The sequence below is a fragment of the Plectropomus leopardus genome, chromosome 23, assembly GCF_008729295.1.
Source record: "Plectropomus leopardus isolate mb chromosome 23, YSFRI_Pleo_2.0, whole genome shotgun sequence".
NCBI classification, from domain to species: domain Eukaryota; kingdom Metazoa; phylum Chordata; class Actinopteri; order Perciformes; family Serranidae; genus Plectropomus; species Plectropomus leopardus.
In genome coordinates, this window is record NC_056485.1 from 15002336 (window position 1) to 15071628 (window position 69293).

Genomic DNA, 69293 nt, shown 5'->3' on the forward strand with positions numbered 1-69293 from the left:
AAGATGAAAGAACCGAGGCAAAACTGATCCAGATTAATAAAATGTGGGAAAATGGGGATGTGTGGCGAGTCCCAGAAATCCAAGACATGCTTCTTCCAGTCCAGGTCGAGCCATGCCACCATGGCATGAAGGGGTATGAAGAAGAAGAAGAAGTGTTTGTTCATGCTGGAGGGAAGAAAATAACGGCAAGGGTAAAAACTGATGCTACAGTGCCTGGCCCAACTCTTTTCTATCTTGGCTTCACCATTCAGGGTCCTGTTGTTTTCGCAGTCGGGTATCCTCAGATGTCTGGACAGTGATTGACAGTGGTCACTTTGGGGCTGTAGAAAAATTAGTGTTTGTACAAGATGTCACGGCAACCTATCCCCTTACTGCTGAGGTATTTCTGTCTGGACCATAGACTGTATATAAAGACAGACAACATGACACCTCCCCAAAAGTGAAGCCAAAACGTCTTGATCGCCCCCTGGTGGTTAGCTGCTGCATAGGTCATAAACCTCACCTCCTCCATATCAGCAGATTGGACATGGGCCAAACTAAAAATTCAAAGTAAATGTCAAACTTTTCCAAAAGATGTTTTTTTTCTGTCATTTAAGGTAGTTTTCTCACGCTGATGTTTGTTCAAGGGTTCATTCTTCTGATAAGTTTGGTTTTAATTAGTTATTTTATGCTTAAAAAAGGGGGGTTTTGACATCATGATTGACAGATGTGTGTGCCAATCTGTGTACTTACTTAGGCTGCTGCCATTTACCTTCCTGCTAGTGTTTCTATTTTTTATTTTATTTTTTACACTATATAATTCTGATGCAAACTAAAGTTTAACTGTTCAGAGGTCACCTTTGTCAGAAAAGTGTGACATCAATGGCATGGTACTTTTTGAGGCTGTAGTAGATGGTACTGTTTGTATTGTTGACTCAGGGTCCCATAGGTTGTGGTCATTAAACCATTTTGATTTTTCTTTTTACTGGGTGGGTGTATTAAACAGTCTCAAACTGGACTGACCTGTTTGTAATTATAAAAAAAAACAGAAAACTTTTTTGATTTTTATCACCTTGAGGGACTGCCACTGTATCATAACCAGGTGGCGTTCATTTGAATAATACAGTTGTGTGGTTAAAGGGTTAAATTTTATATAAAAAGTCAGTTTGATGTGATGAAGAAAAGAACACTATGAAAGCATTTTCCCTAAAATGTCTTTTTCCAGTACAGTCTTTTTGCATATAAACATATTTAGGAGTTAAACTTTTCATATTAGATTGCCTTTGGAGTTTTTAGTTGTTTTTGTTGTATTCTGATATAAATCAATGTCTCAAAGTCACATGATGTGAAAATGTCATTGAAAATTATGTATGCAGTTGTTTTGTCAATAAAATGAAACCTGCTATGTGATTATTTTCCTTCTATGTGAATTTTTGAAGAGGTTAACTACAGCTGAAATGCAATATTTCACAACTTTTGCATCATATCCAAAATACATTAAATGATAAAAAAAAACAGAGACATTTTTAGTAGTAGTACTAGTAGTAGTAGTAGTAGTAGTAGTAGCAATGATAATAATAATAATAATAATAATAATAATAATAATAATAATAATAATAATAATAACAATAATAATAATAATAATAATAATAATAATAAACAATAATAATAATAATAATAATAATAATAATAATAATAATAATAATAATAATATATTCTTTGTATTTTTTTAATATTTAATTTTATTTTTATTTTCAGCTTTCTATATTTATTTATTTTTTTTATTTTCTGTTTTTTCCTTCCTATTATGATGGGTAACTCAAGTATTATCATGTCATATAATTCCCTAAAATGGAAATAAAAAATAAAAATAAAAGAAAAAAGTAAGGCAACATTGGTGTAACAGCGCCCTCGTCTGTAAACCGTTTGGTGTTACGGCTGAATTTCCGAGGAGCCCTGAAGGCAGCATTTTCCCGCATCAGTCTGCCTAGTTTCAGTTAGCCGTTTGTCCGTTTGTCCGCCGCACAGGTGCGTGTCGACTCGTGCTTTTGTGTCAAATACCGAAAACTCGAGATGAGAAACTAAACGCCGGGTGACTGCAATGTGTCCTCGGAGCCCCTAAAACAACCGGGACTGTGTGTTGGGACAGAAAAAAAGCAGCTATCGGCTCTTAAAACGGTAACATGTTAGCACCAGCACGACAGGTGCAGACCGGCTTCGAGATTTGAGACGATAGCCTCGTCGTTTGTGATTGAGACACGAAGACAACCTGCGAGGACACACGTGATCGAGGTAAACAGCGATAACAGCCTGTCGTTATGTGCTTTAAGGTAGCTCATCATTATGACGCCGACGCTGAAGTTAGCTTTCGATTCGACACCTTTCGATACGGCAGTTAAGGGGAGAGTTAAGGGAAAAGTAAATTGCTTTAGCTTTGATTGGCTTTTTTGCACCTTTTAGTGTTGTGAAAACATCTTTAACATTTAAGGTAAAGCCTCTGCGGTTTCTGAATACCAGTTTGACATTTTTGAAACTTTTATTGTTTTTGTGAAAATGCAAAAAAGGGAGATTTCTCTGATTTTTTCACGTTGATCATATTAGACCCAGTCTGGATCAAAAACCTTTATGTAGACATGTCAAATCTGGACTAGATTATCCCAGAGAGGCTAAAGAGTATCTAAAACACAGTTTCAGATTTGTTAAACCCTTTTAACCTTTTATTTATAACCAGTTTATGAAAGTGCATAAAATGTAGATTTCACAGCTTTTTTCTCCTTTAGACAACTTTGGATCAGGTGTTTATTGAAAAAAGCAATATTTAGGGAGATCAAACGTGGATTACATTATTCTAGAGAGGCTAAAGATTATTTAAAACACAATTTAAAATTTGTGAAATCTTTATTGTAATTATGAAAATGTAAAAAAGGGGAAGATTTCAGTGCGTTTTTAAATGTAGACCACATTGGACCAGGCCTCTGTCAATAACCACTACACTGTGGGACGTCAAATCTGGACAATATTATCCCACAGAGGCTAAATGTTATTTAACACACAGTTTTCAGATTCGTAAAATCAATATTATTTTTGTGAAAATGCATATAAGGTAGATTTAAATGCTTTTTGTAGCAGGTCTCTCTTGAAAACCAGCATATTTAGACAGGTCAAATCTGGATTAGATAACCCGAGAGAGACTAAATATTGTTTAAAACATAGTTTCAGATTTCTTACCCCTTTTACTCTGTTTGATTTGGACCAAATCTAATGTGGTCAACATCTAAAAAAAACAGTGAAATCTCCCTATTTTTGCATTTCATAAATAGAATTACGATCTCACAAATCTGACACTGTTTTTTAAAATAATCTTTACCGTCTTTGTGATAATCTAGTCCAGGTATGACCTGTATTAGTGAAGCGGTTAGAGAACTTGTTTAATGTGATCTACATGTAAAAAACAGTGAAATCTCCTCTTTTTTTTTGCATTTTTACAAATAGAATAAAGGTTTAACAAATGTAAAAGTGGATTTCAGACAGTGTGAAGACTTAACCTTTAATGTCCAAAATGCTATCACAACACTAAAATGTCCAAAAAGTAGAGGATCAGTCGTTAAGCAATAAACGTTACTTTTCCCTTAACTGCTGAATGGGAGCGTGTCGAATCGGAAGCGAACTTCAGCGCCGTACAGCCAGGGGGAGATTAGTGAAGCTAACGGAGACTCAAGTTAGCTAATTGTATGTTGACCCCCTTAACCTGCTCTTTGTGAAGCTAGCATCACAAAAATCGTGCTAAATAAACGATCGTTTTGATCAGCCGCTCACCGTTTTCAGAGCAGCTTCATAGGCCCGTGTGTTGTGTCTGCAGGCTGACAGGTGAAGCACTGGAAACCAGTGCTGCTCACTGACTGGGACACCACTTTTTGTCTCATGTAAACAACACAGAGCAGGTTGGCAGGTGTCCACGTTATCTTGAGGTCATAGCCTGTTTTCAATAAGCTTAAGTGAGCAACAACAGACCTCGTTTTTGGATGTTGAATTCAGGCCTCCAGTTAGTTTGTTTTGGTTTCATTTTTATTATTTTATGACAGTATATTATGGAAGAAGGAAGTGGCGCTGGTGCTGGGTCGATCTGTCTAACGTTCCCACAAAATGCTTGAAATAAGGCAGATCACTTGGTTGCTGAAGGCCTTATCACATCACAGTTGCTCTCATTATCGACTAATTTGCAGATTATATTCTCTAAACCTTATTTTGTCTATAAAAACTCCTTAAATATCAGTATTAGTAATAATATAACAACAATAACAATAACAGCAATAACAATAATAATAATATTAATGATGTATAATACGATTAATTTGGTGGTATAAAAAAATACAAATGAACATAGTGATTTCAATAGGGTGCTCGGGCCTTATTAATCTTTATTTATATAGCTTTTTTCAAGCTTAAACACGCTTTTCATAGTGAATAATGTGATCAATAGCATTATACCACTCTATACCAGTTTAAAGGTATACGGCATACTATGATCTAAAAGTTTACGTATCTAGGACTTTGAAAAAAATGCAACTGGAGGGAGAATCTCACCTTTAGTTTAGTGATTTTCAAAAGGGAGAGTTTTTCTTCATGCTTCCTATAAAAATGTTAGCAAAGGGTCTCAAATGTTTTTCAGGTCAGGTACAAATAAAATGTTTGTTTTTGTTTTTCTTTTACACATAGGCCAATAAGTTGTTGCTAATTTGTTGGATTTATGTTAATGAGTAATTTTTATATATATTTATGTATATCTATATATGTCTAAACAGTTCATGAATTTATGTTTTAGCTTTAATTATAAAAAAAGAGAAGGGATTGTTGCAACAAAAGATTATTTTCATTCAGGGCTGAAACCATTAGTTGATTAATTCATCAGCAGAAAGGAAACAGCAAGCTGTTAATAATCAATCAGTAATTTTGATTATATATCAAGCAGGAGTGCCGTTTCCAGCTTTTTAAATATATGAATTTGCTGCTTTACTCTGCTTCATATCACATTAGTATCATCATGCTGTATCGTGCTGCACTGCTCGTGGGCAGTTTGTACAGGCTAATATGACATAACGTAAATAACCGATTTAGTTGCTAATGTTTGCTTGCGTCGCATCTAGTTAGGAAACAGTGTAACTAAATGAATCCACTGAATTTTTAGAATTCTTTCTTCATAAACAACTTCAAAATTAATGTTGAAAAAAATGCAGACTATTTGTGTCAGCAGAGTTTTAAATAAAATGTTAATAATTACCATTTCTTGTTCTTTCTTCTTAAACTTTAGGCAACCTGACATCCACAAAGGGTGAAGTTCTACATCAGGAAACTGCAGCCTGCTTTCCCTCTCCACCTATTCTGGTTTTCTGTCTCTTGAATTATCACTCCCCTGTCCCACTCCCTTTTCTACCCACCTTTAAACTTCTTATCTCCAATCCCCACCACTTCCTTATCCCCCTTTTCCACTTCTTTCTGTCCTCGTCTCTCTCGCCACCCTTTAATCTCCCACCACCTCCATCTGTCTCACCTCTCGGGCCTCACAGTTTAAATACTGACATGGCCTCGGCACGGTCAGAGCAGTCCAGCGTCCTGCAAGAGGAGCTCACCTGCCCAGTGTGCCTGGACTTGTACCGCGACCCCCACTTGCTTCCATGCGGCCACAACTTCTGCAAGACCTGTCTGGACCGCCTAAAGCGGCAAGCGGATCGAGGCCGCTTCCGCTGCCCGGAGTGCCGCGACAGCCACCGCTGTGGCACCAACTTTCAGAAAAACTTCAAACTCGCCAACATCGCAGACGACTACCGTCACCGGCGCAGAGCGACCACCGCAGCCGCTACGGCTTTAAAATCCAGAGAACTGCTGTCGTCCTCTCTGTCAACGCAGCACGCCAGGGGTCTGTTGGCTGTTCCATGTGACTACTGTCCTTCAGTCGCTGCCGAGGCGCCGAGCGTCAGCGCTGTCGGGGAAGGAGCGTCTCCTGTTTCTGCTTCTCAGGACGATGGTGACAAGCAGGAAGCAGCTGCTGCTTCTGCTGCTGCTGCTGCTGCTGCTGCTGCTGCTGCTGCTGCAACAACGTTTGCGGTCAAGACGTGTCTGAAATGTGAGGTGTCGATGTGCCAGGAGCATGTGAAGCCACATCTGGAACTGCCGGCGTTCCGCGAGCATCCTCTGACAGAACCGATGAACGACTTCTGGAAGAGGAAGTGCCCGGATCATGATGAGATATACAGGTAGGAGTCACGTGCACTCGTGTATTTCTGTGTTACAGGCTTTAGACAAGGTGCTTGAAGCACTTCAGTTTGTCTCTCCGAATTTAAATCCCAGAACACCTTAAAAATCTGACATTTTTTCAAAAGTACTCGATTATATATGAGAGGAGAAGTTATTTAATGAAATGTTTTCGATGAATGTTTTAAACGTTTTTGCCAGTCACATACCTGAATATTTTTAGTCCCTTACAAATTTGTAAAAGTCTTTTGCAACAAATGGTTGGCGAAAAAAAATGAATCCTTGAAAAATGAAAATGAGTGCTTGACAAAGTATTCAAAAGTCCTTGAATTTGACTTCTCCCTGTCTGTTAGAAGCCTTGTGTAGATATTCCAGGGTTCCCACATTCATGGAAAACATGGAAAAGTCATAAAATTCATCTCATTTTCATTTTCCTGGACCTGGAAAAGTCATGGGACTAGTCAAAATCATTAAAAAATCTGGAAGTCATGGAGTTTTGTTTTAAGTAATGAAATTGTTACAGTAATCTTCATGAAAAACCTTCCTTGTAATTTAACATAACGACAAATCTATTGTCTGTGGCTCCCGCCAAAACATAGCCGTAAGATGTTGAAAAATGATGATAAAGATGAGATGAAGATGAAGAAAAAAATATCACATAAGTCTGTGGTTGTAGTCGAATTGGAAAACCACTTTATCAGTGAGTGCAAAACTGTATTTAAAGAAGATTTACTGCATTTAACCTGAATCCTGTTTTTATTTGGTATGCAAATCCAGATATTACTGCATGGATGACAAGATATGTGTGTGCAACGCCTGCACCATAGAGGGAGGACACTCGGGACACACAATCAAGACCCTAAAAAACACCATGAAAGATCTCAAGGTACACCTTTTATCATCATTGTGGTTTCTGTACAGGTTGCAAAAGTCTGGAATATTATATCAGTATTTTTACATCATTGGTACTCTTCAACATTTCAATGACATTTATTCTTATTAAACATATTCCCAGTTTACCAGGTTTCCTACTACTTCACCTTCTTCTTAAACATTTGAGCCAGCATTGCAGTGTAACGTCAGCTTTTTTAGCATTGAGCTTTTACACCTGTAATTTCTCCAGAATTTGCATTCTCTAGTTATTATATTATTATTATTATGAGAGATAATTGAGGAAATTCTCACGTCTTTTAAAGTATTCAAATTCAAATTTTCAGTCCCAGTATAAGGCAAGGTTTTTGAACACAATCTCACATCCCTTTTAATCATATTTGTGGTTAAAATAAAAAACAGAAAATCCACCATCTGTTCAAATGAAGGGTGGTATTTTTGTTATTTAAGAGCATTGAATTCAGAAATAAATGTGGAGGAGCTGTAATGTGCAGCCTACTCCATTTGGTTTCACCACCTCTTGATTGTTTGGCTCACACAAAGTCTTGTGATGAGTCTGGAATCCCGATGAATGAATATTGTCATTTGTTGTTTTAGTGTGTGTGTGTGGCTGCGTGTGAATGAATGAGGGAGTCACATGACTTCGAGGTCTTTTTGTAGGGGAGTTAAATCCACTTCCTGTGCTTTCATTCCCCTGAACAGTGGAGTTGAGAGGCTTCCAGTTCAGTGCTCTGCATATTCAGTCCAGAAAGCTGTTGGATTCAACGTGTTTTCAGCCCAACTTATTATATAATATTAGATATTTCAGTTTTAGCTATAAGGCTGTGGGCGTTTAAAATGAGAAATTTTAGCACTCAGGTGGACACCAACGAAAGATCCTCCACATGATGGTTTATTGGCGGTATATATCAATACAAATATTCACAGGGTTTCCATGGTCATGGAAAACCTGGAAATGTCATGGAATAAGTAAAAACCATTGAAAGTTTTGGAAAAGCCATTGACTTTGAAACCTGAGCAAATAGGCCTGCTTTCTTTCAGAAATGGGAAGAACGCCGTGAGCAACCAAAGTAATTACCCCCAAATTAGCAAGAAATATGGAAAAAGCACAAGACAAATACCTAAAAATTAGCAAGAAAAAGTAACAACAAACAATAAAAATCAAGGAAATTACTTGAAAAAGTGCTTAAAAAAATAATTTTAGTTTTATTGTGGTGGGCTGCCACAAATTCATGAATGGTTTGGACACCTTGCATTTTATGTCTGAATTACACTTTTTTTAAACTTCTGTTAGTAGACACTATTGGAAGAAAACCATGAATGTTACAGGTGATTTTAAACTTTTGGATGGCAGTGTACGTATGTGTGTATGTAAGATATCGTTTAATTGAGCGTACATAACTATACAATGTCTATGATAAGAGGCTTTCTGAAGCCAGTGTTTGATAAGAAGCCTTGGAGATGAGGGGACTAATTAAAGCTTAAATCAAACAGCATTATCAAGAGTTATTGCAGTGTTGCAGGTGATAATACTTCCCTCTCTCTACTATTAGAAATTCAATAAAAGACATAAAATGTCCCAAAAACAAATGTAGAGAAAGGATATTTCAATAGATTCCAGTTATAACATGAGTTTTGAAAGCCATTATGAGCCAATTTAAACTTATATTTTTCATTTGCACAAAAGTGAACAATTACACTTTAAGCCCCTACGCCGATGTATGTTTTGGAATATTTAAAATCTTAAAGTATGTTGTGACATCACGATCACTGAGCACTTTCCCTCCTCATCTTCGCCAGGGCACGCTGGACAAGCAGCTGTACAGGGTTGAAAGGAAGTTCAGCATGGCGGAGAAAAAACTCCAAGAGCAGAAGGAGAAGGAGAGACAGAACAAGGTAAGATGGCACACATTTGTCAAACAGGGCTGATGAATTTAAAAGCAGTTTAATATGTGACTATTTATAATATTATCTTGAACGTCTACAACTTATTTGGGATTTCGTAATGATTGATGACTATTTTATTATCACAAGTTGAAGTAGCAGTGGTAACAGTAGAAATTTTGATTCGTGATTTCATACCAGTTTTTCTATTTATGATTATTTTATGTAAGTCCAGTTTGAGATGTAAGTCATATGCAGTATCAGAATGTGAATTTCGGCGGCATCTAACAATTATTTTCAACATCAATAAATCCACAGATTATTTTCTTGAGCAGTTTACTAAGTATTTGGTCTATAAAATATCAGATTTTTATTTTAAAGCCCATCATAATATCCCAGTGTCCAAAGTGATGTCATCAAGTGCCTTTTTTCCCTGAAATTTACAGCAGGGTAAACAGAGAAAAGCAGCTCATTTTCACAAAAATATGTTCTCAGTATGTTGATTTTAGCCTATTAAACGCTTTTATTGATTCATTTAATTCTATGTTTTATGTGTTTTTAGTGTTTTTATTTTCCTCACATACAAAAGCCTTGAAGTCAGTTCATTTTTCAGTTAAGATTTCAGCACCATGGACAGCAGCATTACAGTCGCTGTGTTTGCTCTGGGTGCTGGAATAGGAGGCATCGAAAAACTAATACATGTGTGTGAAGCTGTGCTCAGCAAATACCTGTTAAACTTTCAATTTGTCAGGGTAGAGAGGGTTAATAACAACCAACTTGGCAAGAAATGTCCCACAAATTGCAATAAATTAATGAAAAGTTACAAAGAAAATGGCCTGAAAATTATTTTTTTTAAAGTGAGAAAATTGTTTGAAAAAGATCAAAAACTAGGGAAAATTTCCAGAAAACTTTTAAAAAATTTATTTATTTATTTTCTGCACTTTATTCCGGTCATTTTGCTTGTTTGCTTTCATTGTTTACTTTTTTGTGCTTATTTTTAGGTAATTTTTTTGTAACTTTGAAAAAACAATCTAATTTCCTTCTCCTTATGTTTTTGAAAGAAATCAAACCAAATTGCTCAGGTTTCAAAAGATTAATTGAGCTTAACTTAAATCATTTTTTGAAGTTGGCCCAACAAACACTGTTATGTATAACTTAATGGTTAAATTTACCACGCTCCAGGAAATATGTTAAAATGGTACAAACTTGATGAGCAGTAAAGCACTGACTGTTTAAAGAGTCAGATCATTATTTGTTGTAAAAGCCTCACAGCTGTGGCTGCTCTTGTTGGGTGCAGTTTTGCAGCGGAGCACAGAATACAAGGTAGTTTTTAAATTCAAATTTTAAAATTAAAATTTGTTCCTAAATCGTGCTACATCTTTTGGAGTTCAAAGAGGATTTTAAGATTCTCACAGCCTGGAGAAAAGAGCTCTTCTGTAGTCTGGTGGTAATAATATAACTAAAATTAAGTAATAATTAATTAAAATTAAATTATCATTGGTGTGAATAGGTGCCACATGCACATTTAAAGAGATAATTTCCCCAAACAAAGGACACAAAGGTGAATGGAAAAGTAAACTATGCCTACGTGTGTTGACTCAGCAGAGATAACATTACATACGAAAAGTTGATCTGCAGGAGAGTAAATATTGAAAGCAATACAGAATGCCCGAGAGCCTTTCTGCATTATATTCCAATATTTTTGTATGTTTTGAATTGTCTTTTTTCCCCCTTTGCATAAATACATAATACAAACATTTCTACCATAAATCGGCACAAAAAACCCTAAAAAAAAACACCACAATGCAAAAAGTAAACAGTTTGATGCTCAAAATTTGAATCAAGTCAATAATAAAAAAATTACTTATTGCCACTAAATCCCTGTAAGATGAATCCTGGTGACATCCTACATTGTTCCTCTTCTCCTCCTCCTCCCTTCCCTCATCTAGAAGTTTATGGACGACTCTGAGCAGTGCCTGAACAGGCTGGGTGAGGAGATGAAGGCCAAAGTACTCCGCTTCGTCACCAGATTGCGAGAATGCTCGCGCACTCACTGCGACACCAACGGGCCGGCAATTCAGAAGAACATCTTCAGGATCTGTCAGGACAAGACGCGCCTGCAGGAGGTCCGCTGTGGCATCGAAAGCCTCATGCAGGAAAACGACCCTTTCCGCTTCATCGAGGTGAGACGCATGCTCAACACCTGCAAACAAATACGCTTTACATCACTGACAACCTTTTTATAACATATACGAAAAGACCGCAGCTTAGAAAATGTTGAGAAATGCAGAACTCCCACTCTCATGAAAAACCTAGAAAAGTAAACGAATTTCACAATCATGTTTTCCAGGCCTGAAAAAGTCATGGAATTAGTGAAAATAATATTTTTTTTTTAAAGAAATTGAAATGAAATCTGAACAGAGAATATTGGCTTGATTTCTTTTTAAAAAATAAGCCCCAAACTAGCAACAAAAAAAAAGAAAATGGAAGAAACTAGAAAACAAGGAAATTACAGGACAAAGTGCTTAAAAATAATCATAATACTGTAACATAATTTTTTAATATAATCTTCTGAAACTACTAAATTCTTGCAATTCGCAGGACATTTCTTATCAAAATACTCTTTGCCTTTTTCCATTTTTTTGAAAGAGATAAAACCAGTTCGCGTGGGGCAAAAGGAAAGTTATTTTGGTGTGTTGAAATGTCATGGAAAAGTTTTGATATTTTGTGTGTGAAAATATGTTGGATGCCTGGCAATATTAGAACTCACTTGTGAGTTGTAGTTAATGTAAGACCTGTGTGTCCTTTATGTGACTCATATGAGACATAACTCAGCGTTTCCCCAACTAGTAAAGAATAAAGGAGCTTTCTAAAGCATGTGGTGGAGTTCATCTTTTAAGTAGTATAGGAGGAAAGTGTTCAGCTTTAGTGGTAAAATCTTCGGTAGCTACATGTTTGTCATCATTAGTACATTGTAAAAAATGTAATTTAAGGTTTATGTGTTAAAGATTCCTAATCAATTTTGCCCCTCTTATGCAGGGCTGCACCAATAACTTACTACTTCCTGTGAAAATCTAGTTGGGTTATGATTTGTGTCTTCAAACTTCTGTTTTTTTTTTTCTTTAGGCATACAAAACAACAGGAAAACAGTAAGTACTGCCTTTATATTAATTCAGGGCAGCAACTACAATGTTAGTTATTATTGATTAATCTTGCCAATCATTTCAATCGCTTTATTTGTTTGACCCACAGCCAAAACCAAAAGATGTTCAGTTCAGTGTCATCATATTTTTTTCAATCATGTCCCCTCTTTAAATTTGGACGTTTTTGCCAGTCTGTGAATGCAGCACTTGCGGGACTTCCTTAAGTTCTTTTTTCTTTCAGCAGCAGTTTGAGGAATTTTGGTTGCATGGTGGATAATCGATCTGTCAATCCGATCAGAGCAGATCGATGGATGAGAGGGGCAGTTGCTGCAGAAAGCAAACTTTTAGACCCAGTGTATTGAATGGGCAAGTTTAACTTTCCCTTCAGCTGGTGTTCTGCTGCTCCGTCTGTGCCCAGATTACACTCTGTGCTCTGTGAAAGTGGTGCACTGAACTGTATATATATTCCAGTAGCGCTCCCAATGAACGGTCCAGCTCCAAAAATATAAAAACAATGTGTGGCAGCGGATGTTTTAATTGCGACGGGCTATTATGAATAAATGAATATCTGGGGAAACCCTGAAATCCTGATATATGAGAAGCTGTAACCAGCGTATTTTTGGCATTTGGCTTAAAAAATGACAAATCTGCCTAAATCTAAATACATTTCTGTTGACTGACTAATTGATGAATGGGCCAATTATTGCAACTCTATATTTGTTTTGAAAAAAAGAGAAGACGATTAAAAATGAAATTTTGAATCCAATAAGCCTCAACTAATAGCGTGTGTGTTTTAGGTGCCGCAGGCAGCTAAGAAAAAACATGTTCTACCCAGAATATGTGGACATGGAGACCGAAGTTCTTGGAGTGATGATGGAAGAAGAAATGAGAAAATTCCTTGATGAGGAACTGCCATGTCATATTGTTGCTGCCATTAATTCTCTGTGTAAGTAACTTTGATTCATTACGTCATCTTCTGATGTCACTTTTTCCTGAATGTTGTCAGCTAAGATGAAAAAAAAAAACAGTTGGTACGTCTACATGCACAGTTAAGTCGAGCTACAGTTATAGGTCAGTTAGGCATTTAATATGACTACTGTCCGTGTCCTAGTAGACAAGCACTGGGGGAAAATAAGTTACTAAAGGAAGTATGTCCAACACTGCCACAGAGGGTGGCAATATGCCCTCTTTCAGCTGGTTGTTATTCGACCTATTGGGTTGCATGTCAAACGGTGAAAACATGGATAACTTCTCAGCCTTGTGCATTTCATAGGTACTACGCAATTTACTTGGTACCTTTGTCTTGTTTTGTTTCCTCCCTTCTTCTCCTTCTTCTTCCGGTTGTTAGGTTAACCAGAAGGTCACATTGATTCAGCTTCATGGTCATTTTTGAAGGTTCAGTTTGTGGTGCTGTTACCATATAACTGTGTTGGACAAAATAATCAAAATACCATCGACACCTTTCTGAACCTACTGCAACTATTTCAAACAGATTTTTACGCCAAAGCCAGAGGCATTATGTTTTCGGGTTGTTGATATGTTCGTCTGTCCCATTCTTGTGAGCTTGATATCTGAGGAACGACTTTAGGGAATTTCTCCAGATTTGGCACGTTACATTTTGGTTGTCATAGGTAAAAGGACAAGGTCATTGTGACCTCCATCTCATTCTTGTGCAAGCGATATCTCGAGCGTTGTGAGGGAATTTATTGCGATTTGACGCAAACATTCACTCACACTCAATGATGAGCTGTTTTGAATGTGGTATTCAAAGGTGAAGGTCATGGTGACCTTGCATTCATCTCATTTTTGTGAACGCAATATCTGGAGAAGATCATTGAGGGAGTTTCCCCAAATTTGGCGCAAACATCCACTCAAGAATGAACTCATTAGAATCTGGTGGTGAAAGGTCATAGGTCATGGTCATGATGACATCATACAGCATGTTTTTGGCCATGACTCCTTGAAAAACCTTGAAGAAACACCTTGAAACTGTGCTGATTGTATTGATCTTCTGTGTGTGAAGCGTTCGTGTTTTCACAGACATCGATGTAACTGTAAGTGCAACTTGACTGGTGTGCAGAGTCATACAACCGCGTGGCGGTATTTCCACTTTAAAATTCTCCCCATCCGTCAGGTCATATGTCAGATCTCGAGGAGGAGGAGGACCAGGAGGAGAACGAGGAAGAGGTCGTGGAGGATGACGATGACGACGACGATGACCTCGACGACAGCAGCGTAGAGGAAATGAGGAGCGAGGGGGAGGAGGAGGAAGATGAGGAGGAGGACGACGAGGATGGACACGACCAGAGCGAGCTGGCCGATGACTTCTACAGCCCAGGGGAGGAGGAGGAGGAAGAGGGCGAGGAGGAAGAAGAAGACGAGGACGAGGACGGAGATGAAGAGGACGAGGAAGAGAGGGGAGTTTAACAGGACATACAAGACCTATTAAAGCACTTTGGATTCAATCCGTAAACTGCGGACGAGTGTAACAGATCTAACATCTGTTTTAGTGTTGCACTCATCTTCTCTTTGAATGTCCCACGTACAGTTCAGGACTCGAGCAGCTACCACATTTTGCCTCAGACCCTCATTAAATAGTCTAAGATGAAACACTGGACGAAAACGGAGCTTCGATTTAAGCTGGATTTAAAACTAGCCGTGCACTGAGAATCAGCCAATGTGAATCTCATGCTAAACCTGTGTTGCATTTTGCTAAACCTCAAGGTGCTTTATAGCAGTTTGCTGTATATGTAAATACATGAATGTATAATGACAGAATGTGGCTGGAAGGACTCAACGAGAATTTGGCAAAACTTCTGCATGTCTGCGATGCCGAATTTAATACCACTTTGCTAAAAAAATAAATAAAAATGACAGATTAGGAGGAATTTACCTAATCAAAACTGATAAACTTTGGTCTACTTTCACCTGAAATTTTGATATATTAACAGGTGCAGAGATTCTGAAATTAATATCCTTAAATTTTTCAAGTTTAATTAAAAAAAAAGGTTGAATTCCTTGAGTTTCCCAGTTTTCCATCACCACAGAAAGCCTTTCGATCTGCATCCTTGTAAAACATGAAGGAGAAAAACACGCCAGGGTAATTACTACTTGAATCCGTGTATGGATTGTTGTGATTGTTTCATTCATGCTACAGTTAAACATCGCAAGCCAAAGAGTTAGGATGTGCGTCTGTGTGTACGCATAGATGCTTTTAAAAAATTTTGTTTGCTTGGCATGACATTAAAAAAAAGAAATGCAATGTGTTAATATCAGTCTGCATAGGCCATAGGATGTCTTTGCTTTTCATAGTAGTGCTTCAAAAGCAGTTAATGCATTGTTTAAAAAAAAAACCTATGCACAGTTCATACATTAATCTCAAAATATCAGTTTCAGGTGATGAAGAATTTTGCACTTTACTACAAAAAAAGATGCTATGTTAGGCCTGGTATATTTGAATGTTAAAAGTTGATTTTTATTTTGATACGAGTGATTTTGTGAGGGGCCAAACTGAAATAATAAATATATGATATTAATAAAGCCTGTTAAAATGTGCACAGGTGTCTGCTATCCTTTTGAAAATATGAAAATCGCGAGTGTGCATGACAACTTCAGTTAGATGTGGTCTGCAGGGGGCTGGAAAGAAGGGGTTAAAATCTGAGAACTAGATTAAAATACTTAAACAATGCTCCTGCAGATCCAAATAAAGTTTTAAAGGGCGTTGATATTATTATTTATTGATATTAAAATGATTTAAACAGTCTGTCAAAAGCTTTAAATATGCTAAGACGTGGAAAATTCGATTTTATGTTTTTTTTTAATTTTTTTTATTTTGTTTAGTTTTGTACATTTCATTGCAAAATCTCAAAATAATTGGTAAAATTTCTCTCAATTTTTGTCATCGTAAAACTTATCTTGAATTTGATTTTGAGTGGCATTTTAAAAACGTCTTAAAAGTCTCAAATCCAACTTGCCTCAAGTTGTAGGAACCCTGTCAAAATTTTCAGATACACTTTAGCAAATCAACTGAATTGCCATCATCAATTCACTTCACTTTAACTGAAATCTACTGAAAATATCAATCACATCAAGAACCAGTCTAGAAAAAATACATACTACTACTACTACTACTACTACTACTACTACTAATAATAATAATAATACACATTAAGATACATAGGATTATGTTCAAAGAAAACCAGACAAGATAAAATAAAAACAAAAAACATATTATTACTTACATACATATTATGAGATAAATAAAACAAATATAGTAGAACTGAAAGAAATGTATTAATAAATGGCTTTTTTATGAATCATGGTTGTTTTTTTACTTAGAAAAATATTAGCTGTCAAATATATGTAATTACACGGTCAAAGGGTCAACAACAGCATTTACATTTTAACAGAAATATCTAACTCAAAATTAATATAAATGTGCAACTTATTTAATGAGAGCCTATATGAAGTATGACCCGCCCTACTCTGTCTTAAACGGCCTCTGATTGGTTCATTGTGACATTCTGACCAATCATACGCCTCTTACCTAACCTACCAATCCAACCACAGAAGACGACGAGTACTAGCCAATCAGAAGGAGAGTAGGGCGGGTCTTGCGTTTGAATCGAAAATTGCGCCTCGGAACGTTTGTTCTTCGTCCACTCAATACACGGACATAAAAAGAGGACGGAGTTTCTTCCTGTAAGCTCCGTGAGCACATCCGCGTTTAGCAGCAGCAGCGTGTGACCTGAAATGTTTGTAAAATTGTCCTTACATGTAAGCTAACTCACTAAATCACGCCGCAAAAAGCCAGCGTGTGTTTTCCGCTTAACGCGGAGACAGCAGAGGTCGAGCTATGAACGCTGTTCTCCGGAAGGTAACGTTGTTTTCTGTTTTCTCGCCAAATGTTTGGTTTTCTGTCAGAGGTCATAGCTGGGTATGTTTACTCCACAGTGTTTTGCATGCGAGGACACTAGTGCGACACGTTACAGGCACTTTGAGCCTTTTTGTCGGTGTGTGTTTGCGAGCATTTGCGCAGATTCAACTTAAGCTAACCCTGGTTTTTGGTTTTCGATGTAGCGCGTTTCTTCGGAGTTGTCTCAAACATGGATGTCTTGAAATCACATTTGTCCGACCAACTAGTCAAAAACTTACAAAGACACTGAATATTCAATGATACAGGGTCCCCGCGGTCATGGAAAACCCGGGGAGGTCGTGAAATTTCACAATTTTAAATTTTTCCAGGCCTAGAAAACTCATTGGGTTTGTAAAAACCAATGAAATGTAATTGAATGATTACCCTTTGAAATGAGCAAACTGGCTCGATTTCTTTCAAAAACTGTTAAAAAAAGGCGATGAGGAACTTAAGAAATTACCCCCAAATAGAAATAAATAAAGTTGCCTAAAAATTAGCAAAAAAAACAAAAACAAAAAAAAAACAACAACAAGGGAATTATCTGAAATAATAATAATTGTGTAACAATGTTCATTATAGCATTATGATAATTATATAGTACTCTGGACATTTTTCCAAAATGTTTTAAAAATACAGTTTGAATCTGACATGCTGGGCAAGTGGGGCAAGAAAAAAAAGGCTCCTTGAAAAGTCATGGAAAAGTTTTAAAATTTTGTCCATGAAAATGTGTTTGAACCCCGATGATACAAAACAAAAAAAAAACAAAAAACAAAGGGTAAACTGTCAATGGAGCAACTGTCAATAACGAAAAATGTTTTTGAGTTAAGTACTGGTGGAGAGTTTTCTTTGTTGATTTGGCTTAGGGAGGGACTTTAAATGGTTGTATTTTGTTTTTATTTAAATGCCATCAAAACCTCTAAACTAGCAAATGAATATGAAAACCTTTTTTTTTTATAAATGGATTCCTAAAAAAGAGAAAGTAAAACAGAAATTATTGTCACATTTTCACAATTCTGGCGGTCCCTAAGCTACCATCAAGACTCTGAATCAAATCTAAGCTTGAAATAGTATTTTTTAATCAAAATCGCTGTATTCTACATGTCTCATTTAAACTTTAGTTTGTACTGACCAGGTCCTGTGAAAACATTACATTTGTTGCTCCTGCGTGCATGACAAAAGCTTCATTAAACTTTGAACCTTCCATTATTGAAGGTTCGAATTTTTTAAAAAAAATCTTATAACGTCTAGTTGATCTCAGTGATAATCTGGCCCTCACTGACACTTTTCTGTTGTCATTGCTCATTTGACAGCTGTCATTATATGCACATGTTGCAAATGTCTTCTTCCACAAAGGTGTAACTTTCCATGAGTTCTTTATTTCCTCAGCGGCAGTGTGAGGAGTTTTAGTGGCAGGGTGGATAACTGGTCAATATTTAATAGTGTTGAATATTGCAATAATGACATTGCTTGCGATAGATAAACATCAAAGTATACTCAGTTTTCTGCTGCTTTCAGTATTCTACTAAAAGGCAACAAATTGCCTGGTAAATAAAGAAATAAAAGACATTTCTTCTTCCAACATTATTTAAATAAAACTTCAAAAATACAATAATGAGTGCAATATCACAGTTTTTTATCACTGCACAAGTTGACATCCCAGTGACACCAAATGACTATATATTTTGCATATTCTGCTATGAATTTGAGACATTTATGTTGTAAATATAGAAGCTGATGTTATTCTGTTTCGTCCAGGTGCAGGTGACGGCTGCACAACAGGCGTTTGTGTTGAATCAAGCACTTACATTATGCCGGTAAGTCTTTGCATTGCTGTTTTTTTCATTCTGATACTTCATTTTGGCTAAACTGAAGGCGATACTGATATTAAGGGTGTGATTGTTAGAATCATATAACCCCAAATTAAAAAGTGTACATTTTAACTTAAAACTTTAAGTATTTTAGTACAAATTTGAGGATTGTTTTTGCACGTTTAGTGTTATTTGCTGTCTGTTTTGACAAAATTTTTTGCAGCAAGTTCGACTGTGTAAAAATAGTGTGGACGGATGATCTGAGCGTTTGTAAATAAAAGGTCAGCATATTATCAGCCTGGCAGATTATTGGGGCCGATATTGGGCATTTTGCTGAATTTCTTTATCAGTGTTTTATTTTAATGATTGCTGATAAAATGAATTAATAAAAAAGTGCAAAGAAAGTGTCAGCATGGGAGCAACATTTACTTTATGAAACCTCATGGAGCTATTTTTTAAATTCATTTTTAAAAATGGGTTTTTTTTAAAAAAAAAAAAAACATTTTATTTTACTTTATAAAGAAGTTGCTGTATATGATGAAAGTTTCAGTTTTGATTTAACATTTGCTAAAGGCATTTAAACAAAATTTTGAGTTGGAGTTTGTTATATTCCAGACTCTAAATATTGACAGAAAGATTGTCATTTTTATTGTAAATGCATACTGGTTCCAAATGTCAGTTTTCGATCTCATTAAGTACTAATAATCGGTATCTGCTCTGAAACGTCATCTGATTGTCAAACATTTAGCTCGACAATCTAAATCACTTTATATGCTGTTAAATCAAAAACATGAGAGTAATCACACAAAAACTGTGCAGTACAGTTGTTTTATTTTAAAATTTACCTCGATTTTCTCTGTCAAATAGTTACAATAGTTAAACTTCTTTTAAGCAATGTTGCTGCGTTTTTCCACAGACTGCTTAGTTGGTGTAAAATCAATTTATTTACTTGCAAATGAGATTGATTTTGATCTGCATAGTTGCAAGAATGCAGATTTTTTTCCTTTTTTTTCCTTTCAAAAATGGTCATGAAAAAATATTAGTGAAATGGATTTTCTCTAATCTAATTTATCTAATCTATTTCTAATTGTGTTTCTGGATAATACTTTAAAGGGCCACGACGTCCATCCAGCATCCTGTTTGGGGTAAGTCTTTAAAAGATCTCTGTGACTGCAACACTTTAGCATGTAAAATATAATATTTGTGTTTTACTGCTACCAAAAAAACTCTCACCTGTTAGATTTGTCTTGCACATACGTAGATGAGAAGCATTTGTTTACACGACGTGTATTTAAACTGACAAGTTTTCTTTAAATCCACAGCTTCTTTACAGGAGAGACAATACAAATCCATGCCAACCCATGGGATTGGGAGGTGGAGACATCTTATAGCTAAAGAACCGGTAAGGCTCTTAAAACCACAATATTGAAAATTTTAAGAGAAATAATTTATTCAACAGAATGTCAGAATTAAATAAAAATTATTTCCCACACTTATTTTTATTTATTATTATTTTTTTTTATAATCCAAGATCAGAACTTGAACTTTTAGTTTCAAATTTTATATTTTTCAATCAAATGTGTTTATTTTTTCAAATTAACGAACCTTGTGGCGTCGATCTGGCTTCATAGAAATGTCATAATCTGTGCTCTTGTTCACTTTTCCAAAAAATGAAATGAAACGACACACTAAAGGGGTGTGTCCTATACAAACACCCACCTATAATCCACCTGTAAAAACATGGAAATTACAGTGCTCGCGTCTTAATCCGCCAATGCTGAAAAAGTTTTTACAAATAAAAGGCAAAACTAACAAAAAAAACCAACACTTTAAAACTTTTAAACTGTGAGAGGACAGAAATTCTTCTGAAAAGAGATTCATGAAATTGTCTCATTTTATTTCCGGCTCTTGACGAGTGTTTCCTCATCCCCAAAATCCCCAAAACACTCGACTCTTCACAGGCTGTGGCTCACTGAAGGGTTAAATAGTCGCTGTTCCAGAAAGTGTAAAAAATATTCGTTTTGATGCAGTTTGTTTGAATAAATCAACACTTTTAGCTCATTTATTGATTAGAAGAGTTTACATTTAGGACGTAATGATCAGGGATTTTAAGTGCGTCCTCGTCTGAACCACAAAGCAAACGACTCGATATGATCTGTTAAGTCAGACCTCAGATTTTAAATTTGATTTCTAGAGTTTGTCCAACAGGGACTAAGAAGATTCAATGACTGGTTTTAATGAGGCTGTAGATGTTAAGTGCTGTAAAATAACGTGTTTTTTTGTTGTTGTTGTTTTTAGTTAAAGAAAAAGAAAGACAAACACCAGATGAAGACGATCCTACCGCAGACAGATACGGCGTTCGGCACTCTGAACGTGACAGTTTCGGGTTATGACATGACGCTGGTGGAGCATTACGCAAAGTTCGTCCACAACCTCTGCAATCGGCTCGGCATCGAAGTGGCAGAAAGGTGAGCTCATTCAAAAAAAAACAACACAACTGTATTTCTAAGTATTATTATATTATTTGATTTATTTTTTACCGTGATGTTAGAAGGTAACACCGGAGGATATGTTTAAGGAATTGGTTATGTCTACTTTTCTCATTATTCCGGGATGATAATTTTGTTAATTCAGAAAAACAACACCTTTTTTTCATCACGTTTTCTAACAATTCTGGGATAATAATCTTGTTAATGTAGAAAAAGGGCAGAATTCCTCCCCACAAACTTTGTCTCATAATACGGGGAAATTATCTCGTTAATTCAGAAAAAAAACTGAGATAATTATCTTGTTTATTCTGAATAATAGGCCAGACTTTTTTTCCCCTTGAAAAGTTTTCTCATGATATTTTTGTTAATTCAGAAAAACAACTGTGTGATAATGTTGGTAATAAAAAGAAAAGGGCAGATTTTTCTCATAATGTTTAGAAAATGATCTCGATGATTCAGAAAAAAGCGTACGACATAAATGTCTTGTTACTTCAGAATAATAAACCATATTTTTTGAAAAGTGAGTGAACGAAGTGAATGAAAAGTTTTCTCATAATTCTGAGATAATAATCTTGTTAATTCAAAAAGAGCAGATTCCCCCTCCCAAAAAATCGTTTATTCAGAAAAATAAGATCTTTCTCACGAATGATGTCATTCATTCAAAAAAAGAGCTGAATATTTTCCCCAAAACCTTTTCTCATAACACTGAAATAATAATCTTGTGTATTTCGAAAAACAAACAGAATTTATTTTCCTCAAAGGTTTTCTCGTATATTTCAGATAACAATCTCATTATTTCAGAGCAGATTAAGCAGAATAAGTCTTGAGACGATTATCTTCACAATTCAGAGAAATTGGCCATTTTTTTCTAATTAAAAAACTTCTCATAATTCTGAGATCATAATAGTGTAAATGCATAAAAACAGCGTTTTTTTTCTTTAGTGCATACTTGATGCTTTCTGTGTGGATGTTTGTCATCCAATGAAACATTTTCACAAACAAAACTGATTTAAGCAGAAGTCACAAACCTTCAAATCCTTGATGTGTCATTTTTGCAGCACTTTTTAAAAAAAAATTGGTTTTTCACACGCAGCTACGCTTTACCAACCAAGAGCACCGAGGTCATGCTGATGCAGGAGCAGGGCACCAAGATGTACGTGGACGCCGTCCTGAAGACGCACGAGCGAGTCGTCCAGGTAAAACTGAGCCGCTCTCAGTTTCCCTTTCACTCAGTCGCTGCACGCTTTGTCTGAGGAGCCGACCGCTGACTCTTGTTATTTATCTGTTTGTCTAGTTGAGCTTTCTAGACACCACAGTGTGTCCCGTTTTCATGGACGTCGTTCTGAAGAATCAGCCGGAGGGAGTCCAGCTCTCTGTGATGGAGGTGAGTTAGCTTTGTCGCCCTAAAGCACGATCTGAGAAAAGATGTGAAAAATCAGACTTATTTAAATCCTTTTGGTAATCCATTAATTTATTTTCCCGCTTTGTTTACCTGTGTGAGAATTCAAGTTAAATTAATTCAGGGTTAATTGTCAGTTGGCTTCAGTAACGGCTGGATGTATGCGATAGAGGGAAAATGTATGGGATTATGAAAAAACAGGCAAAACTTTAAATATAATCAGAGATATTTTTCTACAATTTCCAAATTAGGATAACACTTAAAAGATTAAACCTGTACTGTAACTACTGTTCATATCTGTCTTTATTATCATTAAATATTGATTTTTGTTTTTCTGATGTACCAAAAGCAGAAACACCTTTTCGCATTTAAAGAAACGTCATCAATACATGAACGATGTAACGAGTAATGCCAGAAACATGCAGGTTTTTTTCTTCTAAATTTCAAGTGATTTTTGTTATCTGCAGAAAACCATATTTATAATTATCATAATTACATATTAAAAATCATAGCAATCATTATCAAAATTAAATATTAGAAATTATTTCACAGAATTCTAATTATTTTTAAGCACTTTCCGTGTGTGTTTTTTTCTTCTTCTAATTTTCAAATCATTTTCCCCCCGGAAAACCATTTTTATAATTTTCATCATTACATATATAAAAACATAGCAGTCACAATCATAGTTAAATATTTAAAATTATTTTGCAGAATAGTAATTATTTATAAGCACTTCACATTTGTATGTTTGATTTTTTCTCCTTATTTTCAAGTGATTTTTTTTCCTCAAGAAAACATATTTATAATTGTCATAATTACATATTTAAAATCATAGTAATCATTATCATAATTAAATATTTAAAATTATTTCGCAGAATATTAATTATTTTTCAGTCACTTTACATGCTTTTATGGGGTTTTTTACGGTCAAAATTTCAAATCATTTTTTGTAGTTTTCTCCATTTTTTTGCAAATTTTTAGCTCATGTTTTCTTAAGTTGTCCTAAGAAGCCTCTTTCCCATGTTTTTTTTTTTATAAAAGAAATCAAGTCAATTTTCTTAAGTTTAAAGGGTTAACATTTCAGTAATGATCTCCTCTCCCCTGTCCTCAGCACACCGAGGCCGATTACCTGGCTCGGTTCAAGAGTCGTCCAGAGCTGGAGGGGCTTCTCAGTAAGATGAAACAATAGGACGTTCCCAAGTTTGACCTCCCGAGCTTCAAAAACTGTATGTGGCACATTACACCTCGATTATGTGTTTGTTTTTGTATATTTATTCCCTGATACACCCTAACTGAATCATGTAAAAAGGGTCATTTGCATTCAAAAAACTGTTCACAACTCATATTTGATTTCTTTTGTTAACCTCTTAAAAAATAAAGCCGGCATATTTTTTCCAAAGTAAGACATTGTCGTCGTTAATGCTTCAGGTTTGTTTTGTTTTTAGAGTGCACAGGTATTGAATATATACTCTTAAAAGGTCAGTTCATCCCAAAATCAAAAATACATATTTTTCCTCTTAACTGTGGTACTATTTATCATTTTCGATTGTTTCGGTGTTAGTCGCAGTGTTGACGATATCAGTCGTAGAGATGTCTGTCTTCTCTGAGACACCATGGAAGTAGATGACGCTCAGCTTGTGGTGCTTAAACCGCAAAAAAAACCCAAAAACAAAAGCATCTGAGAAACTCATTAACTCATTAGTAATGTCTCTTTCCAGAAATCATGAACTGGTTACTCAAAATAATCCTCAGACCTTGTTGTGAGCAGTTTCTTGTAGTTTTTGACCAAACTATACCTGATGGCCGAATCATGGCGCAGAGGGACGCGTGCACGAGAATCTCGTGCTCATGGCGAGATTTAAATATTAATGGCTGAGCTGTGAACTAGCAGAAGATGCACGCTTCCCTCTGTGCAGTGGTTTGGTTGAATGAGACATACTGTTTATTTTATTTAACACTTTTTTTGGCGGTTTTAGCACCACAAGCCACCTAGTTTCAATATATTAGAAAGAATGAAAATATCTCCAAGACTCGGCAACTCACGCAAACAATGTAGATTGATAAACAACACTACAGATGAGAGGAAAAATGTGTATTTTTGATTTTGGTGTGACCTTCTGTTTTTTTGCTTCTTCAGCCGCCCTTTGAATAACTCGTTTTAGGTTTTTATGTGTACTTTGAGAGAGCTGAGGCCAAAAATGTGAAATACAACAGTAATCAGGTTTACCGTTTATTTAAAAGAGAAAAAACACAGGCAAAAAAAGATGGAACATTAAAATATGTTTTTTTTTTCTAATAGCAATACATGCAGGAATATTATGAAAATAAGTAAATCTTTTGGCAAAGGAACGTAGTAAAAACATTTTCTGTTCCACACACAAACATGTAAAATAAATCTGTAGAAAACAAATCTAAATATGTATATATATATATATTTGTTGTTTTTGCAGCAACAGTTCAAGATAAGGACAGAAATTGAATCAGTGATACGATCAAAAATAATTCACATATTTGCATTCAAAAGCATTATCATACAAATCTATAGTCATATTTCTGAGTGATTAAAAAAACATTATTGCGTAATTTTAATAAAATAATTTAATATCTGCTCCTACTTTCTTAAAGTCGCATCTATCAGTACATGTTTTGGCTAATAGGATGCAGCAAAAAACAAACAACAAAACTCCAAAACTTCCACATTACCTTCGTTTCATAAAATATCGTCATTGATTAATAATTATTGAGTCTAATTTGTGATTGATTTTAAATATCCAGTTTAATGTTTGGGATCAATATCCCTTTTTTAACATTTACGTTATACAAAACTTTTAATAAATAATTGTGAAAAACTTATATGCCAAAAAGGACTTTTTGCAGAAGGAAAAAAAACATAGTTCCTATAGTCAGATTTGGCTTAACTTCTATAAAAAATATTAAAGCCACTTCATTTTCCTTCTTCACTGAGATCCCTCGAGCTCCCTAACGAGAGGCCTCATACTCCTCATCCTTTTCAGGATTTCATAGAGCGCGTCTTTTCCCTGGGTGCCGGCTGCAGTCACACACCTGAGAATGTCCCTCATTTGGTCTTGTGTAGTTGTTAAAGCTCTAATGGCGTCGTACCTCTCATTTGAGATCAACTCTTTATGCAGGAGCTTGTCCAAGACGGCGTCTGTGTCGGTCACTCGGTTAATCAGAGCTGTCCGATGGCGATCCACGAAATGCTGACCTGAGGCAGCCATGGAAAATAAAAGCAGAGCAGACAATCGGTGAACACTAGAAGTTTTAATGGTCATATTTATAAAAAAAAAAAAAAAATGTTAAGAGCAAGGAGGAGTAATGGTGTCCGAGGCCGCAATATAAATCATTTATCATTCTCTGCTCTAATTTTAAGGAGTCCAGTTCTCTGCTTAAAGCGAAAACTGACCTACAAACATTCAAATTCCACTCAAAATTTCTTTTTGCAATTTTTACCTGGAGCTGAATTTTCTGCAGAGAGTGAGAGAAATCTCTTTTTTAAATCTAAGTTAACAAAAACACAACTCTTATTTTCATGTAATTTTTAATCACAGAAATCATGCTTTTTGTATTATATTAAATTCCTACCAGTTTATCCCCTTAAATCCTACACACTGGACTTTTAAGATGTTAACAAAATTTTGAATTGTTAATCTATTTTAATTACACAAGCAATTTTTTTATCGCAATAGCTAAAAATATTATAAGAAATCAAGATCACGATTAAAAATGCATTTAAAGTAGAGTTATATACCTCAGCCAAACATCAGAATATAATAATGAACATTATAAATTATTTTTGAGACATTTTTTTTGCTTCTCAATTAATTGATAAACAATCATCAAAATGCTCGCATTGCCTTCTGTGGCTCTAATCCTGTTTTTCTTAACTTACCTTGTTCATGATCAGGGCTTTGACTTTGGTAGTCCTCTAAAATAAAAAAACAGGGCACAAGGCTGGTCGGTTAATGGAAATTTAGCTGATTTCATATTTGTTCCGTTGTTCCATTGTCAACACACATGGCATTTAGGTCTGATAATTGTGCATATTTAGCTAAACAAGACAAATGTTGTGCAGATTAATTGGTTTAAAATATTTTAAAAAACACTAACCTTTGTAAATGGAACAGGTCCAGGTAGTGTTTTTCTCACTTTTGAGCTTGAGGGTAAAGTCGTCATCTGCGTTTCTAATGAACACCTCAAATTGATTTGTGCTGTCATATCTGAGCTCTCGTGTCTAAAAAACATAGTGGAACAAATGGAGTTCAAAACTTTGTTGCAGTTGATACTTTCAATTTGGAATTATCTTTTACTTGACACATTTGCAGTGATACTTGACACCAGCCTGAAAAGCTGTTAAAATGTAAACATAAACATACTCTCCTGCATTAACCGGAAATTGCTTTGAGCACACGTTCCTCGTTAATATTTTAATCTTTATTTGCTAACTTATATCATGTTTGTTACTTTATGATTTTAATTCTCCTTTTTGGTCGAAATAAATACTTAATTACCCAAGTTAGATGTAAAAACAAATGCCGTTATTCCCATCGGTCTCTCTCTGCTAATGCTGGCTGCCGGCTGTTTACAGTTCTGTAACTAATCCCTCCACCACTAGATGTTGTGGCGTTCAGCTCAGCTGTCTGTTCTACCAGCAGAGAGAGACTGAGCTGTGGTGGTGCCTGCTGTGCACTACATATCATGACTTTAGTAGAAAGAAGAGCACATATATTTATTTAATTTAAAAAAATACCATTGGGATTTCTGAATACCTGAGCCTAACCCTGAGAACCACCAAATTTGTAACTGAGTTTTAAAGGCTTTTTTTTAAAAAAAAAAAAAAACTTTATTTATATTGCCAATTTTTTTTTTAAAAAAAATTCATAGCCAGAAGAAGTAAAAACAGATTTTTTTAGATTTTCAAAATGCTGGTGGTCCTTGAACACATCATGTGCTTCCATCAAATAACCTATTAAAACACAGAGCCAATGATAGTTAAATAGTTAAAACATACGCTTGGTTGAATCTTCGCGTCCGCCTTGTCTGTTGTGAGGGAGAAATTACTTCCCAAAAGCATGGGCTTGTCTGGGCCTGGTTTTAACATTTTTAAGTATCCACGGGAGTAATGCTGTTTTTCCACTTCCTGTGAAAAACAAAAAAATGTTACTAAAACCCAAACTAGCCAACATTTGTTTTTTTAGTCTCAATGTTTCTGTTGCTTTTACCAGGTAACAGAAATATGATATTTAAACTGTGCTGTTTTTAGGTACTACAGAAGCCCTAACCATAAAAACATTTTTCCTGCTTTTTTCTCTGAGATAACAGGATACGTTTCTCAATGTACCGAAACTGCGTTTTCCCAACATAATGACAATTAATTTGAGATCTCGAGATAAGTTAAATGTGAAAGGTCTGAGATTTCCATCACGTGTGACATGTCATGCAATGCTGACTGACAGATGCTCTTGACACTTATGTAGATAAGCTGGATATATAAGATATAAGCTAAGTTTGTTTTGCGCTTTTATGCTTTCTACTCTGAAATATTTTTTAAAGAAATTAATAATTGAATGTTAACCTTACAAGAGGTGTATGTCGGGTTTTGGCTATGATTTCGATGAATACCCTACTATATTACGGCACTGTTTTTTTTTAATGTTGAGATCTCAAGTTAATTACGTCGTTACATCAGGAATGTCGAGAATATTATCCCATTATCTCAAGAAAACCGAGGGGGGAAAAAGTGAATGTATGAATGCTTAGGGCTTCCTTAAATTCCATTTTGTAATTGAAAGAAAAAAGAATTACTGTGACAAATGAAAATAGAGAAACCTTTTTCAAAGCTTTATCGGGTGGCACCAGGTAAATGTGTAATGTGAGGGCAGATTGGATTGTCATGTATATCCACACGTCGTAGAAAACTTTCACAGGCAAGCCGAGTATCTTTCGGATCATGACCAGTCGCGGGGAGAAGACTGGCTGGATTAACTTGACGTGGGACGATGTCACTTCAAACACTTCCAGAAAATCTCCACAGGTATCAATATGCAGAACCGCAAACATGTCTGACATTTTGGAGCTGTGATCTGCAAAAAAAGTGCACAATTGTGGTGATGGGAAAAAGAGATGCATATGTCTTTTGTAAAATGCTGATGACATCTCACCGACACAGATCCAGTGTGGCAGATGGACCCTCAAACTTCCCAGCTATGACCGTGATGTCCAGTAAGGGTCCTGCTGGCATGTAACCAATGCACGAAGGCCTCTCGCTGTGGTCCTCCCATGAGCAGAACTGGTATTTGAAGCTGACCTTTTCCTTACAAACCCAGCGCAGGGCAGACACGCTGCACTCAAAGCGACCTGCGTCAGACTGGAGGCTAAGAAATGAAGGTGAATACAAATGGGTTTGGACACACACTGAAATACTTAATTTTGCTGATTATTGTCACCTAAAATTAATTTGTGATTCAATTTTGTGGCATTTTGTCATAGTAAGGCAAATCAGGAAACTGTAGTTATAGATACACACAAGTAATATCTGATAGTTCATACATACAGATACTTCATTTTTCAAGGGAAAGTGCTCCTAGAAGCTGAGTTTTGTTTTAATTACACAAGAAAACTGGTTCAGAATGATTTCAAGAACATGTGATGATGACATTTGTATTTTTAACCTCATCCACTGTCTTGACGACAGGTTCAAATTCAGTCCAATCCATGATGTCCTGATTCCGAAGACAATAACGTTTTGACAATAAGTGTACTTAAGCTATTTTAACAGATTTGATTTAGATTCAGATTTAAAAATGTAAAATTTAAATTAAAGGATTAGCATGGTAGTTTATCAAATGTCAGCTACCGAGAATGAAACTGACTAATTATTAAACTGCCTAAAAATGTCAGTTTTATTCCATACTGTACAATAACATTTCAGATTGTTTGAATTTGAATTTGTTAACATATTTGACTGCATACTATACTATGACTTTGTTTCCTATCATTTTTTATGTCTTGGTGTACCGTAACATTTTTTTTAATAGCATACTCAATTTATGACTTTTAGGATGCCCTATTATACTAGAATTGTTAAAAGCAATTTTAGTGGTATACTATTCAATAATTTCTTTTAATGATATTTTCTCTGATTAGTTTTATGTCTTTTTATAGTAAAGCTGGTGAGTAACAGGAAAGTGAGAGGACAGAGGGGGAATGACCTTGAGCTGCTGCAAAGGACGACGCAGGGAGCACATTCACTCTACCAGGTGAGCTATAGGTCACCCTCATTTTAATGATATTTTAATGAATTTTGTACAGCTGTAAACAGCTTAGAATAGCCTTCCAAGACACACCACAGCAAAGAAAGTTGCAAAAAGAACCCAAAACAGCAGAATTTGGCATGTCGAAAAAAGGACCAAAAATCCATGACTATAGTAAGGCAAAAATGTCAAAATTTGACACATCGAAAAAACTGTTGAAAACACTTGGAAACAGCTTAGAATAGCCTGCTAAAACACGCCATAGCAAAGAAAGTTGCAGAAAGACCCCAAAAAAGCAGAATATGGCATGTTGAAAAAAATGACCAAAAATCCAAGACTATAGTAAGGCAAAAATGTCAAAATTTGACATGTCTCAAAAACTGGTCAAAACAACTGGAAACTGCAGGCTATTCTAACAGCTTAGAATAGCCTGCTAAAACACGCCATCGCAAAGAAAGTTGCAAAAAGAACCCAAAACAGCAGAATTCAGCATGTCAAAAAAATGACCAAAAATCCAAGACTATAGTAAGGCAAAAATGTCAAAATTTGACACATCACAAAAACAGCTGAAAACAACTGGAAACAGCTTAGAATAGCCAACCAAGAAACACCATGGCAAAGAAAGTTGCAAAAAGAGCCAAAAAAAGCAGAATTTGGCATGTCGAAAAAATGACCAAAAATCTAAGGCTATAGTAAGGCAAAAAAATCAAAATTTGACACATCGCAAAAACTGTTGAAAACACCTGGAAACAGCTTAGAATAGCCTGCTAAAACACGCCATTGCAAAGAAAGTTGCAAAAAGAGCCCAAAACAACAGAATTTGGCATATCGAAAATGTGACCAAAAATCCAAGACTATAGTAAGGCAAAAATGTGTGTCAAAATTTGACACGTCCCAAAAACTGTTGAAAACAATTGGAAACAGCTTAGAATAGCCTGCTAAAACACGCCACAGCAAAGAAAGTTGCAAAAATAGGCAACAAATGCAGAATCTGGCATGTCGAAAAAATGACCAAAAATCCAGGCTATAGTAAGGCAAAAATGTCAAAATTTGACACGTCCCAAAAACTGTTGAAAACACCTGGAAACAGCTTAGAATAGCCTGCTAAAACACCCCGCCATTGCAAAGAAAGTTGCAAAAAGAGCCCAAAACAACAGAATTTGGCATATCGAAAATGTGACCAAAAATCCAAGACTATAGTAAGGCAAAAATGTGTGTCAAAATTTGACACGTCCCAAAAACTGTTGAAAACAATTGGAAACAGCTTAGAATAGCCTGCTAAAACACGCCATAGCAAAGAAAGTTGCAAAAATAGGCAACAAATGCAGAATCTGGCATGTCGAAAAAATGACCAAAAATCCAAGGCTATAGTAAGGCAAAAATGTCAAAATTTGACACGTCCCAAAAACTGTTGAAAACAACTGGAAACAGCTTAGAATAACCTGCCAAGACACACCATAGCAAAGAAAGTTGCAAAAAAAGCCCCAAACACAAAAATTCGGCATGTCAAAAAAATGACCAAAAATCCAAGGCTATAGTAAGGCAAAAATGTCAAAATTTGACACCTCCCAAAAACTGTTGAAAACAACTGGAAACAGCTTAGAATAGCCTGCCAAAATACGCCATCGCAAAGAAAGTTGCAAAAAAAGCCCAAAACATCATAATTTGGCATGTCGAAAAAATGACCAAAAATCCAAGGCTATAGTAGTAAGGCAAAAATGTCAAAATTTGACACGTTGCAAAAACTGTTGAAAACAACTAGAAACAGCTTAGAATAGCCAACCAAGAAACACCATGGCAAAGAAAGTTGCAAAAAGAGCCCAAAACAGCAGAATTTGGCATGTCGAAAAAATGACCAAAAATCCAAGGCTATAGTAAGGCAAAAATGTGTGTCAAAATGTGACACGTCCCAAAACTGTTGAAAACAATTGGAAACAGCTTAGAATAGCCTGCCAAGATACGCCATTGCAAAGAAAGTTGCAAAAAGAGCCAAAAAAAGCAGAATTTGGCATGTCGAAAAAATGACCAAAAATCCAAGACTATAGTAAGGCAAAAATGTGTGTCAAAATTTGACACGTCCCAAAAACTGTTGAAAACAACTGGAAACAGCTTAGAATAGCCTGACAAGATACGCCATAGCAAAGAAAGTTGCAAAAAGAGCCAAAAACATCATAATTTGGCATGTCGAAAAAATGACCAAAAATCCAAGACTACAGTAAGGCAAAAATGTCAAAATTTGACACCTCCCAAAAACTGTTGAAAACAATTGGAAACAGCTTAGAATAGCCTGCTAAAACACGCCATAGCAAAGAAAGTTGCAAAAAGAGCCAAAAACATCATAATTTGGCATGTCGAAAATGTGACCAAAAATCCAAGACTATAGTAAGGCAAAAATGTGTGTCAAAATGTGACACGTCCCAAAAACTGTTGAAAACAATTGGAAACAGCTTAGAATAGCCTGCCAAGATACGCCATTGCAAAGAAAGTTGCAAAAAAAAAAAAAACATGAAAATTTGGCATGTCGAAAAAATGACCAAAAATCCAAGGCTATAGTAAGGCAAAAATGTGTGTCAAAATGTGACACGTCCCAAATACTGTTGAAAACAACTGGAAACAGCTTAGAATAGCCTGCCAAGATACACCCATCGCAAAGAACGTTGCAAAAAGAGCCAAAAAAAGCAGAATTTGGCATGTCGAAAAAATGATCAAAAATCTAAGCTATAGCAAGGCAAAAATGTCAAAATTTGACACATCGCAAAAACTGTTGAAAACACCTGGAAACAGCTTAGAATAGCCTGCTAAAACACGCCATAGCAAAGAAAGTTGCAAAAAAGGCAACAAAAGCAGAATCTGGCATGTCGAAAAAATGACCAAAAATCCAAGACTATAGTAAGGCAAAAATGTGTGTCAAAATTTGACACGTCCCAAAAACTGTTGAAAACAACTGGAAACAGCTTAGAATAGCCTGCAAGATACGCCATAGCAAAGAAAGTTGCAAAAAAGAGCCAAAAACATCATAATTTGGCATGTCGAAAAAATGACCAAAAATCCAAGACTACAGTAAGGCAAAAATGTCAAAATTTGACACCCCAAAAACTGTTGAAAACAATTGGAAACAGCTTAGAATAGCCTGCTAAAAACACGCCATAGCAAAGAAAGTTGCAAAAAGAGCCAAAAACATCATAATTTGGCATGTCGAAAAAATGACCAAAAATCCAAGGCTATAGTAAGGCAAAAATGTCAAAATTTGACACATCGCAAAAACTGTTGAAAACACCTGGAAACAGCTTAGAATAGCCTGCTAAAACACGCCATAGCAAAGAAAGTTGCAAAAATAGGCAAAAAAGCAGAATCTGGCATGTCGAAAAAATGACCAAAAATCCAAGGCTATAGTAAGGCAAAAATGTGTGTCAAAATGTGACACGTCCCAAAAACTGTTGAAAACAACTGGAAACAGCTTAGAATAGCCTGCCAAGATACGCCATAGCAAAGAAAGTTGCAAAAAGCGCCAAAAACATCATAATTTGGCATGTCGAAAATGTGACCAAAAATCCAAGACTATAGTAAGGCAAAAATGTGTGTCAAAATTTGACACGTCCCAAAAACTGTTGAAAACAATTGGAAACAGCTTAGAATAGCCTAAAAACACGCCATAGCAAAGAAAGTTGCAAAAAGAGCCAAAAACATCATAATTTGGCATGTCGAAAATGTGACCAAAAATCCAAGGCTATAGTAAGGCAAAAATGTCAAAATGTGACATCCCAAAAACTGTTGAAAACAATTGGAAACAGCTTAGAATAGACTGCCAAGACACGCCATCGCAAAGAAAGTTGCAAAAAGAGCCCAAAAACATCATAATTTGGCATGTCGAAAATGTGACCAAAAATCCAAGACTATAGTAAGGCAAAAATGTCAAAATTTGACACATCGCAAAAACTGTTGAAAACACCTGGAAACAGCTTAGAATAGCCTGCTAAAACACGCCATAGCAAAGAAAGTTGCAAAAATAGGCAAAAAAATGCAGAATCTGGCATGTCGAAAAAATGTGACCAAAAATCCAAGACTATAGTAAGGCAAAAATGTGTGTCAAAATTTGACACGTCCCAAAAACTGTTGAAAACACAATGGAAACAGCTTAGAATAGCCTGCCAAAACACGCCATAGCATAGCAAAGAAAGTTGCAAAAAGAGCCAAAAAAATCATCATAATTTGGCATGTCGAAAAAATGACCAAAAATCCAAGGCTATAGTAAGGCAAAAATGTCAAAATTTGACACGTCGCAAAAACTGTTGAAAACACCTGGAAACAGCTTAGAATAGCCTGCTAAAACACGCCATAGCAAAGAAAGTTGCAAAAATAGGCAACAAATGCAGAATCTGGCATGTCGAAAAAATGACCAAAAATCCAAGGCTATAGTAAGGCAAAAATGTGTGTCAAAATGTGACACGTCCCAAAAACTGTTGAAAACAACTGGAAACAGCTTAGAGAATAGCCTGCCAAGATACGCCATAGCAAAGAAAGTTGCAAAAAGAGCCAAAAAACATCATAATTTGGCATGTCGAAAAAATGACCAAAAATCCAAGGCTATAGTAAGGCAAAAATGTCAAAATTTGACACGTCCCAAAAACTATTGAAAACACCTGGAACAGCTTAGAATAGCCTGCTAAAACACGCCATAGCAAAGAAAGTTGCAAAAATAGGCAAAAAATGCAAATCTGGCATGTCGAAAAAATGACCAAAAATCCAAGGCTATAGTAAGGCAAAAATGTGTGTCAAAATGTGACACGTCCCAAAACTGTTGAAAACAACTGGAAACAGCTTAGAATAGCCTGCAAGATACGCCATAGCAAAGAAAGTTGCAAAAAGAGCCAAAAACATCATAATTTGGCATGTCGAAAAAATGACCAAAAATCCAAGACTATAGTAAGGCAAAAATGTCAAAATTTGACACCTCCCAAAAACTGTTGAAAACAATTGGAAACAGCTTAGAATAGCCTGCTAAAACACGCCATAGCAAAGAAAGTTGCAAAAAGAGCCAAAAACATCATAATTTGGCATGTCGAAAATGTGACCAAAAATCCAAGACTATAGTAAGGCAAAAAAATGTGTGTCAAAATGTGACACGTCCCAAAAACTGTTGAAAACAATTGGAAACAGCTTAGAATAGCCTGCCAAGATACGCCATTGCAAAGAAAGTTGCAAAAAAAGCCCCAAAACATGAAAATTTGGCATGTCGAAAAAATGACCAAAAATCCAAGGCTATAGTAAGGCAAAAATGTGTGTCAAAATGTGACACGTCCCAAAAACTGTTGAAAACAACTGGAAACAGCTTAGAATAGCCTGCCAAGATACGCCATAGCAAAGAAAGTTGCAAAAAGAGCCAAAAAAGCAGAATTTGGCATGTCGAAAAAATGACCAAAAATCCAAGGCTATAGTAAGGCAAAAATGTCAAAATTTACACATCGCAAAAACTGTTGAAAACAACCTGGAAACAGCTTAGAATAGCCTGCTAAAACACGCCATAGCAAAGAAAGTTGCAAAAATAGCAAAAAAGCAGAATTGGCATGTCGAAAAAATGTGACCAAAAATCCAAGACTATAGTAAGGCAAAAATGTGTGTCAAAATTTGACACGTCCCAAAAACTGTTGAAAACAATTGGAAACAGCTTAGAATAGCCTGCCAAAACACGCCATAGCAAAGAAAGTTGCAAAAAGAGCCAAAAACATCATAATTTGGCATGTCGAAAAAATGACCAAAAATCCAAGGCTATAGTAAGGCAAAAATGTCAAAATTTGACACGTCCAAAAACTGTTGAAAACACCTGGAAACAGCTTAGAATAGCCTGCTAAAACACGCCATAGCAAAGAAAGTTGCAAAAATAGGCAACAAAAACATCAGAATTTGGCATGTCGAAAAAATGACCAAAAATCCCAAGGCTATAGTAAGGCAAAAATGTGTGTCAAAATGTGACACGTCCCAAAAACTGTTGAAAACAACTGGAAACAGCTTAGAATAGCCTGCCAAGATACGCCATAGCAAAGAAAGTTGCAAAAAGAGCCAAAAACATCATAATTTGGCATGTCGAAAAAATGACCAAAAATCCAAGGCTATAGTAAGGCAAAAATATCAAAATTTGACACGTCGCAAAAAAAACTATTGAAAAACACCTGGAAACAGCTTAGAATAGCCTGCTAAAACACCATAGCAAAGAAAGTTGCAAAAAAGGCAAAAAATGCAGAATCTGGCATGTCGAAAAAATGACCAAAAATCCAAGGCTATAGTAAGGCAAAAATGTGTGTCAAAATGTGACACGTTCCAAAAACTGTTGAAAACAACTGGAAACAGCTTAGAATAGCCAACCAAGAAACACCATGGCAAAGAAAGTTGCAAAAAGAGCCAAAAAAAAGCAGAAATTTGGCATGTCGAAAAAATGTGACCAAAAATCCAAGACTATAGTAAGGCAAAAATGTGTGTCAAAATTTGACACGTCCCAAAAACTGTTGAAAACAATTGGAAACAGCTTAGAATAGCCTGCTAAAACACACCATAGCAAAGAAAGTTGCAAAAAGAGCCAAAAACATCATATAATTTGGCATGTCGAAAAAATGACCAAAAATCCAAGGCTATAGTAAGGCAAAAATGTCAAAATTTGACACGTCGCAAAAAAACTGTTGAAAACAACTGGAAACAGCTTAGAATAGCCTGCTAAAACACGCCATAGCAAAGAAAGTTGCAAAAAGACCCAAAAAAAGCAGAATATTTGGCATGTCAAAAAAATGACCAAAAATCCAAGACTATAGTAAGGCAAAAATGTCAAAATTTGACACATCCCAAAAACTGTTGAAAACAATTGGAAACAGCTTAGAATAGCCTGCCAAGATACGCCATCGCAAAGAAAGTTGCAAAAAAAAAGCCAAAAACATCATAATTTGGCATGTCGAAAAAATGACCAAAAATCCAAGGCTATAGTAAGGCAAAAATGTGTGTCAAAATGTGACACGTCCCAAAAACTGTTGAAAACAACTGGAAACAGCTTAGAATAGCCTGCCAAGATACGCCATCGCAAAGAAAGTTGCAAAAAAAAGCCCAAAACATCATAATTTGGCATGTCGAAAATGTGACCAAAAATCCAAGACTATAGTAAGGCAAAAATGTGTGTGTCAAAATGTGACACGTCCCAAAAACTGTTGAAAACAATTGGAAACAGCTTAGAATAGCCTGCTAAAACACGCCATAGCAAAGAAAGTTGCAAAAAGAGCCAAAAACATCATAATTTGGCATGTCGAAAATGTGACCAAAAATCCAAGACTATAGTAAGGCAAAAATGTGTGTCAAAATGTGACACATCTCCAAAACTGTGAAAACAACTGGAAACAGCTTAGAAATGCCTGCCAAACACGCCATCGCAAAGAAAGTTGCAAAAAAGAGCCCAAAACATCATAATTTGGCATGTCGAAAAAATGACCAAAAATCCAAGGCTAGTAAGGCAAAAATGTGTGTCAAAATTTGACACGTCCCAAAAACTGTTGAAAACAACTGGAAACAGCTTAGAATAGCCAACCAAGAAACACACGCCATGGCAAAGAAAGTTGCAAAAATAGCCAAAAAAATAAAAGCAGAATTTGGCATGTCGAAAAAATGACCAAAAATCCAAGGCTATAGTAAGGCAAAAATGTGTCAAAATTTGACACATCCCAAAAACTGTTGAAAACAACTGGAAACAGCTTAGAATAGCCTGCTAAAACACGCCATAGCAAAGAAAGTTGCAAAAAAAGCAAAAAAGCAGAATTTGGCATGTCGAAAAAATGACCAAAAATCCAAGGCTATAGTAAGGCAAAAAATGTCAAAATGTGACACGTCCCAAAAACTGGAAAACAATGGAAACAGCTTAGAATAGCATGCTAAAACATGCCATAGCAAAGAAAGTTGCAAAAAAAGCCCAAAAAAGCATTATATTTGGCATGTCGAAAAAATGACCAAAAATCCAAGGCTATAGTAAGGCAAAAATGTCAAAATGTGACACGTCCCAAAACTGTTGAAAACAACTGGAAACAGCTTAGAATAGCCTGCCAAGAAACACGCCATGCAAAGAAAGTTGCAAAAAGAGCCAAAAAAAGCATAATTTGGCATGTCGAAAAAATGACCAAAAATCCAAGACTATAGTAAGGCAAAAATGTGTGTCAAAATTTGACACGTCCCAAAAACTGTTGAAAACAATTGGAAACAGCTTAGAATAGCCTGCTAAAACACGCCATAGCAAAAGAAAGTTGCAAAAAGAGCCAAAAACATCATAATTTGGCATGTCGAAAAAATGACCAAAAATCCAAGGCTATAGTAAGGCAAAAATGTCAAAATTTGACACGTCGCAAAAACTGTTGAAAACAACTGGAAACAGCTTAGAATAGCCTGCTAAAACACGCCATAGCAAAGAAAGTTGCAAAAAAAGCAAAAAAATGCAGAATTTGGCATGTCGAAAAAATGACCAAAAATCCAAGGCTATAGTAAGGCAAAAATGTGTGTCAAAATGTGACACGTCCCAAAAACTGTTGAAAACAACTGGAAACAGCTTAGAATAGCCTGCCAAGATACGCCATAGCAAAGAAAGTTGCAAAAAAGAGCCAAAAACATCATAATTTGGCATGTCGAAAAAATGACCAAAAATCCAAGGCTATAGTAAGGCAAAAATGTGTGTCAAAATTTGACACATCCAAAAACTGTTGAAAACACTGGAAACAGCTTAGAATAGCCTGCTAAAACACGCCATAGCAAAGAAAGTTGCAAAAAAAGGCCAAAAACATGCATAATTGGCATGTCGAAAAAATGACCAAAAATCCAAGGCTATAGTAAGGCAAAAATGTCAAAATGTGACACCTCCCAAAAACTGTTGAAAACAACTGGAAACAGCTTAGAATAGCCTGCCAAGATACGCCATCGCAAAGAAAGTTGCAAAAAAAGCCCAAAACATCATAATTTGGCATGTCGAAAAAATGACCAAAAATCCAAGGCTATAGTAAGGCAAAAATGTGTCAAAATTTGACACATCCCAAAAACTGTTGAAAACAACTGGAAACAGCTTAGAATAGCCTGCTAAAACACGCCATAGCAAAGAAAGTTGCAAAAATAGGCAAAAATGCATCATATAATTTGGCATGTCGAAAAAATGACCAAAAATCCAAGGCTATAGTAAGGCAAAAATGTGTGTCAAAATGTGACACGTCCAAAAACTGTTGAAAACAACTGGAAACAGCTTAGAATAGCCTGCCAAGAAACACCATGGCAAAGAAAGTTGCAAAAAAAGCCCAAACATCATAATTTGGCATGTCGAAAAAATGACCAAAAATCCAAGGCTATAGTAAGGCAAAAATGTCAAAATTTGACACATCCAAAAACTGTTGAAAACAACTGGAAACAGCTTAGAATAGCCTGCTAAAACACGCCATAGCAAAGAAAGTTGCAAAAAAAGCCAAAAACAAATAAATCTGGCATGTCGAAAAAATGACCAAAAATCCAAGGCTATAGTAAGGCAAAAATGTGTGTCAAAATGTGACACGTCCAAAAACTGTTGAAAACAACTGGAAACAGCTTAGAATAGCCAACCAAGAAACACCATGCAAAGAAAGTTGCAAAAAGAGCCAAAAAATAATTTGGCATGTCGAAAATGTGACCAAAAATCCAAGACTATAGTAAGGCAAAAATGTGTGTCAAAATTTGACACGTCCCAAAAACTGTTGAAAACAATGGAAACAGCTTAGAATAGCCTGCTAAAACACACATAGCAAAGAAAGTTTGCAAAAAAAGAGCCAAAAACATCATAATTTGGCATGTCGAAAAAATGACCAAAAATCCAAGGCTATAGTAAGGCAAAAATGTCAAAATTTGACACGTCCAAAAACTATTGAAAACAACTGGAAACAGCTTAGAATAGCCTGCTAAAACACGCCATAGCAAAGAAAGTTGCAAAAAGACCAAAAAAAGCATAATATGGCATGTCGAAAAATGACCAAAAATCCAAGGCTATAGTAAGGCAAAAATGTGTGTCAAAATGTGACACGTCCCAAAAACTGTTGAAAACAAACTGGAAACAGCTTAGAATAGCCCCAACCAAGAAACACCATGGCAAAGAAAGTTGCAAAAAGAGCCAAAAAAAGCAGATAATTTGGCATGTCGAAAAAATGTGACCAAAAATCCAAGGCTATAGTAAGGCAAAAATGTGTGTCAAAATTTGACACGTCCCAAAAACTGTGTTGAAAACAATTGGAAACAGCTTAGAATAGCCTGCCAAGAAACACCATAGCAAAGAAAGTTGCAAAAAAAGCCAAAAACATCATAATTTGGCATGTCGAAAAAATGACCAAAAATCCAAGGCTATAGTAAGGCAAAAATGTCAAAATTTGACACATCCCAAAAACTGTTGAAAACAACTGGAAACAGCTTAGAATAGCCTGCTAAAACACGCCATAGCAAAGAAAGTTGCAAAAATAGGCCAACAAATGCAGAATTTGGCATGTCGAAAAAATGACCAAAAATCCAAGACTATAGTAAGGCAAAAATGTCAAAATTTGACACACCTCCCAAAAAACAGCTGAAAACAACTGGAAACAGCTTAGAATAGCCCAAAACACCCATGGCAAAGAAAGTTGCAAAAAGAGCCCAAAAAACAGCATAATTTGGCATGTCGAAAAAATGACCAAAAATCCAAGGCTATAGTAAGGCAAAAATGTGTGTCAAAATGTGACACGTCCCAAAAACTGTTGAAAACAATTGGAAACAGCTTAGAATAGCCTGCCAAGATACGCCATTGCAAAGAAAGTTGCAAAAAAAGCCCCAAAAACACATAAATTTGGCATGTCAAAAAAATGACCAAAAATCCAAGGCTATAGTAAGGCAAAAATGTCAAAATTTGACACAAATGTCGCAAAAACTGTTGAAAACACCTGGAAACAGCTTAGAATAGCCTGCTAAAACACGCCATAGCAAAGAAAGTTGCAAAAAAGGCAAAAAATGCATAATCTGGCATGTCGAAAAAATGACCAAAAATCCAAGACTATAGTAAGGCAAAAATGTCAAAATTTGACACATCCAAAAACAGCTGAAAACAACTGGAAACAGCTTAGAATAGCCTGCCAAGAAACACCATGGCAAAGAAAGTTGCAAAAAGAGCCCAAAACAGCATAATTTGGCATGTCGAAAAAATGACCAAAAATCCAAGGCTATAGTAAGGCAAAAATGTGTGTCAAAATGTGACACGTCCCAAAAACTGTTGAAAACAATTGGAAACAGCTTAGAATAGCCTGCCAAGATACGCCATTGCAAAGAAAGTTGCAAAAAAAGCCCAAAAACACAAAATTTGGCATGTCGAAAAAATGACCAAAAATCCAAGGCTATAGTAAGGCAAAAATGTCAAAAATTGACACATCCAAAAAACTGTTGAAAACACCTGGAAACAGCTTAGAATAGCCTGCTACAACACGCCATAGCAAAGAAAGTTGCAAAAAAAAGGCCAAAAAATGCAGAATTTGGCATGTCGAAAAAATGACCAAAAATCCAAGACTATAGTAAGGCAAAAATGTGTCAAAATTTGACACATCCCAAAAACAGCTGAAAACAACTGGAAACAGCTTAGAATAGCCTGCCAAGAAACACCATGCAAAGAAAGTTGCAAAAAGAGCCCAAAAAACAGCAGAATTTGGCATGTCGAAAAAATGACCAAAAATCCAAGGCTATAGTAGTAAGGCAAAAATGTGTGTCAAAATGTGACACGTCCCAAAAACTGTTGAAAACAATTGGAAACAGCTTAGAATAGCCTGCCAAGATACGCCATTGCAAAGAAAGTTGCAAAAAAAGCCCCAAAAACATCATAAATTTGGCATGTCGAAAAAATGACCAAAAATCCAAGGCTATAGTAAGGCAAAAATGTCAAAATTTGACACGTCCCAAAAACTGTTGAAAACAACTGGAAACAGCTTAGAATAGCTGCCAAGATACACGCCATAGCAAAGAAAGTTGCAAAAAGAGGCAACAAAAGCAGAATCTGGCATGTCGAAAAAATGACCAAAAATCCAAGGCTATAGTAAGGCAAAAATGTCAAAATTTGACATGTCCCAAAAACTGTTGAAAACAATTGGAAACAGCTTAGAATAGCATGCTAAAACATGCCATAGCAAAGAAAGTTGCAAAAAAGACCCCAAAAAAGCATTATATTGGCATGTCGAAAAAATGACCAAAAATCCAAGGCTATAGTAAGGCAAAAATGTGTGTCAAAATGTGACACGTCCCAAAAACTGTTGAAAACAACTGGAAACAGCTTAGAATAGCCCAAGAAACGCCATGGCAAAGAAAGTTGCAAAAAAAAGAGCCAAAAAAAGCATAATTTGGCATGTCGAAAAAATGACCAAAAATCCAAGGCTATAGTAAGGCAAAAATGTGTGTCAAAATTTGACACGTCCCAAAAACTGTTGAAAACAATTGGAAACAGCTTAGAATAGCCTGCTAAAACACGCCATAGCAAAGAAAGTTGCAAAAAGAGCCAAAAACATCATAATTTGGCATGTCGAAAAAATGACCAAAAATCCAAGACTATAGTAAGGCAAAAATGTCAAAATGTGACACGTCCCAAAAACTGTTGAAAACAACTGGAAACAGCTTAGAATAGCCTGCTAAGATACGCCATCGCAAAGAAAAAGTTGCAAAAAGAGCCAAAAACATCATAATTTGGCATGTCGAAAAAATGTGACCAAAAATCCAAGGCTATAGTAAGGCAAAAATGTGTGTCAAAATGTGACACGTCCCAAAAACTGTTGAAAACAATTGGAAACAGCTTAGAATAGCCTGCTAAAACACGCCATAGCAAAGAAAGTTGCAAAAAGAGCCAAAAACATCATAATTTGGCATGTCGAAAAAATGACCAAAAATCCAAGACTATAGTAAGGCAAAAATGTCAAAATGTGACACGTCCCAAAAACTGTTGAAAACAACTGGAAACAGCTTAGAATAGCTGCCAAGATACGCCATCGCAAAGAAAGTTGCAAAAAAGAGCCAAAAACATCATAATTTGGCATGTCGAAAATGTGACCAAAAATCCAAGGCTATAGTAAGGCAAAAATGTGTGTCAAAATTTGACATGTCCCAAAAACTGTTGAAAACAATTGGAAACAGCTTAGAATAGCCAACCAAGAAACACGCCATGGCAAAGAAAGTTGCAAAAAAAAGCCAAAAACATCATAATTTGGCATGTCGAAAAAATGACCAAAAATCCAAGGCTATAGTAAGGCAAAAATGTCAAAATTTGACACCTCCCAAAAACTGTTGAAAACAACCTGGAAACAGCTTAGAATAGCCTGCTAAAACACGCCATAGCAAAGAAAGTTGCAAAAAGGCAAAAAATGCAGAATCTGGCATGTCGAAAAAAAATGACCAAAAATCCAAGACTATAGTAAGGCAAAAATGTGTCAAAATTTGACACATCGCAAAAACTGCTGAAAACAACTGGAAACAGCTTAGAATAGCCTGCAAAAACACCCATAGCAAAGAAAGTTGCAAAAAAGGCAAAAAAATGCAGAATTTGGCATGTCGAAAAAATGACCAAAAATCCAAGGCTATAGTAAGGCAAAAATGTCAAAATTTGACACGTCGCAAAAACTGTTGAAAACAACTGGAAACAGCTTAGAATAGCCTGCTAAACAAACACCACAGCAAAGAAAGTTGCAAAAAACCGCAAAAAAAGCAGAATTTGGCATGTCGAAAAAATGACCAAAAATCCAAGGCTATAGTAAGGCAAAAATGTGTGTCAAAATGTGACACGTCCCAAAAACTGTTGAAAACAACTGGAAACAGCTTAGAATAGACTGCCAAGATACGCCATAGCAAAGAAAGTTGCAAAAAGAGCCAAAAAAAGCATAATTTGGCATGTCGAAAAAATGACCAAAAATCCAAGGCTATAGTAAGGCAAAAATGTCAAAATTTGACACATCCCAAAAACTGTTGAAAACAACCTGGAAACAGCTTAGAATAGCCTGCTAAAACACGCCATAGCAAAGAAAGTTGCAAAAAAAAGGCAAAAAAAGCAGAATTTGGCATGTCGAAAAAATGACAAAAATCCAAGGCTATAGTAAGGCAAAAATGTCAAAATTTGACACCTCCCAAAAACTGTTGAAAACAATTGGAAACAGCTTAGAATAGCATGCTAAAACATGCCATAGCAAAGAAAGTTGCAAAAAGACCCCAAAAAAGCATTAATTTGGCATGTCGAAAAAATGACCAAAAATCCAAGGCTATAGTAAGGCAAAAAAAATGTTGACACCTCCGGACGCTGGTGTTGTTTTGGTTATTTAGCCTGCTAAATACGGCAAAGAAAGTTGCAAAAAAAGGCAAAAACTCATTTTTCAAGCAGCGTGAAAAATGACGTCAAATCAAGGAGTTACCACTTCAAAAAGGGATTCCTTCCTTCCGTAAAAACTGTTGAAAACTCTGCCTGAAACAGTTTCTTCTCCTCCTGCTGCACGCCATCCTAAACCAAAGTGTTGCCAGAAGTCTCGGCTTCCTCCCTTTCGCTGAGCTCTTCCTTCAATCATGTGTTGTTTGTTGTCTGTTTAAGTCTGCCATACCATTGCCAGTGGCGGCTGTTCTTAACCATGAGCACTTTGCCTCAGTATTCTGCTGGCGTGAGTGATGTGAACTTGTAATTGTTAACCCGGTACTTTATGTTTACTTGTGTATGAGGGACCTGGGCTCTAGATTAGCTTTTCATTGTATTTAATGTATAACCACATGTTGTTGTCGCACCACATGCAGGTTACTAGGTCTATAGCTACTGGCAAAAATGTCAAAATTTGGTGTTGTGAAAACTATTTGAATTTTTGGCAAAAAAGCAAGCAAAGAAAGTTGCGGCGTGGGCCAAAAAGGTTTAATTTGGCATGTCGAAAAAAATTTTTTTGGTTATAGTAATTGATCTGCCGCCAAAATTTGACACTCCGCCCTCTGGCAAGAAAACAACTGGAAACACTTAGCCTGCCAAATACGCCATAGCAAAGAAAAGTTGCAAAAAAAGCCAAAAACAATAGCGCTATGTTGGCTTCGTCGAAAAAATGACCAAAAATCCAAGGCTATAGTAAGGCAAAAATGTCAAAAATTTGACACCTCCCAAAAACTGTTGAAAAACACTGGAAACAACTTAAATAGCCTGCCAAGACACGCCATAGCAAAGAAAGTTGCAAAAAGAGCCAAAAACATCATAATTTGGCATGTCGAAAATGTGACCAAAAATCCAAGACTATAGTAAGGCAAAAATGTGTGTCAAAATGTGACACGTCCCAAAAACTGTTGAAAACAATTGGAAAAACAGCTTAGAATAGCCTGCCAAGACACACCATTGCAAAGAAAGTTGCAAAAAAAAAAGCCCAAAAACATAATTTTGGCATGTCGAAAAAATGACCAAAAATCCAAGGCTATAGTAAGGCAAAAATGTCAAAATTTGACACGTCCCAAAAACTGTTGAAAACAACTGGAAACAGCTTAGAATAGCCTGCCAAGACACGCCATCGCAAAGAAAGTTGCAAAAAAAGCCCAAAAACATCATAATTTTGGCATGTCGAAAAAATGACCAAAAATCCAAGGCTATAGTAAGGCAAAAATGTGTGTCAAAATGTGACACCCCAAAAACTGTTGAAAACAACTGGAAACAGCTTAAATAGCCTGCCAATACACGCCATAGCAAAGAAAGTTGCAAAAAAGAGCCAAAAACATCAAATTTGGCATGTCGAAAATGTGACCAAAAATCCAAGGCTATAGTAAGGCAAAAATGTGTCAAAATTTGACACCTCCCAAAAACTGTTGAAAACAATTGGAAACAGCTTAGAATAGCCTGCTTAAACACGCCATAGCAAAGAAAGTTGCAAAAAAGCCAAAAACATCATAATTTGGCATGTCGAAAATGTGACCAAAAATCCAAGACTATAGTAAGGCAAAAATGTGTGTCAAAATTTGACACATCCCAAAAACTGTTGAAAACAATTGGAAAACAGCTTAGAATAGCCTGCCAAACACGCCATAGCAAAGAAAGTTGCAAAAAGAGCCAAAAACATTATAATTTGGCATGTCGAAAATGTGACCAAAAATCCAAGACTATAGTAAGGCAAAAAATGTGTGTCAAAATGTGACACGTCCCAAAAACTGTTGAAAACAACTGGAAACAGCTTAGAATAGCCTGCCAAGATACGCCATTGCAAAGAAAGTTGCAAAAAAAGCCCAAAAACATCATAATTTGGCATGTCGAAAAAATGACCAAAAATCCAAGACTATAGTAAGGCAAAAATGTCAAAATTTGACACCTCCCAAAAAACTGTTGAAAACAATTGGAAACAGCTTAGAATAGCCTGCCTAAACACGCCATAGCAAAGAAAGTTGCAAAAAGAGCCAAAAACATTATAATTTGGCATGTCGAAAATGTGACCAAAAATCCAAGGCTATAGTAAGGCAAAAATGTCAAAATTTGACACGTCCCAAAAACTGTGAAAACAACTGGAAACAGCTTAGAATAGCCTGCTAAAACACGCCATTGCAAAGAAAGTTGCAAAAAAGACCGCAAAAAATCAGAATTTGGCATGTCGAAAAAATGACCAAAAATCCAAGGCTATAGTAAGGCAAAAATGTCAAAATTTGACACGTCCCAAAAACTGTTGAAAACAATTGGAAACAGCTTAGAATAGCCTGCCTAAAACACGCCATAGCAAAGAAAGTTGCAAAAAAGAGCCAAAAAACATAATAATTTGGCATGTCGAAAAAATGACCAAAAATCCAAGACTATAGTAAGGCAAAAATGTGTGTCAAAATGTGACACCTCCCAAAAACTGTTGAAAACAACTGGAAACAGCTTAGAATAGCCTGCCAAGATACGCCATCGCAAAGAAAGTTGCAAAAAAAAGCCCAAAAACATCATAATTTGGCATGTCGAAAAAATGACCAAAAATCCAAGGCTATAGTAAGGCAAAAATGTCAAAATTTGACACGTCCCAAAAACTGTTGAAAACAATGGAAACAGCTTAGAATAGCCTGCTAAAACACGCCATAGCAAAGAAAGTTGCAAAAAGAGCCAAAAACATCATAATAATTTGGCATGTCGAAAAAATGTGACCAAAAATCCAAGGCTATAGTAAGGCAAAAATGTGTGTCAAAATGTGACACCTCCCAAAAACTGTTGAAAACAACTGGAAACAGCTTAGAATAGCCTGCTAAAACACGCCATAGCAAAGAAAGTTGCAAAAAAAGCCAAAAACATCATAATTTGGCATGTCGAAAAAATGACCAAAAATCCAAGGCTATAGTAAGGCAAAAATGTGTGTCAAAATGTGACACCTCCCAAAAACTGTTGAAAACAACTGGAAACAGCTTAGAATAGCCTGCCAAGATACGCCATCGCAAAGAAAGTTGCAAAAAAAGCCAAAAACATCATAATTTGGCATGTCGAAAAAAATGACCAAAAATCCAAGACTATAGTAAGGCAAAAATGTCAAAATTTGACACCTCCCAAAAACTGTTGAAAACAATTGGAAACAGCTTAGAATAGCCTGCTAAAACACGCCATAGCAAAGAAAGTTGCAAAAAGGAGCCAAAAACATCATAATTTGGCATGTCGAAAATGTGACCAAAAATCCAAGACTATAGTAAGGCAAAAATGTGTGTCAAAATGTGACACGTCCCAAAAACTGTTGAAAACAACTGGAAACAGCTTAGAATAGCCTGCCAAGATACGCCATCGCAAAGAAAGTTACAAAAAAAGCCCAAAACATCATAATTTGGCATGTCGAAAAAATGACCAAAAATCCAAGGCTATAGTAAGGCAAAAATGTCAAAATTTGACACGTCCCAAAAACTGTTGAAAACAATTGGAAACAGCTTAGAATAGCCTGCTAAAACACGCCATAGCAAAGAAAGTCAGAAAAAGAGTGCAAAATGTCCCAAAATGCTGACATCACCTGAAAACAGCAGAAAATAGCGTGCAGAGGCAAAACATTGCATAGAATGCTGCAAATGGGTAAAAACACACGCTGTGTGCTATATGTGCTATATTCTGATGTTTTTGTTTTTTTAATGCAGAAGCCATTGGAAACCTTTTTTTCAGAGCACAGTGCTACCTAAAGAGCCATAAGACTGAGTGACTTAAGTTTAATTTCAACAAAAATTCGTAAATTAATGTAAGAAAATGAAATGGAATTATTATTTTTACCTGTAGGTTTGGACCTCATCCACTGTGTCGATTACAGGGTCAAGTCTAGTCCAATCGTTGGAATCCTGTTTAAGAAGACAATACATATTGTGCTTTTTATGAAATATGTCATCAATCTGCATGGGTAAAATAGCTAAATAGTATAACACATTTTGTAGCACTGCTCCAACCAGAAAGAAAATAAATGCAGTTTTTTCTCTAATTTTTGCAAAAGTAAAAGAAAAATTAATATTTTAAAAGGTTAAATGGCATTTGAAGGTTGAAGAGTACCAAGAATGCTTTAAAGATGTGAAACATTTGAAAGTTTGAATGGAGTGTCAAGCTTAAAGTGTGAATTAGGAGATGTGAGTTCAAAAATTATGAAAAAGTTTAACAATGACTCAATCCTGAACATTCTGTCCATTTATATGAGCGAGGAAATTTTCCCATAATTGTGATGTGAAATATTTCTTAAATTTTGAAAGTAAGAATGATTAAAAATCATTTATCGTTTTTGAAATAAGGCAGATTGACCACACAATACCTTTGAACTCCTCTGGGCAGATCTGTGGAGAACACATGAGGAACAAGGTCATTTTACGCATCGTGCATACAGCAATATCTCAATATGAATGTATGAGAAATATTATATTTTCACGAGAAGTCCCGAACTTAAATGCTAGGTTGATAAACTGCTTACCTTTTAGATTTCCCGGATGTAATGGTTGTAGAGTGAGTTACTCTCTCAACGTTCGTCTTCTTCTTGGACAGACTTATGGCAGAGCATGCACCTGTACACAAACATAATCAACATTTTGTGAGTCAAGACAGTATTTTTGACAATTTTAAAAGACTGAAAGTGTTTTCATGCAGTAAAATTTCAAATGTTGAGTACAGATAAGAACTCTGACTGTGAGGAATGAAGCAGAAATACAGAAAAAACAGCAGAAACACAAACATTTAAACACATACTTGCCATTTCAGCAGCGGTGTAATATCTAAAAAAAAGAGTCAAAAAGAAATTAAATTCAGATAGCATCAACACAAAATAATGTTTGACCACTTTTCCCATTTCCCGCCTTACACTCATTCTTTGTAAATCTAGTTGGCGAAGTTGGTGAAGTATTTAGTTGGCTTTGGTAATGTCATAAAACTTGAAGACACCATTCAGCCCATACTGGATTTCGCTTTAGTAAAGTATTTTAAAATAATTTAATATGCTTCATGGACCAATACTTTTTCCATTTAGGAGCAGCACAAAGTTGCCTTTCCAAACTAATAGGAATACTTTGCCGACAAAATTACCATTTGTACACCAGTTACTCCTGCTTTGCTCCCTTAAAGTCATTAAGAAAATGAACATTGTTAATTAACTGAAGTAAACAGGAACCACATTTAGAAACAACTTATTTATATTTAAATGTCTATTAAAAAACTTCAACAGTCATTTTGGTTTAATCCAAGTGTCATTTATGCATTGAAGGTCGTTGCAAACACATTGCATAACCTTGCAGTCAGCTCTTTCTGACAGGGGAAAGAAAGTGAAAGCATAAATAAATTTCAGTTTAGATCCGGTTAGACAGAGTTAAGTTAAGACAATGCAACATGTTTGAGAAATACTGAGAATATAACTGGATAACTGAGACTAGATTACATTGCATAAGTTGTGTGAGAGTTTGTAAATGATGTTTAGATAGAATTTTGTTGTCGCTGTTATACTTGGCATCCATCAGTTAATCAATGATGGATGCCGTTTTGGGATTCTTTGTGCATCTGAGTTGTGTGAAAATTACAGTTTTCTCAACGAATTGATGATATTTAAGGCAAAACAGCATAACTAAATTAAACAAATGGTCATTTTGTGGGTAAAGTATTCCCTCAGGTTTGTCTCCCACACAGCAGATAAACCAAACAGGACTTAAGCTTTCTTCTTGAGCAACTTTACCAAACAGTGACATTTTTCAGGCTAGTAAACTTTAAATAAACCTTGGTGAGAAAACTGAAATCGACCCTACCTTCAAATGACGTCTGCTTCCTCCACACAGTTGTGTGACATACTTAAACAAACTCACACTTTTACTGTCCTGCTATCTGAGCTGGACTTTGCCCTGAACAGACCTGTTAAGGGGCACCTCCTCTAATTCACTAAACAAATGGAGTTTATTAAATTTAAATTTGCCCCAAAGGTTTTTGGGTTTTTTTTTGCAAACCTGGAGTAGAATTAAATCATAGAGTAAAGATTGAGCAAAAACAGTTTTTAATTGCAGCAGAAAAAAAGGCAAAAACAACAACATACCTTTTCTTTCTTGCTCTCTCCTAAACCTCTGACTATTTCTATTTTTTTTTTATCTCTATACATGGTTCATAATGCCATAAAATATCACCGGACTGAGCTGGGGGACACAAAATGACTATTTATAAACAATTTTAATTAGTGCTGGGTCGTTAACGGTGTTAACGTGCTGCGTTAACGCGGGATTCTTACCGCGCGATAAACTATTCACTAAGTTGGGTCTATACAGTGAGCAAGGCACCAATTTCACTTTGTTGTTTAAGAGCGGATGTATACCTGGTCGAATTACGCGGAGGGGACGTGAACAAGGCGGACGCTGGTCTGCCTGAGTGACTGGTGGAAAAAGGAGAAGCAGAGACTGGAGTGATTGGCTCAAGCCGTGTCACAAAGCTACTGACTGTTAATGGTCTTCTTCATGACCTCTAATGTAGGCCCACAGTTCAATTAGGGTCATGTTATCAGAGGCTGCGCCCTCTGCTGTTCATTCCAGTTAGCAGGAAAAAGCTTTTTCCACATGGAGACAGAACCTGTTCCTAAATGTCTGTGTTTAACAAAATAAAAAAAAGTTAAACACCAAAGTAAATCTTATGGAACATTATTTTTCTTTACCAAATATTATAGTAGAACAGCTTTCTCAAGCAGTTTGTGATGCATTTTCATCATTTAGAAAGATAGATATTATTTTGAATGTCTTTGGCAAAATTCAAATCTATAATTTTAATCTAGATTAATCTAGATTAACTACAGGATTGCAGTGAGATTAATCTAGATTAAAAAAATTAATCTATGCCCAGCACTAATTTTAATCTTCATTATGGATTTGGTTGGTGACATAATGAGGCCAAAAAAGCAACCCAATAAAATCAGTCTAAAATGGAAAAAGTATGTACTTTTTTCTTAAACTGGAGTTAATTTTTTATTGTAGAAATAAAACATTTATTGGAATACTACAAGTAAAGTCGTAAGGCGTTTAATATTTTCATATCTTTCATAATGGGGCTTAATTTCCTCAAAGGGAACCTATTATGCTGTTCTATTATCCTTATTTTCTGTCAATATATAATTTACAATGAAGAATACTGAATTTGAACAAAGTTTCAAATAATGAGATAAATTTATGTGATCGCCATGAGCAAAAACGTCAGAGTCCTCTGATTCCAATGTTTTTTTTCTACTGGGACACATAAAAAGCTTCAAAGTTCCCGAGTAGGCTATTTACTGGTGTATTTTATGTCAGAGAACAAAACCTTAAAGTCTCTTAAGCTTATGTTAACCACAGGCCTTATTTAAGGCTTCTAACCAAAAACCCATTAAAAATCCATTGACTCTGAGTTTACAGAACCAGGAGTGCTGAAATGTTAAAGCATTTCTTTAAAGGTTCAGATACATCATGACTGTACATGCAGAGGACCCAGAGAAGCTGACAAAAATCAGATCAGACTGCTCTTTTTTCAGGAGGGGGGGCTTAGGGGCTAAAACAGCATGTAAGCTTGTGCTAGTAGGGGCCCAGAATACAATTATGAACCTGAAGATGAGCATTATAGGTTCTCTTTAATGAAGTTGTCTGAGGTTATCAGCGGATAAGAATGTGCCGTAGCATCTCTTAAAAGAGTGTCCGATACTTAAAGTGCTCTACATTTTGACCAGGTAAGGGGATGCTAAATATTTGTCCATTGTGTCAAATGTCCAAAATACAGCATTTACTTTCACATTTACCTTTTGTTCCCTTTTTCAGATTCCTCGAGCTCATTGATGAGAGCCCTCATACTTCTCATCCTTTTGAGGATTTCATAGAGAGCGTCTTTGCCTCTCATGCTGGCTGAAGTCAAACACCGAAGAATCAACTCCATTTGTTCTTGTGTGGTTTTTAAAGCTCTCACAGCCTCCTGGTTCTTATTTGAGATAAACCCCCTGTCTTTGAGCCTATCCAGGATGGCCCCTGTGTCGCTCACTCTTTTAATCAGATCTGTCCGATGGCGATCCACAAAATGCTGACCTGAAGCAGGATGATAAAAGCAAAGTACACAAACAATGAATTAAAGAAGTTGCAAAGGTCATATATTAAAACATGTACATCAAGACAATGAAAAGGTAATGCAGTGTTGTTTGAAGCCAATATGAGAAGTAAATGTATCATTTTTGCAAGCCCTAATTTTAATTTTTGCATGTTATTTACCTCCAGTGGTATCTTCCAAAGCAGACAATTCTGGTTTTATTTGCTCTGGTTCTGAGCTGGCCATCTCTGGGATTTGTACTGCCCAACAGATCAATGAAAAAAGATTTCATTAGTGGTGCATTATGAAACATAACATAAAAAAAATGTAACAGCAATATGTTTCTCCAAAAAACAATGCTGAAGCTACTGTGGATAATCTGCAGATGTTTATTTGTATTGTTAAAATTATATACATTTAATTTATATACAACTAATACATACTTTCTTCCAGATCAGTGCATAAGAAATCATAAAGAACAAGATGCCACTGAAAAAAGCTCACTGAATGTAAGGCTGGAACTATTTTTTAAAATTTTCTGCCAGGCAGGTATTTAGTTATGCCCCACTTACCATTTTTTGCAGGTTTAGTCTGGATGGCAAAGGCTACAGGACCTCTGATGGTAAACCCAAGGTAAAAAAAAACTTGGCGTGGTCTCCAGAGGCTGTTTCGGAGGTTTGCATCCAACTCAATCAATGCGCCATCAATATTGGCATAAACTCTGTAGTTTTGTACCTCCCCTTCAAATTTGAGAAGGCGTTCTTGGACCTTGGGGTCTTGGAAAATCATCTCGTTGCTCCAGTTGTTGCTCCAATCTTGTGTTGTTTCATTATTTTGCTCAAGAAGCAATCCCTCGAGGACCTTTCTGTGAACAATTCTGTTCAGATCTTGACCTTTTCCGATGAAAAACAGGGGGCAGAGGTACCTTGAACGAAAGCGTATCTTGTATGCATGTTCATAGGCGCAGTGCATACGCAGGATTAATTTTCCAAGGTCAAGGACACATTTTTCTTTACTGTCTGTAGGCCAGCACAAAAGGAGGGTTAACATGTGGAGCTCAGGTGAATTTTCGGAGATCAGAGGCATCTTCTGTTCAAATACAGCTAAATGCCTGCATTTAGAAGGAAACTTTGCCCTCATATTTCCTGACAGGATAAAAGCGAAGATGTAGTTAGCAAGAGCTGTTACAGAATCCGTGCATTGAAAGAGTTCTTCCCACCATGTAGTTATTTCTTTCAGGTCTGTTTCAGTGCAATCTCTGTCAAGACAAGAGAGGACTCCAGCAGAGGTGTCTGCCAGGTTTTGTTTAAGCTTCTGGATGAGATCAGCACCCTTTTGTTTGAAGTGCTTCGGTGGGGAGTCTCCGACATACTTCCTGAAGCATTCGGAAGTGTCTTTGGTAATGTATGGGGGATCGTCTTCCTTCACATCAGGCTTTGAGTAAGTCAGATATTTATCAAAAAATGCACATTTTCTTTCAACCTCGTCTCTGAGGCTTTTTATAAGATCATTAAATCTGAGGAGCTTGTTGTCCCCAAGCACTTCCAGGACAGAGCCCAAAGACACATTCTTTGTGAGAACTTCTCTCCAAGTTTCGTTCTGACTGACAAGTAGGTCATACACTAGGTTGCAAACCTGAAGATAACCACACAGCCCTCTGGTGTTGAAAAGATTTGGGGCTTTGGTTGTGCCGTCTCCTTTCATGTCTGTCTCAAGTTCATTTTCAGCAAGTCGTTCTTCATCTTTGAAGGCTTCAATGGCTTTTGTAGCCAGCTGCAAAACCGTTCTCGGGGTGGTAGGATGCTTTATGTTCTTCAAATGGTTCTTATGGACTTGGCCCAGTGTATCAGCAACAAATGAATTCAGGGGATCTCTTTGCTTTGCTCTCTTTGCCCACATCTCTGCTAGTTTGTAGTCTTTTAGTACTATGTAATAGAAACGAGAAAGAGCTTGTGGAAAAAATGGATTTTGATCGAACTTTCTGGCAGCCATCTTTAAAATTGATGCACACCTTTGGTCATCACTTTCGATATTTTGAATGTCTATAATCAGTCTAGAAAATCTTTCTTTCTCCTCTTTCAACGCTGAACTATTGGTTGGATTCTTCTCTGTTTCCATTTGTTTTGGTTTTAGTCTTCTTTTGGTCAGCAAGTCTTTGACAAAACCAGCCAAAAATGGATCAGTGTCTTCTTTGCACAAAGTCGTCAAGAGGTTTCTAGCTGTGTCACTTCTGGTCACACCTGCCTTAGCCATCAGTTCAACACAACACTTTGCTATTAGAGAGTGAGCCATGCGGACTTTTTTTTCAGATCCATCTTGTTTGAAGGTGATGATGAGGTGACTAAAGGGCTCCATTCTGTCCTTTAGTGAAAAGTCTCCGTGGATGTAGTCATCATGTTGAAAGAAGTCAAGGCACTGAGACTCAAGGAGATATGAGCCTGGAACATAAGCATTCAGGAGGGATAAGAAGGCAGCAAGCTGGGTCTTCTTTAGTCTATTTGATCTTCGGACTGTACTGAATTCGTTACATGTTTGTTTGACATAAACGTGAGAGAAATTATTTTGCATGATGTTAAAGCCATGGAATTGGTTGCATTTATCACCGAACCTTCTCCTAAGTTCTTCCTTTTTCTCATTAAAGTTTTGCACCTCCGTGTCAGAAAGTTTATCTTGTAGGAAAACTTGGTCTCTCTGTAGAAATTCATCCCTTCTAATGCAGTTGAGTAAAATCACCACAGGCATAAAGGTGACTATTTCCTGCTCAGCGATCTTTGTCATGATGTTTTCTTGCAGACTTTCCCTTTCCAAAATCTGCTCATCATCCACCAACAGCAGCACAGTGTTCTGGTGACCTCGGCTGCCTGCTGTGAAAAGGTGAACCACCTCCTCTGCAATTTTTGCAACGTTGGTGGTTGGGCCTCTTAAAACAGCACTCCTAAAGGTTTTCCTCAAGTCCCACAACACCTTCATGGCCAGTGTGGTCCCCCCACATCCTGACTGGTGGAACAGGCTGACAGTTGATATATGAGGGAGTTTTCGCCTTTGACAAATTTCTTTCACAAGTCTATCGTATCCATCTCGTTTGACAAACGGAGTTCCAGTGCCATCCGCCTCTGCTTGTTCACTAATGTGAAAGTTTAACCATTCAGGTGGGGCCCCTCTGTAAAAGTTTTCCTCTGTCTGATTAATATGTTCTGGACAGAAAGAGCTGCCTTCGAACTGATTTGCATAGAGAACATCCAACCGTGAGAAGGAATCTATGATTTCACTTCCAGCGTAAATTTCTCCACTTCTCGCAGTGGACAGGGCTGGTCCGTTTGCCATCTCGGACTTTTAGTTCCCTGCACCTTCATGAATGTTAAAGGAAAGAACAAACAGGAAGAATTGAAAAGATTATTAACTTGGACTGTACCATTGAACTGCCATACAGTGGAAATCACAGCTGTTTAAACTTTGTAGATTATGGTTGTGCATACGAAACATTTTACCTGTGTTAATACCTTTAAAAGACCAATTATTTATTATAATTTTCCATTTTATTTACCAATTTATTCCTTTTTCTATTTATTTGCTTATTTATTTACATATTATTTTTCCCACTTTAGCCCTTTTTATTTCATTTCCCAGTTTATTTTACATATTTATTAGTTTATTTTATTTTTTTTCTAAAGTTATTTATTTGTGTCATTATTTATGTATTATTGTCTCTTTTTACTTCCCTCTCCATTTATTTTCTCCAAAATATTTACCTTTTTCCTTTTCAACGTACATTTCAATATGCATTTCCACCTCATTAAGCAAATGAAGGGGACTGGCCTGTGTGTCATGCAGGTGTTAACTTTAAAAATTAATAAATAAATATACAAATTAAACTGGGATATTAAATGAATAAGGGCATTTATACACAAAGTGGAAAATAATCTATAAATAAATAAGCAAATAAATATAAAAATGAATAACTTGGTAAATAAAGTGGAACATGAAAAGGTAAATAAATTAAATATTTGCATTTTGGGCATATTCATTTATTTATTGACACATTCATTTATTTATTTATTTTTGATTTTGGCAGTTTCAGGCCTCCATATAGGTGAGCTATAATCTGTCAAATATATCACTATGTATTAAATCAAGTCATTTTGAGGCGGAAATAAGCTTTTAGTGACAAGACAGGAGCTGCAATCACTTTTTGAGAGATTTTAATTTGTTGTATTGGCTCTTCAAAGGTATTTCAACAAGTAAAATGAGGTAAAAGGACTGGGGTGGTTATAGTCTCGGGCACAGAGCAGGAAATAAAATGCAGGCAGCAGATAAGTCTTTCATTTTTACCTTACCCATCCGTGAAGTATGACAGACTACTCTCCAAATGTCATGTCTGATCAAACTACAAATCGCAAATACGTGAAAATTGGGTTTCATGAAACATTAAATTTTCACAAAGACACACCTATGCTCTTACCACAGACATTAAGCCTGCGCGCGCTCCCGCGGACGATGACTTTTTGGCATGATACCGGCACTGCTTTGTAAATGGTAGATACCTTTGGCAGGTTTGTTAAAAACTCACCACTCTTCTTTTTCTGCGAACCGCTCTCGTAACTTCGCTTCATGGTTTCTCTTGACTACTTTCTCTGTCGTGTTTAATTTACATGAATTGATTCTTAGCCAAGCCTCCAGGAAGTGCGCCATTCTCTGAAGCAAAATTTACATAATGGCCGAAAGTGGAACTAAAGCGTCACGTAATGCAAACTGGCCCAGAGAGACTTTTCTCCATATGTTAACATTGTGAAAGAGACCTCCTTAAATCACTGGATATTTTTTTGAGACATGTTGACTTTTCAGAGCGCATTCTTTATAGCCATTATTAAAAACATTAAGTCCTAAAGACGTAAAATGCTCTATTTCCCGAATCAAGATTTTGAATTCGGTTTCCCCAAACATAAAATGAACGCACAGCGGACCCGCGGAACTCTACCATGTGAACGCGCATGTAACTCTAAGAGTTTCTGACACAGCACAGGCTTCGTGCCGGCCGTAGTAATGGGTATTTTTGCTGTAATTTAAATCAAAATTCATCATTTTTAACATTTTACAACACATCCATACGCTGTTGGCTGTAAAGCCTGTAATATGGACGTCTTACCGTGTCTGTATCAGAGACCGTATATACAGTCTACGGTCTGTATTCAGACTACCGGTTAGTAGTGAGCAGCGCGGAGCACTAGTGACAGTTACTAAAAGGTACTGAACGTAGTATTTAATTAAAGTTGAGCTGTGTAATAATACACGGGGCAATGTTACAAGACACCACCTTTTAATATATTTGAGTGGGCGAAACACTTAATTTCATTTCTCCGGTCGTGATTACGATATGATTCCCTGCGAAATTGTATGTATATTTTTGTGTGCGTGTGTGTGTATAGAGCGATAGATACACTATATATGTATGCATGTGTGTGTGTGTGTGTGTGCGTGTAGAGCGATAGATACACTATATATGTATGCGTGTGTGTGTATAGAGCGAGAGATACACTATATATGTATGCATGTGTGTGTGTGTGGAGCGACAGATACACTATATATGTATGCATGTGTGTGTGTGTGTGTAGAGCGATAGATACACTATATACTGTATGTATGCATGTGTGTGTGTGTATAGAGCGATAGATAGACTATATATGTATGCATGTGTGTGTGAGTGTGTGTAGAGCGATAGATACACTATATATGTATGCGTGTGTGTGTAGAACGATAGATACACCATATATATATGTATGTGTGTGTGTGTGTGTGTGTGTGTGTGTGTGGATAGATAGATAGATAGATAGATAGATAGACAGATAGACAGATAGATTTGTATAGCCTACACATCATTAATACCGCACATCTATCCACTGCAATTTTCCCACTAATGCAACATTTACTCTGTAATTGAATTGTCAATCACCAACACACAGTTTCTGGACAAATGAAAGGTGCATATAGCTTTCATCTTATTTTTTGTTAAAGTTATTTATATTTTCTGTCATTTTTATGTTTATTTCCTTGTTATTTATCCCTTTAAGTGTGTTTTCTCCCTTTTTACTTTGGTTTTGATTTATGTATTTTTTGCTGTTGTAACAAGTTAATTTCCCAAATGTAGTATCAGTGAAGTTCCTTAAAATACATCCATGTTCTTACGTGTGTGTGTGTGTGTAAAGAGGGATAGATAGCTACAAATTCTAAAACATGGATGCTTCACATGGTATTTGCAGTAAAGGGTGGGGTGGGTTAACCCATCCCGCCGTTTACTGGAAATACCTGCAAGCATTTCCAGCAAGCATTTCTTTGGGTACAAGTGGACGTTTGTGCCACATTTGAACAAATTCCCTCAAGATGTTACTGAGATTTCACGTTTACGATAATGAGACAGACATGAGGTCACAGTGACCTTGACCTTTGACCAACAAAATCTAATCAGCTCATCCTTGAGTTCAAATTAAGGTTTGTGCAAAATTTGAGGCCTATGATATTCTTCAGATATTGGGTTCACAAGAATGCCTGGACGGGTGGACAACCCGAAAACACAAGTCGAAAGTGACACCTTCATACGCTTGTTTCGTCCAAACAATAGTTTTGTAAGTCTAATTATTTAAAAAATTACATTTGACAGGCTGACACACATATTAAGCATTTGTGCATGAAAATGTATTATATGACTCCAAACAAAGAAAAGAAAGTATTTGTACTGCAGCACTTAACACACTTTTATTTTGTAGTTTAAGGGGATATGCTATAAATTTTGGACGGTATCTTCTTCGAACAGGGTTTAAATGCACTTCAGTCACTTCAGCGTATGTGAAAAGAAAGTCATAATAATGTATTTAAGTGGAGTAACAATAGTTTCCTCTAAAAAAAAAAAGAGTACCAGTAGAACAGGAAAAAGAAAAGAAACTATTCAAGTACGGGAACCTCAACTACCTTTGAAAGAAAGCAACTTCACACAGTATAGGTTAGCAAATATATTTTAATATATAATATTTATATTCATTTTAGCACAATGACAAAATGGCATAATTTCAGTTCAGTCTCATTTAAATCATGACAAAAAGCCACACCTTTATATTTGTTTGAATAATACCTCATATCATATTTTGTTGCAGTCATTGCAAAATAAATCCTGAAGTACTTCTTTCCCCATGAGAGGAAAACCTTAGCAGAAGTTTCTAACAGCACTGAGCCCATGGCATCCAACGGGGTTATGTTATGTATGTGAAAATGTAAAAAATGGATGTAATGACATTCTTCACTGTATTGTTAAGCACAGTGTCACATCCTCCGAAACCACGCCAGTTTCTTTGTCACTGGGACAGAACTGGATCATTTCTTGAACTCAAATTCAGAACAACAGCGTAAATCTAAAGGATCACACTTGTTAAAGAGCAACTGGGCATGACTAACACGATGGACTGGATTGACTCGGTGAGAGAAAACACACCTGTCACTTGCTACACCACTTGAGAACAAAGCACAATACAAAAATAACAAGCAGGATATGAGAGGAAACACCCAACTAAAAGACTCTGAAGGGAGGGACACACAGCGCAACTCTCACTGCCGAATTAAACTCAGTAATGTTACTTAAAGGGTAACTTCAGTATTTTTCAACCTGGACCCTATTTTCTTACATTTGTGTGGCTTAGTAACAAATGGGAATAATCATTTTTGAAATTGGTCCAATATTGAGAGAAAGCTCTGCAGCTGGCACCTGTGAAACAAGCTGCAGTGTAACCAATTGGGGCATTTGTGCATCGTCAGTTTACATCCACTACAGTGCTTTATTTTTGCCACCAGTAAGCTCAGATTGTTGTCTGTCACGTTATGGAAAGGATCCCTACATAGACTTTTTCATTTAACCAGAAACAGCCCCAAAATCACTATTGCCAAACCAACCAAACTCCATTTAAATAAATATTAATTTAATTGTTGTAACAAAAAAAAACCAAACACACTTCAATCAAAGTTGAAAGAAACAAAATAAAACTCACAAAAGCTTTCTTGGTTTGTCTTTTCACTGTTCCAACAATCACCAACTTAGGTTTTTGCCAAAAGAAAAACCGAATTCATCCACTTAGATGTGACAGTAGGCTGGTTCTATTCATGCTTACATGATTGTTAAATTAAACAGACTCTGGTGCGTTTGGCAATAGTGATTTTCGGGGTTGTTCGTGGTTAAAAAGATCTTACTCTTTGACAAACAGCTTTGTCTCTTCATAATGTTATCAGATACTCAGAATGACAATCTGTGCCTATCAACTGCAAAACTTTCAGTGGACGTAAACTGACGATGCACAAATGCCCCAAGTGGTTACATTGAACCCGCTTTTGTTGCTGCTGACTGCACCGCTGTGGCTCAAAACTGGATCAGATTCAGACACTGTTGTTCTCATCAGGGACTTGTTGACAGAATTGTGGGAAAATATGGGCCAAGTTGAAAAATACCAGTTACCTTTTAATCAAAATGATGTTCTTCAAGCTTGTTTTGAATGCTGCCCATCTCGACTAAAGGAACAAAACTGTGAAAAGTGAGCGGCTGAAAATGAAGAGTTTCAATCCAAAATTCCTGCAGATGCATTTTAGGAGAATCTCTGCTACCTAGAGGTTGGTGTTTTAAAACCGCACGTGTCCCCAGAGGTAACTGCGCTAATTTGTAGAGTACTAAAATATTATTAGACTTTTCAAGTCCTGTCTGACACCTCTGTAAAAACCTCCTCTGACCTCCAACTCCTCCAATGCTGAGCCAAACTGTTAGACGCTTATTAAACCACACCAAAGAAATGCTTTTCAGTCTTGTGTTAAACCTCCAGTTACAAAAAAGCCTCTATTGTCCACTAGTGCAAAAACACACACTTCAGAAAATCTCTGATAAAACCAAAAATGTTAGTGTGACCGTCTAAAATCAAGATTGTTCACTACAAACGTCATGAGCTTAAAGTCAAGCACGGCATGATTTCAAGTCCATCCATCCCAGCAGTTTGTTGGCACTTTTACTTGCAATGTGAAAGCTTGCTTTTTATTCATTGTGCATGAATTATAAACTGTATTTGCCAAAATGAAAAGAAAAAACACTATCTTTTACTGTGCAGCTCCAGGGAGATGTAAGCCGGTAAGCTTGTGCACAATATTTAGCAATGTAATGTGCCTTTAATCTTTCTGTGATGATTAAAAGGTGCGAAGAAAAATTTCTGCACAACTTCGTACAACACGACTCTCCCCAGACATTCAGCATTCCTAACACTAACACACCTTATTATCATCAACTACATTTCACCATTGTACAGCATTCTTGTGCAAGGCCTGCCACATTCAAAATGAAACTAACTCGATGCAGAGGTGTGACATGTAGTGCACACAACAGAGATGTTTATCAAAGTATGAACCTACATACTTCTCTGCGCACACATCAAACAGCTACAATCCCCCCCCCCCCCCGAAACTATTCTTCATTACTTACGCTACTCTATCCAGCAATGAAATGCCTACTCACTTTATAACTTCAACCATACAACCTTTAACCATTCACTGCCCTTCTTTAAAAAAAAATAAGCAAATTAAATGATGGAGCCTCAAGTGTTCAATACTGAATAGATAAACAGTACATTATGAAACAATAACAATATGTTATGTAAAATATATAAATGAACCAATGAACTGTGAAGTAATTTGATAAATTACCACATTAATGCTATTTTTTCATTCTAATTTTCATATTAACAACGTTTTATTTGATTTCATTATAAGATGGTAAGCTCAACAACAAATTTAGCCGGTTTAGCTCATATTAGCAAAAAAGTAATAGGCCTTTTTTTAATTTTTTTTTTTTTTTAAATAAATTTTCCCGCAGCTGAGAAAAGGAATTTAAAAATCTGTGACTTCATCACAATGTAAAGTCTATGAACTGAGCAGAAACACTATTGCCCATATTAAATAGGCCTCATAATGTGGAAGTAAATTACCCGGAAGCTAAAATTTATTTTGACGTGTGCAGCAGCTTCTAATTAGCCTAATTAGAAGCTAACTCGCTCTTTTTGGCTACAGCGACAACACAGACAGTTTTTTTAATTCTTTTAGCTAGTGAACTAGATAGATAACATGACTATATATTTCTATAATTACTTATTCATTCATCTAATACTGACCACTTTAGGGCTCCATATAAATCAAGAGTGAATGCTTATTGTTCAGATGAGGGTTGTCAAATACCTGTTTTATATCTTGTCTTTTAAAATACTTTTAATGAAAACAGCGCTAAAGACCTGGTAATAAAGACTGCAATCTACAAATTTTCAACACATTTCTTAATCTTTCTACATGCACCTTGCCCAACATTTCAAGACACTACTCTTTAAATTTCCTGCTTTTGGTGCAATTTGCAAGTGACAACATGTCCCATACGAACAAAATGGCAGATTATGACTTTGTGACTGCTTTTATCTTTTGTCATGATTTGGAAACTCTCTGAATAAAATCATTTTACGAGCAGTGACCACAACACATCTGATCAAATACGATACAGTAAAACATAATATGTTACATATCAGTAAATACAATGAAATGAATATCGCTTTTTTTGTTGTTGTAAAATCATCACCCAAAGCCGAAACAGCAAAACATGAATGAAGAGAATAACATGAATTATAAAAGTGTTGATGCATGTTCTGCTTAACATTAGATAAGCAACACATTTTCATCCCCTTGATTTGTTTCGAGTTAGTAAAACAAAATCAGGATACGTAAAAACAACAATATATAGGCATTAAATAAATTAATCAAGTTCAAAACAAACACAGTGATATATATTCAAAATACATATTTACAACCTAATAAAATGAAAAAGAAAACAAAACACAGTCTCATCCTTAAGGGATATGATACTCTTGTTTGAAAGAATTTTAATTGACGGTTAGCATTACATGCTGAATACCTTCACAATATCTGCCTCTTCACTCTTCTACTTCATCTTTACTCATGTATTGGTTATAATCAGGTATTCACCATAAATACATATTTTAGTAGGTTTATACTTTTGCAGCATTTACTAAGTTGATATGTACTCAGTACATGGAAATCCAAATTCTGACATCATTTGTGACTGATATGTTGATATATTATGTGCCGATTGGCTACCGAGGAAAACGCTAAGCAATGCCAAACATATAATCCACCTGGTGACGGAGTCAGAGGGGCTGTGCCACGGTTGTCATGGTGACATTGATGGGGGTTGAGTAGGACACAGGAAGTGGGTGTAGAAAAAAAAAATGGAAAAGGGAGCGGCACAGCCACATTTTGATACTGACAGAAATTTCAACACTCCAGTGAATACACTGCTAACCAGAAGCATTTAGAGCATCACGCAGCTGGATTTTTTTTTTCTTTTTTGATGTTTACAGATATTGCATGGACAAACTACTGACAAACTACCACACAATTGTTAACATGAGTCCATTGCCTACTGAAATTCTGAGAGAGAGAAAATAAAATAAAAGTCACTTGGTCACATACATCTAAATTCACAAATTTCTATTCAAAAAGCACGTCAAATAAAAAGAGAGAGAAAAAAAAAAATACAATGGCCCAAATCCTCCCTTGCTGATATTTTGTACCATAATGGAAACACATGCTAAGATCTGGAAAAAAAATCTGCCTTTTGGTTTGTAAAGTCACCAAAGCTCTTCACTGGAAATGGTGAGTGGTAATCTTAAATTCGTGATAAATAAACACATCCATTTTAATGCTGAGAAAGACCGTTACCCACAGGTCATAGCAGTAAGTACAACTGCCTCCCTTTGCCCGACCAAATGCCCCCAGTTCAGCTCTGTGATAAACGCAGTGGTCCCACTTTGTGTTCGCTAGGCTCAAGCTATAGGAGGGCAGCTACCGCTTCACTTGGGGTCAGGTCTAACGTGGGCTCGTCTGGAAACTGAAGGGAAAATCCACCCGAAAATACTCTGACACTGATATCAGAAAAGATCAGTGCATATTTTGGTTTTGAAAACACCAACACTTGTTGAGGTTGAATTTGAATTTTGGTCAACTTTCTGAGATTATTGAACAATTAATTTTTTCCTACAGGTATGATCTTTAAGTTGGTGCAAGTCTATAAAAACAGAGTTCAAAACAAGCCCTTTCTCTTTGATAAATAAGAGACAAAAAAAAAAAGAAAAAAAGAAAAATAACCCAACTCAGAATAAAATCTAATGTCACTAAACTCAAATGTGGCTTCACAGGTAAACACGGCGAAGAGTTCGATAGCTAGCGGCTCTGTGCGGCCGAATAAAAACAAAATGGCGCTTTGAGCTAAATGCTAGCATCAGCATGCTAACATGCTTACACTGAAAAACGACGTTAAACATCCTGGTAAAATGTTAACCATGTTCTTCCATCATGTGTTAGTATGCTAACATTAATAAAATTGTGCTAAATGCAAAGTACATCTGAAGCATGTTCTACATTGTGTGTTAGCATGCTAACATTTGTAAAATTGCGCCAAAAACAAAGTACATTATGTATGGTCTTCATTGCATGTTAGTATGCTAACATTTAGAAAATTACGCCCAACATAAAATATATCTAAGCATTTTCTTCATCTTGTGTTAGCATGCAAATATTTGAAAAATTCTACCAAACAAAGTACAACTGGGGCATGTTTTTCATTGTACGTTAGCATGCTAACATTTGTAAAAACTGGTGCTGTCATTATTTTTGCAAGTATTTGGTCATAAAGTGAAGTATTGGACAAATAAAAACTTGACGGTGCTATGAAATGTCAAGGGGAAAAGTTATTAGAATTGATCCTAAGTGTGGCCATGAATCTTTGTACCAAATTTCAAGGCAATCCATCAAAATATTGTTGAAGCATTTTACATTAAACAATATATGTCACTGTTGATGGCGGCAGAGGAAAAGTCACCACCAAAAGTCACAAAAGTTTGTATTAAAATTCATGTGGTTGTTGAGATATTTTCGTCAGGCCATCCATAGACCACTGCTCTAGATGAGCAAAGCCTTTAACTGCAGAATCGGTCCAGTTTAATTCAAAGTATAGCAGTGTCAAAGTATTTAAGGGTGGATGATTCCTTTAACAGTACAATAGAAAGCTTGATCCGTCCTAGATTATGGATGTTTTATGCAAAACAACATGCCCACTTGTTTGTAAACTATTAAACCTCCTCACACATTTGCAGGCATTAGAGGACTATTGAATTTTTTTGGTAACCTTAAGACTTTGCTTGCAAAAGAGTAGAATAGGAGTTGTACAGTATAGTTGGTCAAACATGTTTTTTTTTTTTTCAGTAATAAACCACTAACATTGGGGAACAAGCATTTATTTTCTTTCCTGAAACTGCACACCTTCTCTTGTCAAGTGCCACCCAGCACATCCGTCATGCAGATTCAACACAAGAATATCAGGATTTCGTCGAACACCCCGACAATTAAAGAGTTCTTTAGATTAAGTGATTTGTTGGGAGGACATGTTACAGTGCAGTTTTCCTACAGACGTAAATGCATAGGATACAAATCAGTCCAATACTACAATATACGGCGAGCAATACAAAAGAAAAAAAAAAAGACCACGTAAACTGTGATCGAAATAAAAGTCTTGGTCGTTGGCACTGGGGTTGGAGTGTGGTGGCGAGGGAAAGGATGAGGGAGGTAGCGGGGCTGGGAGAAATGACTAGTCATACACTGATATATTTTTATGTTGTTGGTTCATTTTTTTTTATCCTACAGCTTTGATAACAACAAAAATGGGGGGCAGAAATTGACCCACAGACATTCTGTACACACCAACACTGAAGTCCTTAGCAAATTTCAGAATAAAAGCGCTCTCTTTAAAAGTGAGAGCCTTTTTGATTAACTTGACGCGTGTGCCGGCGTCTGTCTCCGCTCTGCACAATCTCTCACAGTTGTGAAAAATTTCGGGGTAAACACAAAGTCCGCTAAGGCTTCAGTGCGGGGAAAAAAGAGACACAGTGTTCAAAAGAGCAGTTATTATAGTTTAGTTTCAACAGTCTTGCTAGCTATTATGTTGGTGCATGGCGGGGAATGGCACAGTCAGCGGGTTATGAGCCGTTGTGTTCATTAGAGATCCTCGTCGCAATTATGTACATTTTATTAAAGGACATGTTTTATTATCACATGCCATGTGTACTTTCTGACATCTTCTCTTTTCTTTCACTTGATCTACACCTATTTTTTTGTACTTTCTGAGGCCTTCGTTTGTCCTCTTTCATACAGTGATAGTCACAGGTCAGTTATTTTCTGTGCAACAAATGAAATGGCAACATAGGGGTTAAAGAAAGTTTAGTGTTACTTTATGTGTCACACAACATTTTCACACGCTAAATGTAACATCTAATATGACCTCTCAAAACATACTCTTGTATTCCTTAATGTAGTCCAAAGTAGATGTACTTTTAGTGCTTGCTAAGGGACTGTTTGTTATTTATGAGAGGGGAGGGGTGGTGCAAAACAGGGGAGGCACTTCAAATATTTTTTGTAAGTACTGGGGAGGAAGTTATATTTATGATTTAGCTTAAGGGTGGAACTCTAAAAGGTCACATTTTGTATTTATTCAAATATGCTTAGAGCCCAAAACCCACAAGTGTGTTTGAATGGCATGTTTTGTTTAAAAATCCCCCAAATCAAGCCATTAATTACAGCAAAAAACCTTTGAAATATTCTTATTTATTAACTCTAAAAAATGAACAAAGTCACTCCACAGCCACCTCCCTACTCTAATAAATGAAGTACAGTCCCTAAATTTGTTTTTAAAATCTAAATTTGTCACAGAGAGATGCCGAGAAGTTTCAGATTAGATAGAATTAGGGTCTTTAGTTACAAAAACAGACACGGTGAAGCTGAAGTGGAAATTCGAGTGTCCTCTTTTGGAACACACTGCAGGTCAATATATTATTTCTACTATATTTTCCTCTAATATATTATCTGTATATTTACATCTCTAGCCAGCTCATTCAACAGACTTTCATGCTAACTGGTGCCCTCGATGAAAAGATAACATATGGACAGGAAACATCCATAGTATAGAAATAATTGCTATAACTTTCCCATCTAAATATTTTCTCTAAATAAGCTATTATTATAAGCTAAAGGCAAATATTGGCTTTTTCTATGAAAATCAACTTTAAATATCTTCATCTAAAATATTTTTTTTTTTTTTGCTCTTGAGAGATGATATAATTATCTGCGTAAGAGTAAAGGGAATGCATACAGAACCCCTCACTGAGGAACATTGACTTTCCTGTCATTTAAGTTTGACTTAAGTTTCAGATACGGTGACCTCATGGAAACGCGGCCACATGAGGCAAGAAAATGGTGACTTAATAACTGTAGGGGAGACCGGGGCCAATTGTAACACTGGTTTTGATGCAATAACTCTTTTGAGCTATTTGGATACAACTTTTATGTAATTTCTATCTGTGTTCTAGTTATTAACAGTCATCAGTTGATTTTACAAGCAATGTTATGGAGTCAAAATATTGATTCATATGGTTTAGTATAAAGAACTGAATATCTATTGAACAATGAATTACAGTTTCATTAAAATAGTATTATTGTTCATATCTAGTATAACATTAGTTTGTCTCAGAGGGATCATCACATACCATATGCAAAACGAGTTTCAGGTCTGTTTCATTTGTCAATGGTGCAATTTTAGATGTTACAATTGCCCCCGGTCTCCCCTTGTAATTCTTAAATGAACCAAACGAGCTTTCAAGGAATCGTTTGACATTTAAGGAAACCATTTCATTTACATTTTTGCCAAGAGTTAGATGAAAAGATTGATACCACTTTTTTTATTAGCTTAGCTTAGCCGAAAGGCAAGAAATTGTGAGAAATTGTTAGCCTGGTTAGCGAAGGCTAATAAAATCTGTCTACCAGCACCTTTAAAACTCACTGATTAAAAATCACATGTATTTATAAATTCCCTATAAAAACCAAAGTGTAAAAACAAGGCTAGAGGCGATTAGCTTAGCACAAAGACAAGAAATCGGGAGAAATTGCTAGCCTGGCTGACAAAATCTGTCTACGAGCACCTCTTAAGCTCACTAAGAAACAAAAAAAAAAGAAAGAGAAACAAGGCTAGAACTTAAATTAGCTTTGCACAAGTTCAATAAATAGGGAGAAACTGTTAGAAAAGGCTAAAGAAATCTGTCTACCAGCACCTTAAAGCTCACTAACAACACAGACACAACATATCTAATTTATTTTTTCCCTATAAAAACCAAAGTGTTAAAATAAGGCTAGAGCTGATTACCTTAGCTTGGCATGAAGAAAATAATTTGGGAGAAATTGCAAGCCTGGCATTAAGCTCACGAACAAAAAACAAGGCTAGAGCCAATTTGCTTAGCTTAGCACAAACACAAGAAATTGGGAGAATTGCTAGCCTGACTAGCAAAGGCTAAAAAATCTGCCTACAAGCACCTCTAAAGCTCACTGAGTAATACTAACTTTGTCATTTATTTTATCTCTATATAAACTACTTATAAAGAATAAAAAACAAGGCTAGCCAAGTTAGCTGTTTATAGCCTTTATGCTAAGCTAAGCTAACTTGCTAGTGGCTGTAGCTTCATGTCTGAAAGACATAAATGAATGTAGTATCGATCTCCTCGTCTAAACTATGGCAAAAAAAAGTGAACAAACTTCTTCAAAATTTTTGACTCTCCTTTTCACATTTCAAACACACCTGAACTATTACTGAAGCTACGCGCTAAAACA

At 36.1% G+C, this 69293-nt stretch overlaps 4 protein-coding genes across 4 annotated transcripts; 2 read left to right on the plus strand and 2 right to left on the minus strand.

Moving 5' to 3' along the window:
• Positions 1-1989: 1989 nt before the first annotated feature.
• zgc:92594 (uncharacterized protein LOC436996 homolog) lies at positions 1990-15701 on the plus strand. The gene is made up of 8 exons (XM_042512810.1): positions 1990-2271; positions 5288-6230; positions 7006-7114; positions 8920-9015; positions 10953-11186; positions 12130-12152; positions 12944-13092; positions 14281-15701. Exons 2-8 carry the CDS (start codon positions 5557-5559, stop codon positions 14571-14573), a joined length of 1578 nt encoding a protein of 525 aa, XP_042368744.1. The 5' UTR covers positions 1990-2271; positions 5288-5556; the 3' UTR covers positions 14574-15701.
• Positions 15702-16834: 1133 nt separating this feature from the next.
• Positions 16835-24154, plus strand: mrpl48 (mitochondrial ribosomal protein L48). The gene is made up of 8 exons (XM_042512512.1): positions 16835-17022; positions 18817-18875; positions 19983-20014; positions 20192-20271; positions 21168-21337; positions 22452-22554; positions 22653-22742; positions 23869-24154. Exons 1-8 carry the CDS (start codon positions 17002-17004, stop codon positions 23944-23946), a joined length of 633 nt encoding a protein of 210 aa, XP_042368446.1. The 5' UTR covers positions 16835-17001; the 3' UTR covers positions 23947-24154.
• A 1547-nt stretch (positions 24155-25701) lies between these two features.
• On the minus strand, positions 25702-28844 carry LOC121962437 (NACHT, LRR and PYD domains-containing protein 1 homolog). The gene is made up of 5 exons (XM_042512693.1): positions 28605-28844; positions 27787-27915; positions 26886-27009; positions 26668-26703; positions 25702-25983 (listed from the first exon to the last, which is right to left on the minus strand). Exons 1-5 carry the CDS (start codon positions 28842-28844, stop codon positions 25715-25717), a joined length of 798 nt encoding a protein of 265 aa, XP_042368627.1. The 3' UTR covers positions 25702-25714.
• An 88-nt stretch (positions 28845-28932) lies between these two features.
• Positions 28933-57196, minus strand: LOC121962438 (sterile alpha motif domain-containing protein 9-like). Its single transcript, XM_042512694.1, has 10 exons — positions 57082-57196; positions 53087-55861; positions 52697-52774; positions 52237-52516; positions 50797-50853; positions 49200-49225; positions 48928-49018; positions 48772-48793; positions 48249-48313; positions 28933-29149 (listed from the first exon to the last, which is right to left on the minus strand). Exons 2-10 carry the CDS (start codon positions 55836-55838, stop codon positions 28933-28935), a joined length of 3588 nt encoding a protein of 1195 aa, XP_042368628.1. The 5' UTR covers positions 55839-55861; positions 57082-57196.
• Positions 57197-69293: the final 12097 nt, after the last annotated feature.

Coding starts and splice junctions, on each gene's coding strand:
- LOC121962438 (XM_042512694.1), bottom strand. CDS start 55,838: ATGGCAAACGGACCAGCCCTGTCCACTGCGAGAAGTGGAGAAATTTAC. Junction 49,226..50,796: donor CCTCCGCGTAATTCGACCAG/GTATACATCCGC, acceptor TCTTTTTTTTAG/ATATTACACCGCTGCTGAAA. Junction 48,314..48,771: donor CTGCCCAGAGGAGTTCAAAG/GTATTGTGTGGT, acceptor CTTCTTAAACAG/GATTCCAACGATTGGACTAG.
- zgc:92594 (XM_042512810.1), top strand. CDS start 5,557: ATGGCCTCGGCACGGTCAGAGCAGTCCAGCGTCCTGCAAGAGGAGCTC. Junction 6,231..7,005: donor GATCATGATGAGATATACAG/GTAGGAGTCACG, acceptor ATGCAAATCCAG/ATATTACTGCATGGATGACA. Junction 12,153..12,943: donor TACAAAACAACAGGAAAACA/GTAAGTACTGCC, acceptor TGTGTGTTTTAG/GTGCCGCAGGCAGCTAAGAA.
- mrpl48 (XM_042512512.1), top strand. CDS start 17,002: ATGAACGCTGTTCTCCGGAAG. Junction 20,272..21,167: donor ATCTTATAGCTAAAGAACCG/GTAAGGCTCTTA, acceptor TGTTGTTTTTAG/TTAAAGAAAAAGAAAGACAA. Junction 22,743..23,868: donor TCCAGCTCTCTGTGATGGAG/GTGAGTTAGCTT, acceptor CCCTGTCCTCAG/CACACCGAGGCCGATTACCT.
- LOC121962437 (XM_042512693.1), bottom strand. CDS start 28,844: ATGTCAGACATGTTTGCGGTTCTGCATATTGATACCTGTGGAGATTTT. Junction 27,010..27,786: donor ACGCGAAGATTCAACCAAGC/GTATGTTTTAAC, acceptor TATGTTTTTTAG/ACACGAGAGCTCAGATATGA. Junction 26,704..26,885: donor GACCTGTTCCATTTACAAAG/GTTAGTGTTTTT, acceptor TTTTTATTTTAG/AGGACTACCAAAGTCAAAGC.